The following is a 72,089-nucleotide window of genomic DNA, read 5'->3' on the forward strand; positions in this document are numbered from 1 at the left end:
TACCATCACCCTCCTTTTTCTTCTCAGTCTCCACTGGCTTCTCGCCCTTTTTGTGGTTATGATCATATAGCCTTTTTGCCAATCTCTTTGCACTGTCAAACGTTTTGGGGTTCGCAGCTATCACATTCCCTTGAATGGGGGATGTTAGTCCCCAGATGAATCGTTCAATCTTCTTTCCTTCTGATGTAATCATACCCGGGCACAACAGAGATAGTTCGCTAAATCTCGTTATGTAGGCATCGATGTTCCCATTCTGCACAGTGAGATTCCATAGTTCCTGTTCCATCTTTTGTATTTCGCCTCGGGGGCAGTACTCCGCCATTAACATTTCTTTCATTTCTGCCCAGGGAATAGAGTTGGTGACAGGGAGCGTCATAGCTTCCACGTGTCCATTCCACCAAGTGAGTGCTTGGTCCACAAAAGTGTAGGCCGCGAACTTCACCTTCATCTGCTCGGGGCACTCGCATATCTCGAATACCGACTCTACCTTCTCGATCCATCGCTTTAGGGTAATCACTCCTCCAGTGCCGTTGAAAGTTCGGGGTTTGGCGTTCGCAAAATCCTTGTAGGTGCACGTTTTAGTGGGTCCTTGATTCGTCCCGTTGTTCGAACTTCCGGATCCTTGCCCGTTACCTCCTCCGTTGTTCCCTCGGTGAAGTTGCGCCATAGCTGCTGTGACCGCAGCAGACACGGCTGCCTGGAAAGCAGTGGTGTCAACCTCGGGCGGGGTTGGTTCGGGATTTCCGCGAGTAGCTGGGCGAGGCATCTTTCATTCATGAAACGGAAAGATGTTGAGTGTACGTGGTTTCTGTGAGGTTGCGATCCTACTAACTAGGTGTATGATACGAACCTAAACATTACTACCATCGAGCATACAATCATAACGTCTCAACACATAACAACTGATAATATCATAGCAAAATACACAAAAGTTCATTAATATTATCCGCATGTAATACAAGAAGATTTGCTCGCAGGAGCATACATATGTGACACTTAATCCGATAGCATAACGGCTCCATGAGTAGTGTAGTCACTTAAACATAGAGCCGGAGTACATAACATAGTTCCTAATGACCTACTATGATAAGTCTACCCCTAACCGCGATGAGCTGCGTCAGGAGGTGGTGCCGAAGATGTGGATGCTCCCTGAAGACGAGCCACCAAGCGTTCTGCGTCCTGAAGTCGAGACTCCCACCTCACCTGCCTCATGTGAAACTCCCGGAGGACGTCACGCGTCTCCTGTTCCGCACGCTCGACCCTAGTCCACAACTGGCGTACTTGATCAGCGGTGCCCTGAGCAAGGTCGCCGGTGTCCCGTAATCGTCTCACCATGACCGGTAGGGTTCGGTCGGCCGGTCCTCCGTCCCTCAGGTCGAAGAACTCACGTGACATGCCAAACGGGGGTCGCTGTCCCTGATGTCTGCTCCATCTCCAGAGATCAATGCCCCAAGGAGGGGTAGGTCCAGTGGGGTCCACACGGTAAGCAGGCACCCTGATCGGGTAAGGGGGGTCAATGACCTCGGACTCTGCGTCCGAATCACCCCCTTCGCTGTCATCGAGCTCCTCTCCGAAATGTTCTTCGTCTTCTTCGGGTTCGGCAGGCTCTCCCTCGACTTCTGCCTCCGGTTCCCCGTCAGATTCCTCTTCGGGGTCCTCCTCAGGTTCCTCTTCAGGCTCTTCCTCAGGCTCCTCCTCCTCTAGCCACCCGTTGTTTCCCTGATTAGGGAAGTAGGGGTCTCCAGGGTGATGAAAACCAGCCATGCTGTCTGCGCGAGTACGTAAATATGCTAACATTATTCCTAGGGTGCTATGACTATTGTACAGACTAAGCAAACATTCTCTTTTTGGGTGATAAAGGGTATAGTTTTAGGTTCCCTAGCTATCCCGATCTCATCAAGACGTGTGTTAGTTTTACCTTGGAGAGAATGTAGTTGATCAGGCTACATTCATTCCTTGGTATCACTAAGAACAGTCCCGAATTAACCGAGATACCAGTGTTATTGTGTTTGATTCAGCGTTAGGTCCTTATCCCTAATGCAAGCAAGTGTGTTTTATTTACTTGTTTTGTTCAGAGTTATGTTAGTCCCTCTTTTTGGTTTATAGTTGCATATCAATGTGTGGCTCGACATGCTAGTTCACTATAAACAAAGCTCTGATACCAACCTGTCACACCCCCGAACCAGACGGCGGAAACGTCCGGGGGCTGTCGTGACTCAATTGAATACCATAACATTGAATATATATGAAACGTAACAACATTCGTCACCATGTATTAATATAGTACAACCAGTAGCGTTTACATGTCATACATTGTTTAAACATTACATTCCCAAAGAAAATAAATTGTTCGATTCGTACATAATCAAACTGCAAGCCATCACCGAATATGTTTTCCTTTGGTTTACTGGTTCCCTAAGAATACAAGTATTTTGAAAAACGTCAACATATGAAATGTTGGTGAGTTCATAAGTAGTGTTTGAAATCCAATGTTTGTATTGTTTGAAAACCGCCAGAAAATCCGATATTTTCTGAAAAGAAAAAGCTTTTGAAAACGTTTGTGAAGATCCATAGGTATGCTTGTTTGTTTCTATACTTGAAAAAAAATTGTTCGTTAAAATTGTATGCATTTTGAATCTGTATGTATTGAAAAACCCTAGGAAAACCCGATGTTTTCCTAATTCCTTGAATTACATGAAGTTACATTGAAACCATTGCATAGCGTATAGTGTCAGTCCCAGGCGAGGTTGGATTATTTTTGAGCATGATTAGTTACTACAAACCCGCATTACACAAACGCCCAGTTCATAGCTATACTAACGATCCAGAAGGCGTCATCCGTACTAATCACGTTATCCAATCGCCCTGACTAGGTGTAGTCCCACATCCGAAGAGAAAGAGGACACGAAGGCCTCGATGACTCCATTAACCGGTTGGGGATAAAAATGTATGAGGGGTCCCCGACCCGCCTCGCATGAAATGTAGACTTTACTAGCAATACCAAAGGACCCTTGGGGACCAGTAGTATACAAGCCATTGAAAGTCCATTTACGTTGTGTCGGATCGGTAAAACCCAACACTCCGTAAAAAAAAAATGTCTTCGGGCCTTAAGATCAGGTCATTGGGCTAGCTAGGCTCAACGAACAAGATTTTACACTTTTGGGGCCCAAAGATGGTGCGTAGACGTCTGTGCACACTCGCATGTAAATTGAGTTCCAAAACGTTATTTGTATGTATCGTAGTGTCGCCATGTTAGTAGTTTCGGATTTCTATTGGTTCGAGACCGAGCCAATTCGTTTAGCAACGACTTTTGGTATTGTAATGTATTGTGTTTCGTCGATAGTCGTGGTGCCATTGTTTGATCAAATTGCATGTATTGAATTAGCCGTGAAAGTTTTCCGTTTTCAGCCCCTCATTGTTTGTAAAATTTACTTTTTCAACCCTTTAATTAAATACTTTTTGGTTTGGTCCTTAAATCAATTTTCTTGACATTTTAACACCAAAAATTATTGAAATTGAAATTTTTCAGCATATTTATCAATGAAAACAGTTTAAGTCCCTAAAATTTCAGTTTTCTCGGTTATAACCCTTCTTTTTCGCAACTTTGACAATTTTGGCCCAAATTGTAAAATTTTTGCAACTTTGGTCCTTTTTAAATTTAAAAAGCATTTTAAACCTTTGAAAAGGATTTGGAACACTTATAGTCCACTGTTTTACAGAAAAATACAGTTTTGGCCCTCCAAAACAGAAAATCTCGCATAATGGGCCTCATTGGGCCGAAAATGTCATTTTTAGCCCATTAAGCTTGAAATTTATGTTTTTAATCCTCTAAATGAGTATATTTCCAGAAATTGTTTTATTGAAACTGTTTTGACACACCTCATCCATCAGAATTCGTGATATGTCAATTTGGGCCCTTAATTTTGTATTTTTCACATTTTAGGCCAAAATTTGTGTTTTTAGCCCAAAGAAAGTTGTTACAAAACCACTTAGCTATTTTTCTTGAAACACTTTGTATGTAGAAATATATTTGATGCTAAAATCATTCAACATAAGATATATCTCGGTTTTGAGGGGTTTTATGGCTAGATCCAACATTATAACACACAAATGCATACATATAAGCATGGAAATCATACAAGGCATACAAAACACATATAGATCTACACTTTCACTTGTATTCCCCCCCCCCACAAAACTCATAAAACATAAAATAGGGGGTATGAAGCTCACCTTGGGTGTGGTTTCGGTTTTTGGAAGAAAAGATGGAAGAAAACTTGATGATTTTTGGCCTTAGCACCTTTCCTTGGTAGATCTCGAGTTTGAGATGGTTCTAGGATGCAAGATCACGATTTTTGCATAGATTAGGAAAGGATTTTGATAACAAAAAGAATCTAAACCATAGATCCAAGCATAATCTTACCTTAGATGATGATTAACTTGCAAGATCCTCTTGAAAGCCCCTAATTTTCGAGATTTTTGGAGAGGGGAGGAAGGAGTGTTCTTGAGTGATCTAGAGAGAATTTGAGAGATTTTTGTGGGTGTGTGTGGGTGTATGGCCGAGAGTGAGAGAGAGGAAGAAGTGAGGTGATCTTTGAAGTGATACTTGCATGGAAGAATGAGATACAATGCATGGATATCCTTTGGGTAATAGTGAGGTGGCATCCAAAGTCAACACTTCCATTTCTCTTTGGGTTTGGGCCTTGGGCCGAGAATTTGAAAGGGAAAAGAAAAATTTGGGCTTTTTTCCCCTTAAGCCCAAAATTAGAGTTAGTTAGGGTGTGTTTTATACCTAAAAGAATGTGGTAGGATTTTCATATTTTTATTGGACTAGTTTAGGTTATTCATGTATCAAGGATTTTAGTTCATTTCATTCTAGGTCCAACATGACCTAAAATGTTGAATTAAATAAATGTGGGTCCAATTTGAATCCAATTAGGGTTCTAAGCCCTTGATAGTCAAATTGGAAGCTTATTGGTCCATTTGGATCCAATAAGGGAGTCCTAGTCCAAAATGGACCTAAACAAGGACTTCTAAGGTTTCCAATTGCTTGATGACTATTTGTAGTACTTGTATGATGTATTTAATTGAAGTTTTTGATGTCATAATCATAGGAGTTACACATGTTCTTAAGTTTTTGCTTCACATTAGCTTGGATGTATAGATTACATGACACAAAATTTCCAGTTGTGACATCATCCCCCCGTTAGAGGGAATTTCGTCCCGAAATTCTGTTTGAAAGCTAGATTTGAGAATGCTAGAATAGGTGAGGGTACTTTTGTTTCATTTGGTCTTCGCGTTCCCAAGTGAATTCTGGCCCACGCTTTGCGTTCCACCGTACCTTCACGATCGGGATGCGGCTTTGTTTAGTACGCTTCACCTCCCTGTCCATGATTTCGACTGGTTCTTCGACGAACAGGAGATTCTCATTGATTTCGATTTCGTCAAGCGGAATGACAAGGGTTTCATCTGATAGGCACTTTTTCAGATTAGAGACATGAAACACGGGGTGTACACCGTTTAGTTCCGCGGGTAGTTGTAGTCTGTATGCCACTGGGCCTATTCGGGCGACGATTTCGAAAGGTCCAATGTATCGCGGGTTCAGCTTTCCCCGTTTTCCAAAACGTATAACCCCTTTCCAGGGTGAGACTTTCAACAATACTCGATCACCGACCTGGAATTCTAAGGGCTTTCGCCGTTTGTCAGCGTAGCTCTTTTGTCGGTCGCGTGATGCTTGTAATCGAGCTTTGATCTGGACAATCTTTTCTGTGGTTTCGCGAATGATTTCCGGTCCCGTTAGTGCCCTATTGGACGTATGCGTTTTTGCTAGCTGGGTGTCACCTACTTCCGCCCAACATAACGGTGATCTACATTTACGCCTGTACAGTGCTTCGAAAGGGGCCACCTTGATGCTCGAATGGTAACTATTGTTATATGAGAATTCGATCAACGGTAGGTGGGTATCCCAAGACTTTCCAAAGTCTATCACACAAGCACGAAGCATGTCTTCAAGCGTTTGAATGGTTCGTTCACTTTGACCGTCCGTTTGTGGGTGATATGCGGTGCTCATATCGAGATGAGTACCCATTGCCTTGTGGAGTGATTGCCAAAAGCGCGATGTGAACCTACTATCCCTATCCGAGATGATAGATTTTGGCACTCCATGGAGTCTTACGATTTCTCGTAGGTACAAACGTGTCAGTCTCTCCATCTTGTAGGATTCTTTGATTGGCAGGAAATTGGCAGATTTCGTCAGTCGGTCGATTATTACCCATATGGTGTCCAATCCGTCCGACGTCTTGGGCAGCTTGGTCACGAAGTCCATAGAAATTCCCTCCCATTTCCACTCAGGGATTGCCGGTTGCTGTAACAATCCGGAAGGTTTCTGGTACTCCACTTTTACTTTGGCGCACGTAAGGCACTTACTAACATAGGTCGCGATTTCCGCCTTCATGTTAGGCCACCAATAGTGTTGTTTAATGTCCAAATACATCTTGTCCGAACCGGGATGAATGGAGTATCGTGTCTTGTGGGCTTCCTTCATAACGGTCTCCCTATATCCTCCGATTTTTGGGACCCAAATACGGTTCATAAAGTAGTATACCCCATTCTCCTTGACTTCTAGGTTCTTCTCCATCCCGCGTAATGCCTCGCTAGTTCTATTTTCCGCTTTCATAGCCTCTGCCTGGACTGATGCAATTTGAGTGGCCAGATGAGACTGAATGGTTATCGAGTGCGTTTTCGTACGGCGATTAGAGTACTCCTTCCGACTTAATGCATCGGCTACCACGTTGGCCTTGCCTGGATGGTACTTGATCTCGCATTCGTAGTCGTTTAGCAATTCCACCCATCTTCGTTGTCTCATGTTCAGCTCCTTCTGATTCAAGATGTGCTGGAGGCTCTTGTGGTCTGTGAAGATGGTGCACTTTGTACCGTACAGGTAGTGCCTCCAAATTTTTAGGGCGAAGACCACAGCTCCCAGTTCTAGGTCATGGGTCGTGTAATTTACTTCGTGCGTCTTTAGTTGGCGGGACGCATATGCTATCACTCTTCCACGTTGCATGAGAACGCACCCTAAGCCCTGATTTGACGCGTCACAGTAAACTACAACATCTTCCGTTCCTTCGGGTAGAGATATTACAGGAGCGCTGCAGAGAGCTTGCTTCAAGGTTCGAAACGCAATCTCTTGTCGGTCTGTCCACTTGAATGGCACGCCCTTTTGCGTAAGCAAGGTAAGCGGCTTGGCGATCTTAGAGAAGTTTTGGATGAATCTCCTATAGTAGCCTGCTAGGCCTAAGAACTGACGAATTTCGGTGGGCGTAGTCGGAGTTGCCCATCCTTCCACAGCTTTGACCTTAGAGGGATCCACATGAATTCCGTCTTGGCTAACTACGTGGCCTAGGAAATTCACACTCCGGAGCCAGAACTCGCACTTGGAGAGTTTGGCGTACAGCTTTTCCGTTCGCAGAGTTTCTAAGATCTGTCGGAGATGTTGGCCATGCTCCTCTTTGTTTTGAGAATAGACGAGGATGTCATCGATAAACACAATGACGAAGTTGTCCAGGAACGGTCGACAGATTCGATTCATTAGGTCCATAAATGCGGCGGGTGCATTTGTTAGACCGAAGGGCATTACGACGAACTCATAATGTCCGTAGCGGGTTCGGAAAGCGGTCTTAGGAATATCCTCTTCCCGGACTTTGAGTTGGTGGTATCCAGACCGTAGATCTATTTTGGAGAAATAACTAGCTCCTTGGAGCTGGTCGAATAGATCATCGATTCGTGGGAGTGGGTAGCGGTTTTTAACAGTGAGCTTATTCAGCTCTCTGTAATCGATACACATTCTGAAAGATCCGTCCTTCTTTTTGACAAAGAGCACCGGAGCTCCCCATGGCGAGTAGCTAGGTCGGATAAATCCCTTGTCCAGAAGCTCACTGAGTTGGCTGGACCATTCCTGCATTTCAGCAGGAGCCAATCGATATGGTGATTTAGCAAGAGGAGTTGCTCCTGGAACGAGGTCGATTCGGAACTCAACCTGTCTCTCTGGGGGTACTCCTGGAAGATCTTCGGGAAACACGTCCGGAAATTCACATGCTACTGGAATGTCTTGGATGTTAGTTTCTTCTTTGGTCTTGTCCACTATGTGAGCCAAGAACGCCAAATTGTTCTTTCGCAAGTGTTTTTGTGCTTTGATGCACGAGATGAGACGAAGTTTTGTACTGGGTTTGTCTCCGTAAATTACTAGGGTTTCGTGATTTGGGAGACGAAGGCGAATGGCCTTCTCATGGCACATAATCTCAGCATGGTGGGGGCTTAACCAATCCATGCCGATAATCACATCGAAACTCCTAATTGATACTGGCATCAGATATATTCGTAAGACGTGTTGGTTGAGGGTTAGGGTACATCCGATGTAGATCTCCCTAGTGGATTCGGTTTTCCCATTGGCCATTTCCACCGTATAGGTTTCATTTAGCTTCTGGGGTTGTTGTTTTAATAAATGTTTAAACTTCTCGCTTACGAAACTTCGCTCCGCTCCGGTATCAAATAAGATGCATGCATAAGTGTGGTTTAGGAGAAACGTACCGGTCACAACTGCGAGGTCCTGAACTGCATCACTCTGACCCATAGTCATCATTCTTCCTGCTCCTCTGTTTCCTGAGTTGTTGTTGTTAGGGCAATCCCGACGGAAGTGTCCCGTCCTTCCGCACCCGAAACAGGTGTGGCTAGGCCCTGTATTGTTGCTGCCGGCATTGGTGTTGTTGTTATTGCGGTGGTTGTTGTTGTTCTGGTTGTTTCCCTGACTCTGGTTCTGAGAAGGATAAGTCCTGCAGAACCTTGCAGTGTGTCCCCTTCGGTTGCAACTGGTGCAATGGAACTCCCTACATTCTCCTTGGTGATGGAAACCGCACTTGTTGCATTTGGGAAGATTACCGGAATAGGGTCTTGAAGCATTTGAAGCAGCTGAGGCTGGAGCATGTGGTGTGGCTGGAACCGGCGCAGTGACAGTGTTAACTGCCACTGTTTGCTGCTTTTTAGAGGTCTCGGGGCCCTGATGCCCCTTTCTCTTGTTGTTCCATCCTTTCTTACCATCACCCTCCTTTTTCTTCTCAGTCTCCACTGGCTTCTCGCCCTTTTTGTGGTTATGATCATATAGCCTTTTTGCCAATCTCTTTGCACTGTCAAACGTTTTGGGGTTCGCAGCTATCACATTCCCTTGAATGGGGGATGTTAGTCCCCAGATGAATCGTTCAATCTTCTTTCCTTCTGATGTAATCATACCCAGGCACAACAGAGATAGTTCGCTAAATCTCGTTATGTAGGCATCGATGTTCCCATTCTGCACAGTGAGATTCCATAGTTCCTGTTCCATCTTTTGTATTTCGCCTCGGGGGCAGTACTCCGCCATTAACATTTCTTTCATTTCTGCCCAGGGAATAGAGTTGGTGACAGGGAGCGTCATAGCTTCCACGTGTCCATTCCACCAAGTGAGTGCTTGGTCCACAAAAGTGCAGGCCGCGAACTTCACCTTCATCTGCTCGGGGCACTCGCATATCTCGAATACCGACTCTACCTTCTCGATCCATCGCTTTAGGGTAATCACTCCTCCAGTGCCGTTGAAAGTTCGGGGTTTGGCGTTCGCAAAATCCTTGTAGGTGCACGTTTTAGTGGGTCCTTGATTCGTCCCGTTGTTCGAACTTCCGGATCCTTGCCCGTTACCTCCTCCGTTGTTCCCTCGGTGAAGTTGCGCCATAGCTGCTGTGACCGCAGCAGACACGGCTGCCTGGAAAGCAGTGGTGTCAACCTCGGGCGGGGTTGGTTCGGGATTTCCGCGAGTAGCTGGGCGAGGCATCTTTCTGTCATGAAACGGAAAGATGTTGAGTGTACGTGGTTTCTGTGAGGTTACGATCCTACTAACTAGGTGTATGATACGAACCTAAACATTACTACCATCGAGCATACAATCATAACGTCTCAACACATAACAACTGATAATATCATAGCAAAATACACAAAAGTTCATTAATATTATCCGCATGTAATACAAGAAGATTTGCTCGTAGGAGCATACATATGTGACACTTAATCCGATAGCATAACGGCTCCATGAGTAGTGTAGTCACTTAAACATAGAGCCGGAGTACATAACATAGTTCCTAATGACCTACTATGATAAGTCTACCCCTAACCGCGATGAGCTGCATCAGGAGGTGGTGCCGAAGATGTGGATGCTCCCTGAAGACGAGCCACCAAGCGTTCTGCGTCCTGAAGTCGAGACTCCCACCTCACCTGCCTCATGTGAAACTCCCGGAGGACGTCACGCGTCTCCTGTTCCGCACGCTCGACCCTAGTCCACAACTGGCGTACTTGATCAGCGGTGCCCTGAGCAAGGTCGCCGGTGTCCCGTAATCGTCTCACCATGACCGGTAGGGTTCGGTCGGCCGGTCCTCCGTCCCTTAGGTCGAAGAACTCACGTGACATGCCAAACGGGGGTCGCTGTCCCTGATGTCTGGTCCATCTCCAGAGATCAATGCCCCAAGGAGGGGTAGGTCCAGTGGGGCCCACACGGTAAGCAGGCACCCTGATCGGGTAAGGGGGGTCAATGACCTCGGACTCTGCGTCCGAATCACCCCCTTCGCTGTCATCGAGCTCCTCTCCGAAATGTTCTTCGTCTTCTTCGGGTTCGGCAGGCTCTCCCTCGACTTCTGCCTCTGGTTCCCCGTCAGATTCCTCTTCGGGGTCCTCCTCAGGTTCCTCTTCAGGCTCTTCCTCAGGCTCCTCCTCCTCTAGCCACCCGTTGTTTCCCTGATTAGGGAAGTAGGGGTCTCCAGGGTGATGAAAACCAGCCATGCTGTCTGCGCGAGTACGTAAATATGCTAACATTATTCCTAGGGTGCTATGACTATTGTACAGACTAAGCAAACATTCTCTTTTTGGGTGATAAAGGGTATAGTTTTAGGTTCCCTAGCTATCCCGATCTCATCAAGACGTGTGTTAGTTTTACCTTGGAGAGAATGTGGTTGATCAGGCTACATTCATTCCTTGGTATCACTAAGAACAGTCCCGAATTAACCGAGATACCAGTGTTATTGTGTTTGATTCAGCGTTAGGTCCTTATCCCTAATGCAAGCAAGTGTGTTTTATTTACTTGTTTTGTTCAGAGTTATGTTAGTCCCTCTTTTTGGTTTATAGTTGCATATCAATGTGTGGCTCGACATGCTAGTTCACTATAAACAAAGCTCTGATACCAACCTGTCACACCCCCGAACCAGACGGCGGAAACGTCCGGGGGCTGTCGTGACTCAATTGAATACCATAACATTGAATATATATGAAACGTAACAACATTCGTCACCATGTATTAATATAGTACAACCAGTAGCGTTTACATGTCATACATTGTTTAAACATTACATTCCCAAAGAAAATAAATTGTTCGATTCGTACATAATCAAACTGCAAGCCATCACCGAATATGTTTTCCTTTGGTTTACTGGTTCCCTGAGAATACAAGTATTTTGAAAAACGTCAACATATGAAATGTTGGTGAGTTCATAAGTAGTGTTTGAAATCCAATGTTTGTATTGTTTGAAAACCGCCAGAAAATCCGATATTTTCTGAAAAGAAAAAGCTTTTGAAAACGTTTGTGAAGATCCATAGGTATGCTTGTTTGTTTCTATACTTGAAAAAAAATTGTTCATTAAAATTGTATGCATTTTGAATCTGTATGTATTGAAAAACCCTAGGAAAACCCGATGTTTTCCTAATTCCTTGAATTACATGAAGTTACATTGAAACCATTGCATAGCGTATAGTGTCAGTCCCAGGCGAGGTTGGATTATTTTTGAGCATGATTAGTTACTACAAACCCGCATTACACAAACGCTCAGTTCATAGCTATACTAACGATCCAGAAGGCATCGTCCGTACTAATCACGTTATCCAATCGCCCTGACTAGGTGTAGTCCCACATCCGAAGAGAAAGAGGACACGAAGGCCTCAATGACTCCATTAACCGGTTGGGGATAAAAATGTACGAGGGGTCCCCGACCCGCCTCGCATGAAATGTAGACTTTACTAGCAATACCAAAGGACCCTTGGGGACCAGTAGTATACAAGCCATTGAAAGTCCATTTACGTTGTGTCGGATCGGTAAAACCCAACACTCTGTAAAAAAAAAATGTCTTCGGGCCTTAAGATCAGGTCATTGGGCTAGCTAGGCTCAACGAACAAGATTTTACACTTTTGGGGCCCAAAGATGGTGCGTAGACGTCTGTGCACACTCGCATGTAAATTGAGTTCCAAAACGTTATTTGTATGTATCGTAGTGTCGCCATGTTAGTAGTTTCAGATTTCTATTGGTTCGAGACCGAGCCAATTCGTTTAGCAACGACTTTTGGTATTGTAATGTATTGTGTTTCGTCGATAGTCGTGGTGCCATTGTTTGATCAAATTGCATGTATTGAATTAGCCTTGAAAGGTTTCCGTTTTCAGCCCCTCATTGTTTGTAAAATTTACTTTTTCAACCCTTTAATTAAATACTTTCCGGTTTGGTCCTTAAATCAATTTTCTTGACATTTTAACACCAAAAATTATTGAAATTGATATTTTTCAGCATATTTATCAATGAAAACAGTTTAAGTCCCTGAAATTTCAGTTTTCTCGGTTATAACCCTTCTTTTTCGCAACTTTGACAATTTTGGCCCAAATTGTAAAATTTTTGCAACTTTGGTCCTTTTTAAATTTAAAAAGCATTTTAAACCTTTGAAAAGGATTTGGAACACTTATAGTCCACTGTTTTACAGAAAAATACAGTTTTGGCCCTCCAAAACAGAAAATCTCGCATAATGGGCCTCATTGGGCCGAAAATGTCATTTTTAGCCCATTAAGCTTGAAATTTATGTTTTTAATCCTCTAAATGAGTATATTTCCAGAAATTGTTTTATTGAAACTGTTTTGACACACCTCATCCATCAGAATTCGTGATATGTCAATTTGGGCCCTTAATTTTGTATTTTTCACATTTTAGGCCAAAATTTGTGTTTTTAGCCCAAAGAAAGTTGTTACAAAACCACTTAGCTATTTTTCTTGAAACACTTTGTATGTAGAAATATATTTGATGCTAAAATCATTCAACATAAGATATATCTCGGTTTTGAGGGGTTTTATGGCTAGATCCAACATTATAACACACAAATGCATACATATAAGCATGGAAATCATACAAGGCATACAAAACACATATAGATCTACACTTTCACTTGTATTCCCCCCCCCACAAAACTCATAAAACATAAAATAGGGGGTATGAAGCTCACCTTGGGTGTGGTTTCGGTTTTTGGAAGAAAAGATGGAAGAAAACTTGATGATTTTTGGCCTTAGCACCTTTCCTTGGTAGATCTCGAGTTTGAGATGGTTCTAGGATGCAAGATCACGATTTTTGCATAGATTAGGAAAGGATTTTGATAACAAAAAGAATCTAAACCATAGATCCAAGCATAATCTTACCTTAGATGATGATTAACTTGCAAGATCCTCTTGAAAGCCCCTAATTTTCGAGATTTTTGGAGAGGGGAGGAAGGAGTGTTCTTGAGTGATCTAGAGAGAATTTGAGAGATTTTTGTAGGTGTGTGTGGGTGTATGGCCAAGAGTGAGAGAGAGGAAGAAGTGAGGTGATCTTTGAAGTGATACTTGCAAGGAAGAATGAGATACAATGCATGGATATCCTTTGGGTAATAGTGAGGTGGCATCCAAAGTCAACACTTCCATTTCTCTTTGGGTTTGGGCCTTGGGCTGAGAATTTGAAAGGGAAAAGAAAAATTTGGGCTTTTTTCCCCTTAAGCCCAAAATTAGAGTTAGTTAGGGTGTGTTTTATACCTAAAAGAATGTGGTAGGATTTTCATATTTTTATTGGACTAGTTTAGGTTATTCATGTATCAAGGCTTTTAGTTCATTTCATTCTAGGTCCAACATGACCTAAAATGTTGAATTAAATAAATGTGGGTCCAATTTGAATCCAATTAGGGTTCTAAGCCCTTGATAGTCAAATTGGAAGCTTATTGGTCCATTTGGATCCAATAAGGGAGTCCTAGTCCAAAATGGACCTAAACAAGGACTTCTAAGGTTTCCAATTGCTTGATGACTATTTGTAGTACTTGTATGATGTATTTGATTGAAGTTTTTGATGTCATAATCATAGGAATTACACATGTTCTTAAGTTTTTGCTTCACATTAGCTTGGATGTATAGATTACATGACACAAAATTTCCAGTTGTGACACTTGGATACCATAAAAACCTTCCATGGTCTTATACCTACGTGCCTCGGGAACCCCCGAGGTCTTCTTTACACGATACATAGAAACAAATAGCACATTGCATATCAAATAATCCAAATAGCATATACGTAACAATTAATGGGCCGACCTTGGTGCCTTCGACCCATTGGTATGGTGATGAGACTCACCTTTGTCTGCTGAATACAATAGCTGCTCTCCTAACAGTCTGTAACCCCCGTGTTGAATAATAATATTAATCAATGTTAGGACTTTATTTAATCAAAGGAAACCCAAACATCAAACCCTTCAATGAGGCTCAATTATCCTTCCCTTGTTAATGGGCCCCAAAGTCCAAGTCCAAGATCATTAATCGGCCTGTTGGCCCAATAATGCCCAATCATTATGTCCATGGTCCATAACAGATGATATGAATCATAATTTCCAGAATACAACCATATCAAATAACCAAATGACGCCCATTAGCTCAAAGACCCAAAACAGATTCGGCCTATCTGCGATGCGTACGCTTAGCGTACCATCCTGGTATGTGCAATGTACTGGGATCTTGGGAGTACGCGCGACATACACTGGGTTATGCCCAACGTACAACCGGTTTAAGCACTTTATCCATTAAGTGCTTAATACTCGTTACCTTTACGTCCAAAAGCCAGATCCAAGTTTGTTAATTTGGTGACTTTATGCCTTTACATGCCTCATATATACCCAACACCTCCATTAAGACCTTTCCAAGGTCTTTAACCCATGCAAGAGGCCAAAATACCCATCAAGACTCTATTTTTATGATACTAAAGGACCAATGGACCTCAGATCTGTCATTCCCACCTCCTGGGGTTGCTTAACTCACAAATGGAGGTTCAAAATCAACCAAAACGAACAAGGTAGAAAACCCCAACTAAAACTAGAGATTTAAGATGAAAGATCCAAGATTTTACCTCCAGAAGCTTTACAAGATGACTATGATGCAGGTTCTTGAAGCAGCAACTCGTTCCAAGCTTGTTTAACCACCTCTTATTTTTGGAATGAACACTAAAAGGGCCACAAATGCACTTTTTAATGCTCAAAATGGTCTCACAAGTTTCTCTGGAGCGTAAGGACGTTCTAAAGCTGTGGAGGCTTTCTAGGGTTAAGTCCAAGGGACTTAAGGTTGATTAAATAGGCCTCATGTATAAATATTAGGGTTTTGCACCCCTAGCACATACGCCCAGCGTACGTCCAGCTCCTCCACGAGCAGCCATGTATTCTAAGCGTACACTAAGTACGCCCAGCGTACTTAAAGGAACAATTATGCTAAAATGTAAATTCTTGTGGGTTTCAATTCATACCATATTTAGGGTGTTACAACTCTCCCCTACTTGAACTAGACTTCACATCGAAGTCCGTAGCTGTAAACAGTCCGGGGTAATGCTCCCGCATCTCCACCTCTGGCTCCCAAGTCCATTTGGAGCCCTTCCGGTGCTGCCATTGTACCTTTACCAACTTCACTTCTTTGTTCTGAAGAACCTTCGTCTTCCTATCTAAGATGGCGACCGGCTTCTCGACATAATTCAAGCTCCTATCCACCTGAATGTCATCCAAGGAAACAACTACGGACTCATCAGCAACACACTTCTAAAGATGAGACACGTGGAAGGTATTGTGAATCTGACTAAGTTCCTTAGGGATCTCTAAGCGATATGCTAACTTGTCCACCTGGGTCCTGATCCTGATCGGGCCTATGAACCAAGGCCCCAACTTGCCCCTCTTCCGAAACCTGATAATCCCTTTCCAGGGCGACACCTTTAGCAGTACAAAATCCCCCACCTGAAACTCGAGATCCAAACGCCGTCGGTCAGCATAACTTTTCTGACGGCTCTGCGCGTCTCGCAATCGGTCACACACCTACTGAGTTAATTTGGTGGTGTTGAGAACTACCTCAGTGCTACCCATGACCCGATACCCAACCTCGTCCCAACACATTGAGGTCCTGCACCTCCGACCATATAACATCTCGAATGGGGCTTGGTCAATATTAGTATGATAACTATTGTTGTATGAGAACTTTTCAAGTGGGAGGCACGCATCCAAACGCCCTCCAAAATCTAGTACGCATGCTCAAAGCGTGTAATCCAGTGCCTGGATCGGCCTCTCACTCTGACTGTCAGTCTGAGAGTGGTACACCGTACTTAAATGTAGCTAAGTGTCCAGTTCCTCGTTGAGCTTCTTCCAAAATCTGGAAGTAAACCGAACATCCCTATCGGAGACTACAGACACAGGCACCCCGTGTCTAGCCACCACCTCACGTACATAAATCTCTGCCAACTTCTCCGCGAATTTACTCTCGGAAATCGGAATAAAGTGGGCACTCTTCGTTAGTCTATCTACGATCACCCATATAGCGTCCACTCCCCTCGCCGTCCTAGGAAACTTCGTGATGAAGTGCATGGTGATTTCTTCCAACTTCCACATGGGAGTGGGTAGTGATTAAACCTTGCCGTGAGGCCGCTGATGCTCGACCTTGACCTTCCTATTGGTCAAGCACCGCTCCACGAACCAGGCGATCTCCCGCTTCATGCAGGGCCACGAATAATTGTAACGCCCGTAGATCCGGGCTAGTCAATTTAGGGACAAAGAGCATCAAAAATGATTTTTTGATGGAAGATTATTTAGAAGGAGTAATCGTAACCAAGTTGTAGGATACATCTCAAGGTTTTCGTACATATAAAGTGATGAGTTTAAAACTCTTAGATCGTTTAGATCTTTCACAAATACAATAAAAGAAATCTAACAGTTTAAGAACAAAAGAAGAACGAACACAGAACAGAATCGAATATAAACTTATGATTCAAAACTGAGTCACGCCTCAGCAGAGCTTGATGAAGAACTTCCGCTGTAGAGGCGAGCTAGGGTTTACAAGCAATGAAAACGAAAAACAATAAAAGCGATCTCTTCTAAGTCTGCATGCATGCGGCTTATATACTAAACCCTAATACAAAATAAAGCACGGTTGGACAGGCCCAATACCGACGTTTAAACTAGGCTATGGACTGAGCCCATGATGCAATCCACTAGACTCAACAATCTCCCCCTTTGCATCAAATGAGGCGAGAGATTACTTCTTTTGAGCAGGTCTCACCGTCTTTATAACTTTAAACAGGTTAGGAATAATGGCGAGAAGAGTCTGTCGGAATTGAATGTACCACCTCAGCATGTTGACGAACAGCTTTTTATCAGCAACACTGTTCTGGTCGCACCTCTGTATGATCTCCAAGATATGCTCGAGACAAGTCGTCGAGAAAAGGTGTTTATCAACAAGAGCGAACATACATATTTGACCTTCGCCCCTGAGAAACATTACTATGTGATACTTGGAATCTATCTTCCCCTTGATCATGGAATTGACATTGCCAGCTCTGCCCATGGGTTTGATCATTGGTCGCTTGTGTATGGCAGAGGCAATTTCCTGGTCCATGTTCGCTACCTCATGTATGTAGCAAACAAGCATACGCTTGACATGATCGATAATTGGCTGATACTCCTGAGGATTTGACAAAAGAATGTTGTTGAGGAGTATCCAGTCATGGGGGTTGAGGTTTGGTGGATCAGCAAGGGAAAAATGGTGAACTGAGCCTTCGGTTCCTCTAGTCACCCTGAATTTGCCATTGATAAATTTCCTTGCTGAATAGGGTTTCATCACCTTGACGGTGGTTATCTTCTTTGAGCTCCAAGTCTGGTATTATGGTTGAGCAAACTCCAAGTAAAACTCTAACAGATCCCTATCTACCTTCGGGTCTGGAGATGGAATGGCAGCAGTCGATTTGAAATAGTGGAAGATGAATGCCTTTCGAGTGATTGGCATATCGAACTGCATATCCTTGGAGTTGTCAAGGTTGAATGACATTATTGGCTCGAGCCATAAAACGGTTGGCTCGTCAATTGCACACCTCTGAAGCGAATCTTTTGTCCATTCAGGGAACATGGCCTTTTTCTTCTCTAGAAGCTCCGCCTCCTTTCAATTATGTTCTAGCTCAGCTCGCTGCTTCATGGAAATTTCTTCAGTTTGTTTTTCAGAAGAATTAACCTTTGGGACAGGCTTCTTGGGAATTTCAACATAGACATTATCTTTGTTGTCTGTATCATCTTCACCAATCTTCTTCTTTTTCTTATCCTTGTTACTGAATGAAGCTTCATTACCCTTCGATTCAGCAGCTGGCTTGGAGCTAGATGGAGGAGGTTGATTCATCTCTTACTTCAACTCTTTCTCTCCCCCTTATTGCGGTTGGACACCAGTCACCGGAACACCCTCGATACGGCTGAGAATGTCCAGTGCCGGTCTGAGCTTGTCTGCCAAATGTTGTCTGATGGTAATAGCGATAAGTAGATCATGACCTTCAATAAGATGAAGAAGGATGGAGTGAACATCTGCAACAGAACTCCGTATAACCTCCCATTCTGACTTGAGGTCATCAATCTCAGCATGAGCAGTTTGCAACTTGTATGTTTGCAATTTAAGCTGAGTTGTGCGTCTGGCAAGCTCATCCATTATTCCATTTTCCATAGCTAAGTCCGCTTGCAGTTGAGATAAGCGTTCGTTGACATTAGCATGGAACATGTTATTTGCCTGTTCAATAGCAAGACATGCCGCTTCAACCTTCGAGCACTCAGACTGAAGAGTCTGTTGAAGAGTCTCTACGGAAGAATTGACAGTGTCAGCAGCAGCCTGCAAAGAATCTAAAAACAGGTGAGCCTGGGAAACTAGTTTATCGACTTTTGTGGTCGCTTCCTTGCACTCCTTAGTAGAGGCACCAACAGCACGAGAGGCCTGTTGACATTGGGAAGTGGAGGCTTTAATAGCCTTGGCTGCAGCAGATAATGAGGCTGAATGTTCAGCAACAACCGAAGAGAACAGGGCCTTTAACGCAGCATCTGAATAAGCTCCTGAGGAAGAGGAGGAAAGCAGTTGATCAAGCTTGTCGTTTACCGCTTTGAGATGACGTTTGGTGATAGGCTCATCATCATCATCCTCACTTTGTACTCGATAAGGACTGAAATATGTGGAGTCGAATTCCAATTCATCACCGCCCAAAACCGGGGTTGTTTCTATAGAAGGTGTTGGAGATAAGGGTTTTGAAGAAGTTGGAGGTTCGGTTGTTAGAGGAAGTTTAGTTGTAAAAGTAGGTTCGGTTACAGGTGGTTTGGGAATAGCGAATGTAGGTTTTGTAGTGGTGGTAGAGGTTGTATCTGTGAAAATGGGAGTGAGAATAGGTATTGAAGTGAAGGGTTGAGAGGTAGTTGTTTGAGAGATAGGAGGGATAGAAGCAGTAATTGTAACAGGTGGAGGTGAAGGAGGCAAAGAATGAATCGGAATTTCTGGAGTAGGGGAGCGAGGTGGAGTATCCCCTCGGCCTGAAGCCTCTTCATCAGAACTTTCGTTCTCAGAGTGTGAAGATGGAGCGTTCTTCTGCTTAGGAGGAACATATTCTGAGTCCGAATCGCTTGAGGATTGAAGAATAAGTCTCGTAGTAGGCTTCTTCTGCTTTTTGGGTTGAGGTTGAGAAGGAGCAGCTTTATCAGTTTTCCTCTTCTTGGGGGTTTGCCCCTTGGATGGTTTTGTTACCGATCCCTCCTTCCGCGATTCAGGCTTCTTGCCCCTTTTGGCTGGTTTGTCAGCCTCTTCAATGGGGCGAAGCATTGTAGGAGTAAGATCACGTGGACCAACGGATTTATGTTTCCTGTACTGTTGAAGAAGATTGCTTGATGCTGAGATACAACCGAGCATGGTTTCAGGAATAGAACAGATGTAGGAGAATTTTGTGGGATCAGTGACAATAATCTTCGTCGTATGAAATGTGGCGATGGAAGAAAGCAAGGAATCCGTCATCATTGGGACACGATTACGATCCATTTCCCATTTGGTGATGATAGTCCAGAAACGCCCACATGAAATCTCCGAGTGCTTGGACGAAGAGACTAGGCTTTGAACCAACTGCTGCCAAATAATGGATCCATAGTCAAGGTTAAGCCCACTGTACAATCCATACAACACCGTCATGAAAGCCTTGCTAGCACCGTCAGAACCAGCGCTCCGCTCAGACAATCCCTTGAATAGGAGTGTGAAAAGGACATTCCATTGAGGAGGAAGGCAGGACTTCTTGAACTTGGTGACGGTTGTTAGGGTGTCGGTATACCCCATCTGATAAAAAATTGTAAATAGTTGGCCAGTTGTAATGGAATCAGGGTTTACCAGAGACGGATCTTGAGAAAGACCAATTAGGGCACATAATCGACTCTTGGAGATAGAGACCTTCTCATCGTGAAGCTCAAAGTGGATAAGTTGATTTGCCTTGTCGTAGAACGACGTAGAGTAGACATGTGACAAGAACGACATTGGTACAACTTCAAGCTTTGTCAGTACATCGACGAGTGGTGAGTATTTGAGACACTCAACTACATACAACATATACAGCTCATAAACGAAGGGAGTGAGATCAATGATTATATTTTGTTGGGGGTTTTATAGTGAGTAGGGGTTGACGAGCTGAGGTATCATGAACAGATGAAGATTCTACCATTGTAGGAGCTTGAGAAATGAACAGTTGCAGTAAATAGCCGGGTTTCTTTGAGAGCTTTTTGGAAGTGATAAAGGTTGAGAGAGTACCGTTCCAATTCCTTTTATATGTACAAGGAAGAGAGAGAAGAATCCGGCTGAAATCTTGGATTATCTCAAAAATAGCGCCTGAGTTGATGTGTGAACAGTTGGCGTGCCGAAGATGACGCAGGAAAGAGAAAAATGTTTCCCCTTTTTCACGCCTTTTCTTAAAAGTCACCTTTTTCAAATCGCAAAATTGTTTGGATTTCTGCTGAGTCAGCGACCTTTTTATCCCAATCGTTTCACTTGATGACTCTTGAGTGTTTGTGCCTGGATCTTTTGAATCATGAATCTGTGTGAAACTTAGAATTTTGAAAAATTAAAAATTTTCGTGCAAAGGGTGTAAAAGATAAAGAAATAAAACAAGTATTTTGGGATTATCTGTGATGTCGTATTTAGACATAAAACAATTGATTCCGGGCAAAAACCACTTCCTTCAAAGTCAAGCAAAGACATTGAAGTGCTTGCTTGGTTTCGCATGAAATAACGATCAATAACTTGTTGAGAAGTTTTGAAAGGCATCTTTTAAAGGTTAAAGTGGGTGGCTTTCGCTTCAATTCATAATTTCGATACTTAACATAAGACCAAAAGAGAATGAAGTACGTGTGAGATCCTTGTGATCTGTTGAACAAGTAGGTGAGAAATGTTTTATAGTGACGAGAGAATTTAAGAAATCTCAAAAAAATAAAAATAAACTGAATCGTTTAGGGTTAGAGAAACCTTGGTGAAAGGCAATCTCATAAAGATTACTGAAAAAGAAAAGGAGATTTCATTGGGTAACAAGTAATATCTTGAATTTTTGAATTCACCGTCAATTCATTAGTGGTGTTGAATATTGGGTTTCACTTAGTACATAGTGACATGAAACTAAGATCATGAACACAGATTTTGTATAACCATAAACCTCAGTGGTTAAAACTGAGAGTCTTAGGGGTTATATTGATGAAACGAAATGTAGTGGAGAAAGATGATGGAGATGGTATAAGAAGCGAATGTACCTCTGCTTATTAAAGAACAGAGGGTCCTAGTAGACAACTCCAAACTCAGTTTGAGTAGAGTAAGGTAGCTCATGATTAGAGTGAACTTGATAGCTTGGATTAGGAAAACATGATAGGTGTTGATCATGTTATTAAGGCTTCACTCAAAATCAGTTGAGGCTTGATTCTACATACAACAGCATGCTACTAGGGACGCCTAACTAACGAAAAAAATACTTTTACCTGCCGTAGATATGCCATCGAGAATCACACTTAGGCAAACATAAAAATGTTAGAAATATGGAAAGATTTAAAAAAAAAATAAAGAAAATATTTTTGGATATTTGTGAGAATTGACCAATTGAACGAAAAGAAAAAAATATTTTTGGAATTTTATTAGTAGAAAAGAAGTAAAAAAATATACAAAAGAATACATTTGAAAGGCCTTTTAAAAAAAATAAGAAAGTTCAGAAGGACCGAACCCAAAATAGACCGAACGCTCGGTTCATTTCGGTTCATAGACCAACTTCACCCGAAATAGACCAAACCCAAAATGGACCGAACCCGAAATAGACCGAACGTTCGGTTCATTTCGGTTCATATAGGTTCACTCTATTTTGCTTGTTACCATTATGGGAGCGAAGGCGATTTAGGTACTGACTCGACTTGCATCATTCCTAGGCCTTGTAAAATCTTATTGAAGCTTGCTTCAGGTAAGGCCTTTGTGAATATGTCTGCCAGTTGATCAGTCATTCTGACGAAGTGAATTTCGACGTTGCCATCTTCGACGTGATCCTTGATGAAATGGTACCTCAGTGCGATATGCTTAGTCTTCGAGTGTTGCACTGGGTTGTGACAAATTCTGATTGCGCTTTCAGAGTCACAGTATAATGGGATTTTCTTCATGTTCAAACCATAATCCCGGAGTTGACTCTGTATCCACACGACTTGAGATGTACAGGATGCTGCATCAATGTATTCAGCTTCTGTAGTGGATAACGAAACACAAGCTTGTTTCTTTGATTGCCAACTGACTAATTTTCCATCCAGAAATTGACATCCACCTGTGGTGCTTTTACGATCCAATCCACAGCCACCCAGATCGGCATCTAAAAATGCTTGCACGAAGATTCTGGAGTTGGCTGGATACCATAGACCTAGAGAGGAAGTTCGCTTTAGATAGCGAAAGATGTTCTTCACTGCTTGAAGATGAGGTTCTCGTGGGTTGGCTTGAAATCGAGCACAATAATAGACAGAGAACTTGATATCAGGTCTACTGGCCGTAAGATACATCAGAGACCTGATCATCTGTCGATAAAGCGTTGTATCAGCAGCTGGATTCTCCAATGATGGTGTGAGTTTCGTTCCAAAAGCCATTGGCACTTTTACTTTGGAGTCTCCCGTCATTCCAAACTTGGTGAGCAAAGTCTTGGTATATGCTTCCTGATTAATAAAAATGCCTTCGGGTCCCTGTCTAATGTTCAATCCAAGAAAGAAATTAATTGGACCCATTGAGCTCATCTCAAACTTAGTTTCCATCCACTTTCGGAATTCAGCTGTTAAGATAGGATTCGTGGAGCCAAAGATGATGTCATCAATGTAAATTTGGACTATCATAAGGTGGTTACCTTCTCGCTTACGAAAGATGGTTGGGTCAACCAAACCTTGTTTGAATTTAGACATTTTTAAGAAACGAGTGAGAGTTTCATACCATGCTCTGGGAGCTTCTTTCAGGCCATAGACAGCTTTGTCGAGGATATAGCAATGATCAGGATACTTCTCGTTCACAAATCCTGGCGGTTGCTCAACATATACGGTTTCTTCAAGTTCACCGTTGAGGAAGGCACATTTGACGTCCATTTGATAGACTTCAAAGTTCTTGTGCACAGTGTACACTAGAAAGATACGAACAGATTCCAATCTAACCATTAGAGCGAATGTTTCTTCATAATCGATTCCCTCTTCCCGACAATACCTTTTTACCACCAGCCTTGCTTTATTACGAATTACATTTCCTTCTTTGTCCATCTTGTTTCTGAACACCCATTTGAGACCGAAAACCGAAGCATCCTTGGGTGTTGGAATAAAACGCCATACCTTGTTTCGTTCAAACTCATTTAGCTCATCCTGCATGGATTGAACCCAGTCCGAATGATCAAGAGCTGAATTAACAGTCCTTGGCTCAATTTTGGACACGAATGAATTGAACATACAAAACTCGACTTTTGAAAATAGAACAACCTGTTTCGCTTTGATTTGAGAGTGAGTCAACACCTTTTTCAGAGGATTCCCCAATGATTTGAGTGTGGCGATGATCTTTGGTCCATTTCACAAGTGGAGGAAACTTTGGATGATAGATGGGATCCAATTCAGCATTGATTTCTTCTTCGAGCTTAGACAAATTGTCATCTTCACTAGTTGTTTTCTCCCCCTCGAAGAATGATTCCTGTTCATGACCAACATTTGTACCTCCTTCATTGGTTGGAATTTCAGTGGAGGCTGTTGTATTTGGCGATGAGTTCTCCCCCTGGAAAGAAGAACGTTGATCATGATGAGGAGAAGAACCCTCCCCTTCGACAGTAGGATGGTCACCAGAAGGTTCGCTTCCGTCTGCACTTTCAGTTCCTTTGGATTGATCATCAGCCATTTTTCTAGCAGCATCATCTATAACTTGTTTCATATTGTCAACTTTGTTGTTCTTCGCAGTTGATTCTGAGTCAATTGCTTTCTGAGGCTCATCAAACAAGAGCATGAATTGGTCGAAAAGATTCGAGATGGAGATAGTAACCTGACCATTCTTTGGAAATATGTCTTGTTATGCATCTTCGGTTGTTCTTAACTTCTTAACATAACTATCTTCAAAAGTGACATAGTATGTTTCTTCAATTTTCTTCGACTGTTTATTGAGAACTCTATATGCCTTGGAGTTTAGGGAGTAGCCCAAGAAAATTCCTTCGTCCGCCTTAGCATCGAACTTGTTTCGATTCTCTTTGGAGTTGAAAATGAAGCATCTAGAACCGAACACATGAAAGAATTTCACGTTTGGTTTTCGATTGTTCAGGATCTCGTAAGGAGTAATGGAGAACTGTTTATTCAAGTAAGATCGATTCTGAGTATAACATGCAGCTGCAATTGCATCAGCCCAGAAGTATAATGGCAAGGATGCGAAGCTTAACATGGTGCGAGCAGCTTCACACAGGGATCGATTTCTCCTTTCAACAATGCCATTTTGTTGTGGAGTATAGGGGGCTGAGAAATTGTAAGTCGTCCCCTTTTCAGCAAGAAAACATTCAAAATCTTTGTTTTTTAATTCCAAGCCATTATCGCTCCTTATATACGAACAACCTTTTTGAGTTGTGTTTCTATTTGTTTAATGAAGAGCTTGAGCTTTGGTGCAACTTCAGACTTTTGCTTGAGAAAGAAGGTCCATGTGAACCTTGAGAAGTCGTCTACTATAACCAGAATATATTTGTTTCCTCCAATGCTTTCGATGGATGATGGACCACATAGATCAATATTCAGTAACTCCAATGGTTCTATTACCTTAGTGTTGATTATTGAAGGATGGCTCTGCCGACTCTACTTTCTTATTTCACACGCTGCACAGAGATGTTCTTTATTGAATTTCAGAACTGGCAGCCCTTGAACATGATCACCTAAAACTAATTTGTTGATGTCCTTGAAGTTCAGGTGAGAGAGTCTCATATGCCATAACCAGCTTTCATCGGAGTGAGCCTTTGTGAGTAAACAGACTGCTGGTTTACCTCTTATCAGATTGAGGTTTAGTGGATACATCTCTCCTTTTCGCTTGGATTTTAACAGAACTTTGCTTGACTTCTTCTCGACAAATTCTGAGCCTTCATCGTCGAATGATACCATTAACCCAGTACCAACCACCAGCTGTGATACACTGATGAGATTGTGTTGGAGCCCTTCAACGTATGCTACCTTCCTTATAGAGAATTCGCCGTTAGTGATCATTCCGTAGCCTTTAATAGTTCCAAAAGAGTTGTTGCCATACTTTACAATACCGCCATCTTTGAGAGAGCGAAACTCCCTTAGTTCCTCCTTCCTTCATGTCATGTGACGTGAGCAGCCACTATCAATGTACCATTCTTCGTCAAACTGCTCGTCACGTATAACCTACATAAGATTAAGCAGATTTAGGAACCCAAAGTTTCTTGGGTCCTTGTGAGCCTTTTACAGGACATGGTATAGTAAGAGAAATATCAACCATATATGTGCGTTTAATTAAAGTTGTTTCATCATTTCTTTTAATGGTGAAAACTTTAATTTTTGTTGACTTAGGAGGACTAGGGTTTTTAACAGAAGGACTGGAGTTTACAGATTTGGAATTAGGAGAGACGTTAGGTTCTTGGCTTTTGTGATCAGACTTGTAGGCTTGAGGACCGAAACTTTTCTTTCGGTTGGAGTTGGATGAGGGACCGAAACTGCCCTTTCGGTTGGAGTTGGATGAGGGACCGAAACTGCCCTTTTGGTTGTTCAACGATTACGGACCGAAACTCTCCTTTCGGTTGTAGTTGGAAGGTGTGACAACTCGAAATTTTCATTCGGTCAAACCCTAGCAGTCAATCATTTCATATTATAAGTCAAGTTCACTTTTACTTGTTTTTGGGAAAAATAAGTTCATTTGATTATTTTAATAATTAATCTTTAAATGAACGGGTGAAAGAAAGTGCCGTCTCGGGTTTTGAAATTTAAAAACCGCAAACTCCTCGTGTCTTAGAAGTTCGCGGCCAAACTTTTAATTTTGGGTCGAAAAATCATCCAAAAATCATAAACTCATGCATAAACATGAGTTTACTCCCCAAGACTAGGCATTCTTGTGTTTACTCCCCAAACACCAAAAGAGTAAACTCCAAAATATCCTCTCAAGTATCATCCAAGTTTTTATTCAAAATCTTCAATCTAGTAAGTGTTTCTAGCCCTTTCAAGTTAGTATATCACTTAATCAAGTGATTGTACATCCATTAATCCATCCATTTTGTGTTTTGATTAGTTTTCCAAAAACACCAAGAACACCAAGAACACACACTAAGTGTTCTTGGACTTTTTGCTCAATTCAAGCTTCCTTATGTAAGTACTTCTATCCTAGAGTCACTTAAAGCTAGCTATGCATGTTTATACCAAGGAAAAGTCCCAAGAACACCAAGATAAAGTTGTTCACGGTTTTGAGAGGTCTCAAAACCGTAAACACCAAAAATAGGGCCAAAATGGTGTGTTAAGGTGCCTAGATGCTTCACAATGCCTTAGGGACTTGTCTAGATTCATCCTTGATGAGTTTATCACAAAAAAGCACCAAAATCATACATTTTTATGTGTTTACGGTTTAGGGATCTCGCAAAACCGTAAACACCCCAAATGATGTGTAAAAGTCCCATAAATGTCCCACAGTTGTTCCTTATGTCTAAATCTAACCTAGACTATTGCCATGTTTGAGCTAAGGACTTGAAAACCGCCAAATACCAAACTTATGAGTTTAAGGTAGTAAACTCACGAGTTTAAGGTAGTAAAATCATGAGTTTAAGGTAGTAAACTCATGGAGAAATTGTCCTTAGACCGTAAACTCCATTTAGGAGTGTTTTGATGCCACACAACACTTCCTAAGGCTAAATCATGAAGTAGGAATGCTTGGAATAGCTTAGAAGACTTCAAAACAACAAATGGTCAAATGGTTAGGAGTTTACGACCATAAACTCAAGAGTTTACGACCATAAACTCATGGTGTGTTGCTCTTTAGGGAGTAAACTCATTTTAGGAGTGTTCCTTGAACCCCAAACACACTAGCCTTTCCCTACAACACTTAGATGCACTCCTTAGCACTTATAACACTTATACAAAGTGTTTGTCATATCCTAGAGTGTTTTGACTTGTTTCTTACTTGTTTAAAGACTAATTGTTTATATACATATGTCCTCATATGTAATTAGGATCTTTGTGCGTGTCTAAGTCTTCACTTGACACCAAGCACTTATCCGACACTTCCATCCGATCCACTCGCAACAGGTGAGTTCATACCCCTTAATCAACCTTTTAAACGTTTTAAATACTTTATGGGGGGGGATACAAGTAGAATCATGCTACTTATTATATCAATCACATGTGATTAATAAGCAACATTCAAATGATTGGCTACTCATTAGCCGTTTTACCAAACAGTTTCCTTCAAATGTTTTTCATAAACACTTTATATGTTTAAAATTACTTATTAGACTGTGCATTTTACTCCATATGTTTCATTTCAAACTCATTTACAATTGTGTTTTAAACAAATGTTTTTTATACTTAAACTGTTTTATCAAACCTATGCCTTCAAACCGTTTTATAGATTGACATCAAGTCGATCTTTTCTTAGATAATAATTATGTTCAAAGGTTTTACAAAACTTATTTTATGCTTTTATATTATCAATTGCATGCCTATATATGTATAGATATATAAGAAATGTTTAAAAGACTTAGGAAGGCTATCCACCCTATTTCCTTTTCGTGCTTGAGATGTGGTCTGGTGGGACATCGGGTATCCGTTCGAAGGACGTTTAAATATTAGTTATATATTATATGTACATATATAGTCATAAAGGTCCTTCCAATTCATCCAATGCCCTTGGGTAGCAAGGGTATACATCCATGTTCATCCGTACCAGTTAAATTACTAGTAAGCTACCATATGGGTAGTTTAGGAAGATACTAGAACTATTACTAGAACGCGATATCATACAATGAGTCAGTTCATTCATGAGTCAATACTTGCTAGATAGAGAGAACATACATTACAGGTAGTACACACAGTATATTACTATACATGCTAGGTAGAGAAAGAACACACATTACAGCTAGCACACGTAGAACATTACAGTACATTACTATACTATTACATAGATATGTTTACATGATTACATTTACATACATACATCTATAATGAGAACATATACAATTATACTAGAAGAAGAACATATACAACTATACTAGAACGAGTATCAATACATTACATATACATGAATACGTTAACAAAATTGTGATCCACTGTATCGGAGCATGCCTTCAATGTCATGGCCCGAGTTGTAGCCAGAGTCTCTTGGAGGGAGAGCGTGAGTTTGCGTATAGATCTATACTGGATTGACTATCCTACACCTTGCTGCTAGCTATAGCCGGACGTGCAGGTCTCCGGGTGCCAAATGTCATACCTTTTTACGACCTAAATTTGTCGTGTTACTTAGTCGATAGTATGGTACAATTAATCACATGATACCTTAATATAAATCCGGTTTAAGGTAGTTAGTACAGCAGTAGTTCCTATAATACAACACTACAGTCCTACATTAATTTACCCTTTGCATATAGTTAGTGATTATTTCACTTAAACATTAATGTACAAACTATATTTTGTTAATGATAGTTACACTTGGGGAAAATTACACACTTTTACAAGAAACAAACATACAAAATAGTTAAGTCTTGGTAGAAGACTACATTTAGAACAGTTGGGTCTTGGTAGAAGACTCCCTTTTAATATAGTAGAAATTATAGGGATTTCTAGGGTTTTTCAAACGTTTACAGTTGTTTTACAAACATTTTCATACTTACACGAACTTTCTTTCAAAACATTTTCTAGTTATTCATTACATGTCAAACAAATACTTACATACAAATTAAGACACATTAATACTTATGATCTCACCAGCTTTAAAGCTGATACTCTCTTTCATCATAACTTGTATCCTCAGGTCAATAGTAGACAGGTACCGATGCAAGGTTTAGAGAAGATGGAGCTCGTTCAAGACTCATCTTTCATTTTGTTTAGACTTTAGTGTCTATTATAACTTGACAGAACACTTGTATTAAAATTATATTGTTAATGCAATGTTTGATGTTCTTTCTTCTTTACTACTTTTCATTGTTGTGATACTGTACATGACGTCCTCCGCCCCAGAACGTTTCCGCCGTTCATGGTTTTGGGGTGTGACAGATTGGTATCAGAGCATTGTTTATAGTGAATTAAGTATATCAACCCATAAAAGATATACTAACTATAAATACATAGAAATACATAGGGATTAAAAATACTCTGACCAAGAGTTTATACTTTAAATAGTAAAATATTTATTTTAGTATACGTGCTGCATTCATACTAAAATCAGTGTCACTAGGACAGTACAAAATAATTACGATTGTTGGGCAACACAGGTGGACTTAGAGACATATGGTCAAAACTGGGAAGATATAGCTTGATCACCTATATTATCCAAGGGTTGACTAGCATGTGCCTAAGTGTAGTTGTGTGGTTGCAACAAGTCTAAAATCTTACCAACAATACCACAATGAGAGCAGTAGAACATAACATTAAACTTAAAATACTATAGGGGTATTTGGTGTTACTATAAGTACTTTATACTTGAGAACTAAAGCAGGATCTTCATTACCAAGTTGATAGTTGCTAAGTGGATACACTAAGGCTATATGTAATTAGGATGTTATAGACTTAGAATCTATGAAAATTTTACCTTACCCCTATTCTGTGTGAATTTGGAGGTAAGGTCACTTATTCGAAGGCCTATCCTGTTTCGGTTACATATAACCGGTATGCACTTCACAAATAGCGATGTAACTAATGAAGACTTTCTGAATAATTATCTAGATAGTTCGTCTAATAATTATTTTCTTACCCCAATTCTCGCGTAAATAACATGGACGGACTCCATCCCCACGGCAACCAGTACCTTCCGAATGAGGTCATTGCCTGATGGTTTGAAGAAGAACCAGTTAATGATCATCCTTTCCCTTTGAATGATCACCATGATGAAAACCTTTCGGACGGTGCTGAATCTGAACCCGAGGTTGAGAACCTACCCCAGGCAGCTCCCGTTCCAATTCCTAACCCTCGTCTGGCTTTTCAAGGCCCGACGCCTCCATGGGTGGAATACTTGGAAACATGGAGCCAAGGACAAGATCAACCCATGGCATTTGATGGTGACCGAAGCTTTTATGACCTAAGCAATGGGGGCTCAACAGATAGAATCTTGCCAATCTTGGTCCGCAGAGTGGCCCGAAATGAGATTCAAGGCAGGACAACCCTACATCAGATCACCGATGTTTTCGCCGATGTGAGAATGCATACCCTCCGCGCCATTCGTCTAGAAGATGATCGTGAGAGATCTGAGAGAAACCATGAAGCCCTGCTTCAAGCTCTGGCTGAATCACGAGCAGAAGTGATGGAACTCCGCGTATGCCAGAAGGTGTACGAAAGACACCTACTAGATGTGGAACGTCAACTGGCTGAAATGAGAGTTCACCAGAGGGATGACCGTCGCCAGTAGTAAATGCCTTACTTTATTTTCCTTGTTATGAAGAAATTGTTTTTCTGTCTATGCCCGATGTGGCATTTTCTATGAAACTATCTTGTACTGTAAGTACTATTGGTTAGGTCTTTATGCTGTCAAGGACTATCTTCTCTGGATATGATGTAAGACCTTTTACAAGGTCATTTTCCCGAACTTTTACATCATGAATATCAAAGATATTGACAGTCAGCTAACTTCTGTGTCATTCTTTATCCAAGTACTCTTATCATACTTTCATTGGAGCCTATCTGAAACATGCTTTAGTCAAGTCATTGGACTATAGTAATTTAACTCCGAAGACATTTCCAAGTCTCTTTCAGTGGTTGGATCTTGTTATTCACCAACCATCGATACCTCGGCTTGAACGACAAACGTCTTAAGACCATTCTACGAACTTACTTCCACTCATTGCTAGGACTGCATCATAGGGATGTACGTCAACCCTTCACAAACTCACTTTCACTCAGTACTAGGACTGCATCATGGGGATGTAGGTCAAACCTTCGCGAACATACTTCCAATCCGTATTAGGACTGCATCATAAGGATGTAGGTCAACCCTTCCTAGAACATACTCTTACTCTTTGATTGAGTAATCGAAGTACACCTAGGATAAACCAGAATCACTCACAAAATTCTTATCTTTCGTGTTACAGAATCATGTCGTCATCCGGAAGCAATCAACCGAGCAACGAAACCCCTGCCTTTCCTATGGACGCCGCTACCTTCTAAACCGAAGTTACAGCTGCCGTGATGGCTACCGTAACCGCTGTCCTTGCGCACCGTAGCGCTATCAGCACAATCAATGCTGAGGAGGGGGTTGAAGTTTCCAATCTTTGTATCTATCCAAGAAGTCGTCAAACGGTAACAGTCATAGGCTCGTAAAGCCGAAAACCAGAGAACAAGAAACGAAAGCTCCAATCCCAGAAAGAATGCAAGAAATCCCAAAAACTGGCCATGCAACAACAACAAGTGGAAACCCCTGCCATCCCCGTATCGAGCAGGCCATACAAAGGAAAGCTCCCGAAGTGTGATAAGTGTAGTTTCCATCATCATGGGGCTTGCCATGAGATGCAATGTTGCAATTGCCTAGAAATAAGGCACCATGCTCGTAACTGTGGAGCACCAGCACGACCCATCACTTAAGTCCCGGTCACCGGGACCAACCCTACACACAAAAGTAGTGATAAAGCCGAACATTTAGGAAGCAATTTCCAAGGTGGAGTAATGAGGAAGGAACTCGTGTCCACATAACACTGGCTAAACACCTCACTTCCACCACCAATGTTGGTGCTATCCAGATATGTCACCAATGCGGTGAAATTGGACACCTCAAGAAGGATTGCCCGATAGCGAAGAACTCGGGTGCTGATGGGAAGATTCTTAGGATCACAGCTGCAAGAGAAACTACGTTGGACCCTCATTAATAATTAAGGCGTTTCATTGTAACAAACTTATAAACCATTATAATTTAGTGTGACCCGAGTGTTACCTTTTGAGGGAGCCCGTCAGTTAAGGGACCCCTGTGCTGCGTATACTTGTCTTTTGTGGTATATCTTATTCGCAACAATAGTCTTGTAGTAAGCCTAAAGTGCTGTAACTCTGTTGATGGTCGCACAGTTGTGTTTTGTCTGTAACGTCTTATGTTCAAATCTAATGTCTTTAAGTTTATGTATGATTCCGACATTATCATACGACTCGATTCAATTTGATCCTCACAAAATCAGCTTCAGACGTACATCTCTTTCTTCGAAATCGCCTTTCCAACGAAGCTGTCATATCAAAACACCGAAGTACTCATGAGAGGAGTACCTCATAGTTCTTTTCTTTTCTGAAGAAATCCCCGAAGTACCACTCGTGCAGTACGTCAAGTTCAATTCAAGGATTCATACGGTTGATCTATCATTGAGAATGTATACATAAGAGTGATATATAGTCAAGGTTCTACAGGTTTAGAATTGATGATTCCACTTTAACTTCTTTTTCCTTGATAGGATGTGTGCTTAAAGAGGAATCAGTTATTCGACTACCTTTTCAATCTTAATTATATATGAGTCATATACATGAGATTGTTATTGTGAAACCATGTATGAATTCTAATATGAACTTCAGGATGGAAACTGCCTAAGACTACGAGTAATCGCATCGTCATGTGAACAAACTTAAAACCCAGTATGACTCCTGTAAACAGATCGCCCAATAGTCTAAACACCTACAGAGATACAAGAACAGCCCAGAAAACTTAGCAAACTACACAGAAAATAAAATTAGAAGACTAGGCATCTCACCCTGGAGAACTCCGGTCTTATTCTTCTAGAGGTCGACGGATTGCATCATATGTACCTCAGATATCGAGGACTCTGTCAAGATTTTCCATTAGAAATCGTTATCTCTGCCTTGCCTAGATGAATTAGTTGAGCAAACACAAGGAAAGAATTACTTTCAGAAATGGACATGAGATCCGAATATCACCAGTTTGAGTGTGAAGGAAGGATGTCCGAAAGACTACCTTCCGAACGCAATGCAGACACTTCGAGTCCGTAGTGATACCCCTCGGATAGGACCAATACGCCCATAGTATTCGTGAGCTAAATGAGTAGGGTACGTCTTTCTTACTTGGATCAGTTCATCATTTCTCCATGTAATGACTTACTTATCTACCCTCGTAGTAAGAAAGAACCCATGGAAACATTGCCCTTGGAAATACTTTTCGCAAAGTTCTCTAAACATGAGTTTTGGAATTGAAGATTCAAAATTTACTATGACACACTATTAGTGATGTGGAAATTCTTGAGTACTCTGTCAATTTATCAAAACCTTTGAGAATTGGTCGACACCAGAGCCGCCGATAGAAATTCGCCAAATTCTAGTTCTTACAGACCTACTTTCATAGATCATCCAGAACTCCTCGCAAATCACAGAAACCTTTACGACTTTGACCCAACAGGGGGTGGCCCCCGACTGGGAAGTTAAACAAGAAAAAGAAACCTTGGAGATTCCAAGTGAGAGACCAAGTCCATTAGGAAAACCCACTCTGGGAATGGCTTAATACGCTTCGCTTCACGTGGAAAGCTAAATCCAAGATAGTCAGGACCTCCGAGATTCTTACCAGAATCGGTCTTGTACCTCGCAAACTAGACCTACTCCGCGAACTCAGTAGCATACATTATACTCTTCGCGTCTCGATTTTGAAACCATACCTTTCCGTTAGGACTCTTGTAAATCCACTCGTCGAGATCCTCGCCTTTGCATTAGAACCATACTGACCCTCAACCGAGAGGTCAAGCGGACGAAGCAACGCCGTCGCCATTTAGTCAAGGTTCGTTGGAATACCAACCGACGACCCGATTTCACTTCGGAGCGCGAGAACCAATCGATTAGAAAGTTTCCACCTCATGAATCAATCATTCATGCCTACTTCCTTACCTAAATTCTAATTTCGGGACGAAATTCCCTTTAACAGGGGGATGATGTGACAACTCGAAATTTTCATTCAGTCAAACCCTAGCAGTCGATCACTTCATATTATAAGTCCAGTTCACTTTTACTTATTTTTGGGAAAAATAAGTTCATTTGATTATTTTAATAATTAATCTTTAAATGAACGGGTGAAAGAAAGTGCCGTCTCGGGTTTTGAAATTTAAAAACCGCAAACACCTCGTGTCTTAGAAGTTCGCGGCCAAACTTTTAAGTTTGGGTCGAATAATCATCCAAAAATCGTAAACTCATGCATAAACATGAGTTTACTGCCCCAAGACTAGTCATTCTTGTGTTTACTCCCCAAACACCAAAAGAGTAAACTCCAAAATATCCTCTCAAGTATCATCCAAGTTTTTATTCAAAATCTTCAGTCTAGTAAGTGTTTCTAGCCCTTTCAAGTTAGTATATCACTTAATCTAGTGATTGTACATCCATTAATCCATCCATTTTTGTGTTTTGATTAGTTTTCCAAAAACACCAAGAACACCAAGAACACACACTAAGTGTTCTTGGACTTTTAGCTCAATTCAAGCTTCCTTATGTAAGTACTTCTATCCTAGAGTCATTTAAAGCTAGCTATGCATGTTTATACCAAAGAAAAGTCCCAAGAACACCAAGATAAAGGTGTTCACGGTTTTGGGAGGTCTCAAAACCGTAAACACCAAAAATAGGGCCAAAATGGTGTGTTAAGGTGCCTAGATGCTTCACAATGCCTTAGGGACTTTCTAGATTCATCCTTGATGAGTTTATCACACAAAAAGCACCAAAATCATACATTTTTATGTGTTTACGGTTTAGGGATCTCCCAAAACCGTAAACACCCCAAATGATGTGAAAAGTCCCATAAATGTCCCACGGTTGTTGCTTATGTCTAAATCTAACCTGGACTATTGCCATGTTTGAGCTAAGGACTTGAAAACCGCCAAATACCAAACTTATGAGTTTAAGGTAGTAAACTCATGGAGAAATGGTCCTTAGACCGTAAACTCCATTTAGGAGTGTTTTGATGCCACACAACACTTCCTAAGGCTAAATCATGAAGTAGGAATGCTTGGAATAGCTTAGAAGACTTCAAAACAACAAATGGTCAAAAAGTTAGGAGTTTACGACCATAAACTCAAGAGTTTACGACTATAAACTCAAGAGTTTACGACCGTAAACTCATGGGGTGTTGGTCTTTAGGGAGTAAACTCATTTTAGGAGTGTTCCTTGAACCCCAAACACACTTGCCTTTCCCTACAACACTTAGATGCACCCCTTAGCACTTATAACACTTATACAAAGTTTTTTTCATATCCTAGAGTGTCTTCACTTGTTTATTAGTTGTTTAAAGAGTAATTGTTTATATACATATGTCCTCATATGTAATTAGGATCTTTGTGCGTGTCTAAGTCTTCACTTGACACCAAGCACTTATCCGACACTTCCATCCGATCCACTCGCAACAGGTGAGTTCATACCCCTTAATCAACCTTTTAAATGTTTTTAAATACTTTATGGGGGGATACAAGCAGAATCATGCTACTTATTATATCAATCACATGTGATTAATAAGCAGCATTCAAATGATTGGCTACTCATTAGGCGTTTTACCAAACAGTTTCCTTCAAATGTTTTTCATAAACACTTTATATGTTTAAAGGTACTTATTTAACTGTACATTTAACTCCGTATGTTTAATTTCAAGCTCATTTATAATTGTGATTCAAACAAATGTTTCTTTATACTTAAACTCTTTTATCAAACCCATGCCTTCAAACCGTTTTATAGATTGACATCAAGTCGATCTTTTCTTAGATAATAATTATGTTCAAATGTTTTACAAAACTTATTTTATGCTTTTATATTATCAATTGCATTCCTATATATATAGATATATAAGAAATGTTTAAAAGACTTAGGAAGGCTATCCACCCTATTTCCTTTTCGCGCTTGAGATGTGGTCTGGTGGGACATCGGGTATCCGTCCGAAGGTCGTTTAAATATTAGTTATATATCATATGTACATATATAGTCATAAAGGTCGTTCCAGTTCATCCAATGCCCTTGGGTAGCAAGGGTATACATCCATGTTCATCCGTACCAGTTAAATTACTAGTAAGCTATCATATGGGTAGTTTAGGAAGATAGTAGAACTATTACTAGAACGCGATATCATACAATGAGTCAGTTCATTCATCAGTCAATACTTGCTAGATAAAGAGAACATACATTACAAGTAGTACACACAGTATATTACTATACATGCTAGGTAGAGAAAGAACACACATTACAGCTAGCACACGTAGAACATTACAGTACATTACTATACTATTACATAGATATGTTTACATGATTACATTTACATAGATAGATCTAGAAAGAGAACATATACAATTATACTAGAAGAAGAACATATACAACTATACTAGAACGAGTATCAATACATTACATATACATGAATACGTTAACAAAATTGTGATCCACTGTATCGGAGCATGCCTTCAATGTCATGGCCCGAGTTGTAGCCAGAGTCTCTTGGAGGGAGAGCGTGAGTTTGCGTATAGATCTATACTGGATTGACTATCCTACACCGTGCTGCTAGCTATAGCCGGACGTGCAGGTCTGCGGGTGCCAAACGTCATACCTTTTTACGACCTACATTTGTCGTGTTACTTAGTCGATAGTATGGTACAATTAATCACATGATACCTTAATATAAATCTGGTTTAAGGTAGTTAGTACAACAGTAGTTCCTATAATACAACACTACAGTACTACATTAATTTACCCTTTACATATAGTTAGTGATGATTTCACTTAAACATTAATATACAAACTATATTTTGTTAATGATAGTTACACTTGGGGAAAAATTACACACTTTTACAAGAAATGGACATACAAAACAGTTAAGTCTTGGTAGAAGACTACATTTAGAACAGTTGGGTCTTTGTAGAAGACTCCCTTTTAATTTAGTAGAAATTATAGGGATTTATAGGGGTTTTCAAACGTTTACAGTTGTTTTACAAACATTTTCATACTTACATGAACTTTCTTTCAAAACATTTTCCAGTCTTTCATGACATGTCAAACAAATACTTACATACAAATTAAGACACATTAATACTTATGATCTCACCAGCTTTAAAGCTGATACTCTCTTTCATAATAACTTGTATCCTCAGGTCAATAGTAGACAGGTACCGATGCAAGGTTTAGAGAAGATGGAGCTCGTTCAAGACTCATCTTTCATTTTGTTTATACTTTAGTGTCTATTATAATTTGACAGAACACTTGTATTAAAATTATATTGTTAATGCAATGGATGATGTTGTTGCTTGTTTACTACTTTTCATTGTTGTGATACTGTACATGACATCCTCCGCCCTAGAATGTTTCCGCCGTTCTTGGTTTTGGGGTGTGACAGAAGGTGAACCGAAACCACCCTTTCGGTTGTTGATGGGAGATGGACTGAAACTGCTCTTTTGGTTGTATTCAGTCGAGGGACCGAAACTACCCTTTCGGTTCCTATCTGTTGAAGGACCGAAACTTTCTTTTCGGTTACTATCGTAACTGTGCTTCTGGTTCCTTGAGTTTTCTTCCAATTTAGACTTCCTTTCAATCCTTACAAAATCAGGATTCTGAGAGTTCCAAAATCGCCTTCTTTCGGAGAGATTCTTCTTGGATCTTATGTTTCGTTGATGCTTTTGATCAGCCACCTGTTTTGGATTTCTATGAATGTTGGCCTTTCTTTTAGAAGCATGAGCACAACATTCACTCTTTATAGAAGAAGTATCACTCGTGGTTTGCATTAGTTCATCCACAGATGGTTTAGTTCCACTTGAGCTTGGTACATCCTACTTTGTAGGCTCATTTAGTGGTTCAGGTATATATCTACCTTTCATTCTCCATGAGGTTTTCTAAGAAAGACCCTTCGTGTCGTCTGTGTTGTCGATTGGGGCTGACCAAAAGAATTCATCACATCCACCAGCATTGTCTTCTTGTACCATCGCGGTTAACTCTGCAGTTTGTTGTGGAGTGACTCCCAGCACAGTGTAGACTTGATTTGGGGTAGTCTGAACCTTTTGGTACATAACAACTTTAGCTTTGAGAACTTTGCACTTGTCGGTAGAGGAACGAGCAAACTCAACAGAGTTTTCAGAAATAAGGTTCTTATTGGACTTGGGTTCATTTTTGGCTAATTCAATACAGTCTACAAAATCTTATACATAAATTTCACTCATATCATCATCCTCATTAAGTTCAAATGTATTTTCAACATCAATTTTGTTTTCTGAACTTAAGTTGGCGTTCAATGAGTCAATTTTTTGTATAGTTTCGGCTCTCAGTTTCAATCTATCATTTTCATCTAGTAGATTTTTGAGCATGTCCTTGTGGTCCTTGGATTTTATGTAAAATTCAACTTTGTCCATACATATCTTATATACTGGAGACACTTCGTCAGAAGACACAACGCTTTCACAGTTATATGCTTCTGCATCGATTTCATCCTCCTTTAATTCAAGGAAAGGTAAAATCATACAATGAATTTTCTTCCCTATTTCACAATCAAGATGCAGCTGAGTGATGTTAAAATAAATCCTCTTAGAAATTAAACAAAAAACATTTATTGAGAAGTTTAAGATTGTCTCTTTGCAAATAAATAGAATCGTCTTTAGATCTAATTAATTCCTTTTCCTTTTGCTCGATCCACATTCTTCGTTCCTGACTCTTTGATGAAATCCTGCTGATTTGATCAGTTAGGTTAGAATTCGTGACACGGGTTTGGGTGAGACTGCTACTTATGCTAGAGAATTTTGACTTCAAATTATTTAATTCCTTTTCATAATTGTTAGCAGGTATTTTTAGAGAAGCAAGAATATCTTGTAACTTTTTGATCAACTCATCACATTCGTTGATCTGAGCACTGACAGGCTTGGCAGCAAAACATTTTTCCTCTTGCTCTCTTTCTTCTTCAACTCCCCCATCAGTTGTTTATCCTCTCATTTGGGAAACACCCTCGGTCACTGCAAAGCATCTTCCCATTGACTGCTCTGCTTTTGCCATCATAGCTTTTCCGTGAGTAGGCTTCCTAACTTCAACATCCTCTGAATCTGTAGACCGGACCTCCACACCTCCAAACTCATCACTGTTGTTTGAACCCTGCACAATTAAAGCATTCATAGTAGAGTTATTAACAACAGACTTTCTTTTCTTTATCTCCTCCAATCTTCTCAGGAGGCTCGCTTCCTCATCATCTTCGCTTGTCTTCTCTTCTTTCTTTCTCAGCATACAGTCTTTAGCAAAATGATTTTTGCATCCACAGTAATGACAGTTAAATCCTGAGTTGCCTCCAATTTTAGCTTCCTTCTTTGACTCTTCGGATTTTGATCCCATCTTCGGTTCCTCCTTGATCCGTTCGACGCTATAACTTCCCTGCCAGTTTCGGTTCTTGTTGGCTGGGAATTTCTTCTTGATGAATTTTCTGGGGTTTGACACCATCATTGCATATTCTTCGCCAGTTAGATCAAAATCAGCAAGATCTAATTCCTCTTCTTCTTCAATCGAACTCTTTCCTTTGGAGACAAGAGCTAAGGAACCCAGACTCGAAACTACATTCGTTTCCTTCGATAAGGTATTCTCATGAGATTTTAAAATACCCACAAGTTTTGTCAGAGAGTATGACTTGAACTATTCATGAGCTTTGACAGTTGACACAACGACCATCCATTCAGGTCTGAGACCATTCATGAAAGTGACCTTTTGTTCAATCACCTTTCTTTCAATCCCATGCTTTATCATCTTACTCAAAAGATGATTGAAACGATCGAAAGTTTGGATAAGTTTTTCATCAGGATTTTGCTTAAAATTACCAAACTCTGATAATAGCAGGGTTTGAATAGAGTGTTCCAGATCTTCATCTGTGGAATATAATTCCTTCAATCTATCCCAGATCTCCTTAGCTGTAGCACACAAACTTACCAAACGAAACGTATCCGATTGCAGCACAAACCTTATCACCCTTAGAGCTTTGATGTTGCACTGAAACATCTCTTTTTCATCCTGAGGAATGTCTTTGACGTCATTGACAAGCTGATTGTATTCTTTCTGCGTTTTAACAATCTTTGATGTGCTAGAATGAGCGAATGGGCCTGAAGTGATTGCTTCCCAGATTAGATACCCATTGTCCTCCGATCCAATCACGTAATCTTCAAAGTGATGCATCCAGACTTCATAGTCTTGCATATACAAGATCGGTATTCTTGTTGTAGACCCTATGTTGTTGGAGATATTTATCGAATTAGTTTGAGAATCGTCCATAGACATTGTGAATACTTTTGATCGAAAACCTCTAAAAGATCAGACTTGTAATTTTTCGATTAGGGTTAGATTAACAATTAATGAGATACGCCAATAAAGAATGACGGCTCAATAAATATCAATCAATGCAGAATAAAAACCCTATGATCTTCTTCGATGGCTCAAAAGAAAAAAATATGACGTGATAAGAAATTCGAATAACCTAGATCTCGTCGTCACTCATGAACCAAATCAAAGATAGAAGGAAACATTCGAATCTTAACATATAATTGATTTTCAATAATAAATTAAACGAATTAATCCAAGAATAATAATCTCTGATTTCAAGATGGCATAATCAAAGATGAGTGTGAATAAAGAAGAACTGGAATGAACAGGAAATAGGTTTGGGCTTATAAAGTTGACATGAAGCGCTTAATGGACTGGAATCACTGGATCCAAAGTAAGAATATGATAGAATATGAAAACGACCCACAAACAGCTGGAAGATGACAAATTAAATAAGAATCAGATTAAAAATACCAGATGAACAGTCAGCATAAATCTCCATGAACAGTAACTTGAACAAAATTTTGATTCCAATACGCCAAAACACCAAAAATCTTCAATAGCTTGTGTAGAAAATCATCAAATCAAGAACCGATACTTCAAAAATCAATAGATCTTCAAAGACCCGCTCTGATACCACTTGTTGGGATGAAAACCCTAATTGACATTTGATGAACAAGATGCGGAAAATAAGAACAAACACAAATATGAAGATATGTCGAATGATCACTCGATTTATTCAATTATGAGGAACAAATTACACTTTAAGGAATAAGAATCTAACTCTACAAGAAACCTCACAACGTGGCGGGTACATTTTGCCTCACTCTCTTAATCCTAATTGTGAATAATACATCACTATTTATAGGGAAAAGACAAATCTTGGGCTTTTAACCTAGAATTCATCAAAGAGGCCCATTACCATCATCCATGGAGTGCTTTGAAACCTGTTGGGTCGTATTTAGTGTTGCGTCTATTGGGCTCGTTAGTTAGTCTAATATGTTTCTCCGGTATGGGCCTGTGCATCCGTGAGTTTTGTAGGGTTTAGTATATATAGGTGCTTGCATGCATCTTAGAACGAGAGGACGATCAGTTACGATTAGAGATTTATTATATTTATCGTTCTTGTTTTTGTAACCCTAGAATCCTCTACAGTGGAAGTTCTTAGTCGAGCTCTGCTGAGGATTGAGTAATCTAATCATTCGACACATCTTCATTCATACTTGGGTTAATTACTGTTTTTCTATTCTTCACTTACCTGTTACAAAGATCTAATCGATCATCAAGTTAATTTATAACTTATCAATTGGTATCAGAGCAGGAGGCTGTGTAATTCATACACATCTTTTCTGTGAAAGAGATTGCGATTAGGGTTATTCCGCATTAACTAATATTTATTGAGCCGTCATTCCATAGTTGACGTAACTCAGCATTTATTTGTTTTGCCCTAATATTATTCATTACAAGTCTGATCTTGCAAACAGGTTAAACGATCAAGCATGGACGAGTCACAATCAAATCCCATAAACATCTCAAACAACATTGGATCAACGACGAAGATTCCTATTCTTTACACCCAGGATTATGAAGTTTGGGCACATCACTTCGAAGATTATGTCATCGGATCTGAAGACAATGGATATCTTATTTGGGAAGAAATCATATCTGGACCATTTTCTCATTCCGCGACGCCAAAAATCATTAAAACTCAGAATGAGTATAATGATCTGTTAAAGGACGTAAAGGATGTTGCTCAAGACGAAAAGGAAAAGTTTCAGTGCAACATTAAAGCATTGAGACTGATTCGATTCGCTCTTCAATCCGATACATTCAGGCTAGTGAGTTCATGCAGCACTGCTAAAGAAATATGGGATAGGCTGCGAGAGCTATATTCCACAGATGAAGATCTAGAGCATTCCATTCAGACCTTACTTTTGTCTGAGTTTGGCGAATTTAAGCAGAATCCGGATGAAACTGTTACTCAGACGTTCGATAGCTTCAATCATCTTGTTAGTAAGATGATCAAACACGATATAGAAAGGAAGCTGATTGAACAAAAGGTGACCTTTTTGAATGGCCTTAGATCTGAGTGGAGAGCGGTTGTGTCCACTGTTAAAGCTCATGAGCAATTTAAATTTTATTCATTGGCAAAGCTGGTAGGGATTCTGAAATCCCAAGAAAAGATTGTCTTGCAAGAGAAAAATGTGGTTTCAAGCTTGGGTTCCTTGGCCCTTCTGTCTAAAAGCAAAAGTGTGGTAAAGGATGAAGATCTCAACTTAGAAGATTATGATCTTACCTCTGATGATTATGCAATGATGGTGTCAAATCCAAAGAGGTTCATTAAGAAAAGGTTCCCTACCAATAAGAACTGGAATTGGCAGGGAAGCTATAGTTCTGAAAAGGTCAGGGAGGAACCGAAGGCAGAAGAACCAAAGAAAGAGGCGAAAGTTGAAGGAGATTCTGGTGTGAACTGCTACTACTGTGGAGGAAAGAACCATTATGCCAAAGACCGTGTCCTAAAGAAAATGGCAGAGAAGGATGAAAAAAATGATGAAGAGGTTGTGTTGATGAAAAAGCTGGAAGATATAAAGAGAAAGAAAGCTACTGCTAACCCTTCAATGAATGCTTTAATTGTGCAGGGTTCGGCAGTGGATGATGAGTTCGGTGGCGTGCAGGTCTGGTCAACCGACTCAGAGGATGATGAAGTCAGGAAGCCATCTTATGGAAAGGCGTATGTTGCCAGAGGTGAAGAAAGCAGTGGGAAGTGCGTGATGGTGACGGATGTATCTCAAATGATGGGATACAATACAGACGGTGGGAATGAAGAAACGAAGGAGCGAGAGGACTTATGCTTCACAACAAAACCTCTCAGCATGCAGTTCAATGAGCTTGATGAATTAATCAAGAAGGTACAATCCGTTTTTGTTTCATTCAAAGTCCCACAAAATTCATATGAAAAATAATTAAAACGCTTAAACTCAAGAATCTCAAATCTAGATAGCAGTTTAACTCAAACTCGGGTCACCAATTCTAACCTAACTGACCAAATAAGCAGGGTATCATCAAAGAGTGAGGAACGGAGGATGTGGATATAGCTGAAGGAGTCGGAGATGATTAAATCCAAAGATGAAAACATTTATTTACAAAGAGACAATTTAAAACTTTTGATACAAAGAAATGTTTTTTGTTTGATTGCTAAGTGTCTTTATTCTAACATCACTCGACTTCATTTAAACTGTGAAATAGGGCAGAAAATTCATCGCATGATTTTGCCCTTCCTTGAATTTAAGGAGGATGAAATGGACGCTGAAGCATATAATTGTGAAAGTGTAGTTTCGTCTGATGATGTGAATCCGACTTATATGTATGGTCTGGACAAAATCAAATCTTTTATAAAGTCCAAGGACCATAAGGACATGCTGAAAAACCTTTTGGATGAAAACGATAAACTGAAACTAAGGACCGAAACCATACAAAAATTTGACTCATTGAATGCCAACTTGAGCTCAGAAAATAAAATTGATGTTGAAAACGTATCTGAGCTTAATGAGGATGATGATATGAGCGTAATTTCTGTAGAGGATGAAGTCGACTGTTCTGAGTTTGTCAAGAGCGAACTCGAAAACCACAAAATTCTTATTTCTAAAAATTCTGTGGAGTTTGCTCGTCTGTCCCAAAATAAGTCCCCGATTCTAAAGGAAAAGGCTCTTGTGTACCAAAAGGTGAGAACGACTCCAAATCAGGTGTATAAGGTCACAGGAGTAACCGAACATCAGACAGCCGAACTCACCGCCATTGTAAACGAAGATAATGATGATGGTTGTGATGAGTTTTTCTAGTCTGCTCCTATAGATAATGCTGACGAAACTGTTGGTCTATCAGAGCGGACGTCTTGGAAAACCAAAGGCAGATATGTGTCGGAGCCACTAAACAAGCCTGACAACTTCAACGTGCCAGGTACTAGTGGTACCAAAGAAGTTCCTGTAGAAGAAGTCACTCCTTCAAGCGAAACATCATCAGTTCAAGGTGAACCGGCTGGCAAAAAGCAAAAGCAAAAAGCCAACATCCACCGACAGCCGAAGCAAGTAAAGAATCAAAAGCAACAAAGGAATCTGAGATACAAGAAGAATCTCTCAGAACAAAAACAGTTTTGGCGATCTCAAAATGCCCATTTCTCTTATCATGACAGAAATTCCAAGTCATAGAAAAGTACTATCAGGACGCAAGAGAGTAATAACAACCGAAAGGACAGGTTCGGTTCTGAAAGGAATAACAACCGAAGGGAAAGGTTCGGTTCAGAGAACACCAGCTACCGAAAGTATAGGTTCGGTTCCGAGAACAAAAGCTACCAAGGTTCGAGGTTCGGTCCCACTAATGACCAAAAACAAAAGGGCCACCTAGAACCTCAAGTCAAGAAAACTTCTCAGTCTAACTTCTCTCGTTCTAATTCTTCTCAACCTCATTCTAAATCCAATTCTGTTCAAACACAAAATCCAAAATCTTCAACAGATTTGAAAGGAAAATCGAAGGTTTCCTCAGTCATGAATGATCAAAAGCATTCCAAGGCTCAAACGTCAAAACCTAAATCCAAACCATCTGTAACAAATCCCAACAAAATTAATGTTTTCACCATTAAAAAGAAAGATGAAACAACTTTAATAAAAATAACATATCTTGTTGACATATCTCTTACTATTCCTGTTCCTGTGAAAGGCTCACGTGGACCCAAGAAACTTTGGGTTCCTAAATGTGCTTGATTTTTGCAGGTTATCAGTGACGAGCAGTTCGACGAAGAATGGTATATTGACAGTGGCTGCTCACGTCACACGACAGGGAGGAAGGAAGAGCTGAGGGAATTTCGATCTCTTCCAAACGGCGGGAATGTCAAATTCGGGAACAACTCATACGACACAATAAAAGGTTATGGGATGATTACAAATGGAGACTTCACGATTAGAAAAGTTGCATATGTTGAAGGACTACAGCATAACCTCATCAGTGTATCTCAACTTGTTGGAGGTACCGGTCTTAAAGTTTCGTTTGATGATGAGGGTTCTGAAATAATAGAGAAGAAAACAAAAAGAGTGATTCTCAAATCGGAGCGCAAAGGCGAAATGTTTCCTCTTAATCTCAAACCTATCAAAGGCAATCCAGCTATCTGTCTGTTATCCAAAGCACATTCTGACGAAAGCTGGTTGTGGCACCGAAGGCTCTCCTATCTCAACTTCAAGGATATCAACAAACTTGTCACCGGAGGTCATGTTCGGGGTCTTCCATTGCTCAAGTTTGATCGAGAACATTTGTGTGCTGCGTGTGAAATGGGGAAGCAGAGTCGTCAAAGTCACCCATCCATCATAAACACTAAATTCGTTGAACCACTTAAGTTGATTCACATTGACTTGTGTGGTCCATCGTCTATTGAAAGAATTGGTGGTAGCAAGTATCTTCTTATTATTGTTGATGACTTTTCACGTTTCACTTGGGTGTTCTTTCTAAAGCACAAATCTGAAGCAACTCTCAAGCTAAAGATGTTCATCAAGCAGGTTGAAGTGCAACTGAGGAAAGTCGTTCGCAACATCAGAAGCGACAATGGGCTGGAGTTCAAAAATAAAGAATTTGAAGACTTTTTGGCAGAAAAAGGAACCAATCACAACTTCTCAGCTCCCTACACCCCTTAACAAAATGGGATTGTCAAAAGATGAAACCGATCTTTGTGTGAGGCGGCCCGAACCATGCTAAGTTTCGCTTCTCTACCTCTATATTTATGGGCTGATGCTATTGCTGCAGCGTGTTTTATGCAGAACAGGTCCTATCTTAATAAGCGTTTCACTCTTACTCCTTATGATATCATCAACAACAGAAAGCCAAACGTCAAATTCTTCCATGTATTCGGCTCACGATGCTTTATCTTCAATTCTAAAGAACATCGTAACAAGTTCGACGTAAAAGCCGATGAAGGGATTTTTCTGGGATACTCTCTCACTTCGAAAGCAAACAGGGTTTTAAACAAGTGTTCAAGGAAGATTGAAGAAACGTATTATGTGAATTTCGATGACAGCTATGTTAAAAAGCTGAAGGCCACGGAAGAAACAGTTCGAGAAATCTTCTCTCAAACAGGCCAAGTCACAGCCTCGATTGCAAATTTGTTTGAGCAGTTTGTGGAGTTGTTCGATGAACCGGAGAAGGCTACTCTCTCAGAAGCTAATGCAGCAGACAACAAAGTTGATCATCTGAAGCAAATCGTCGATGACGTTGCCAAAGGACTGGGTGAAGGAGAATCAGTTCCAACTGAACCTTCTCAGCACGGCGCTTAAGTTGTGGGGGAGAATCCTTCTTCTTCAAATCAGCCAAGTTCACAAGTCGAGGGGGAGAACTCTTCTCCAGCTGCACCCGAAAGCTCTACTGCACCCGAAGGTACTATAGCTCCCGAAAGCTCTACTGCACCCGAAGGTACTGCAACACCCGAAAGCTCAACACCACCCGAAACTCCTGTAGCACCGGAAAGACATGATACACCTGAAAGCTCATCAGTCGAGGGGGAGAATGCTGATATTTTTTACGACGATGACAGTCAATCTGAATTAGAAGAGATGGTAAATGCTGAATTGGATCCATCCTATGATCCAAATTACCCTCCTCTTGTCAAATGGACTAGAGATCATCCTGTTTCACAGGTTGTGGGTAATGTCTCTGAAAAGGTCCTGACCCGATCACAACTGAAGGCAAAGCAAACATCTTTATTTTCAAAAGTAGAGTTCTGTATGTTTAACTCATTCGTCTCAAAAGTTGAACCAAAGATAGTGAACACTGCTCTTGATCACTCTGATTGGGTTCAAGCTATGCAAGATGAACTTAATGAGTTCAAAAGAAATAAAGTTTGGCGCCTCATTCCAACTCCTCAAGATGCCTCAGTTGTTGGTCTCAAATGGGTCTTCAGAAATAAAATGGACAAGGAAGGCAATGTGATAAGGAACAAAGCTCGCCTAGTGGTGAAAGGATACTGCCAGGAGGAAGGAATCGATTATGAAGAAACTTTTGCTCCTGTGGCTAGGCTAGAATCTATTCGAATCTTTCTTGCCTATGCTGCACACAAGAACTTTGAGGTCTACCAAATGGACGTAAAGTGCGCTTTTCTAAATGGAGAACTTGAAGAAACGGTGTACGTGGAGCAACCTCCGGGATTCGTCAATGAAAAATATCCCAATCATTGCTATATTCTGGACAAAGCGGTTTATGGACTGAAACAAGCACCTAGGGCCTGGTATGAAACGCTAACCAAGTTTTTAAAGATGTCTAAATTCAAACAAGGTTCGATTGACCCAACCTTGTTTCGTAAGAAGGAAGGTAACCAACTTATGATTGTTCAAATCTATGTCGATGATATCATCTTTGGCTCAACGAATCCTAGCTTAACAGCTGAATTTAGAAAGCTGATGGAGACTAAATTTGAAATGAGCTCAATGGGTCCAATTAATTTTTTCCTTGGCTTAAATATTAGACAGGGACTCGAAGGCATCTTTATTAACCAGGAAGCTTACACCAAGACTCCCCTTGCTAAATTCGACATGATGGGAGACTCAAAGGTTAAAGTTCCAATGGCGTTCGGCACCAAGCTCAATCCATCCTTGGATAAGCCAGCAGTCGATATTACGCTATATCGCCAGATGATCGGTTCGCTAATGTACCTTACTGCTAGCAGGCCTGATATAATGTTTTCTGTTTGTTACTGTGCTAGATTTCAGGCGAATCCTCGTGAACCTCACCTGCTTGCAGTGAAGAACATACTCCGGTATCTCAAACGAACTACCTCTCTCGGTTTATGGTATCCATCAAACTCAAGTTTCTTCGTTCAAGCCTACTCAGATGCAGACCTTGGAGGTTGTGGACTAGACAGGAAAAGCACCATTGGAGGCTGCCAATTCCTTGACGGGAAGTTGGTTAGCTGGCAATCAAAGAAACAGACTTGTGTATCTCTGTCTACAACTGAAGCAGAATACATCGCAGCTGCCTCCTGTACTTCTCAAGTGATTTGGATCCAAAGCCAGCTTCGGGACTATGGACTCAATATGAAAAAGATCCCACTATATTGCGACTCTGAAAGTGCAATTAGGATCTGTCATAACCCAGTGCAACACTCCAAGACTAAGCACATAGCGCTGAGGTATCACTTCATTAAGGATCATGTGGAAGATGGGAACGTTGAAATTCACTTTGTTCGAACCACTAATCAACTGGCTGACATCTTCACCAAAGCTCTTCCTGAAGCATCTTTTAACAAAATTCTACAAGGGCTTGGAATGATGGAATCGGAGTCAGTACCAAAAATTACCTCTCAAGATCAAAAGTAAGAAGCGAAATAGACTGAACGTTCGGGTTTGGGTATCTTGTATGCCGAAATAGACCGAACGCTCGGGTTTGGGTCTTGATCTGGTGAACCGAAATGAACCGAACGCTCGAGTTCGGTTGTATCATCTGACCTTCGCTTATCACTCAAAGGTAGTTTTCTTGGTTGTAAATCTTTTGTATTATTTTTCCTAATTCATTTATCTTATTGTCAAAGTTCTTTTCTTTTTCTAACTTATTTTTTCTGGCAACCGAAATGGACCGAACGTTCGGGTTCGGTTACAAAATTTTTCTCACCCGAAATAGACCGAACGTCGGGGTTCGGTTCCAAAGTTTTCTCAACCGAAATAAACCGAACGCTCGGGTTCGGTTCCAACATTTTTTTTATGTCTTAATTTTTTTTACTATCAAAAATTCCAAAACCAATTTTTTTTATTATTATTTTTTATTTATGTCTTATTCAATTCGATCAAAAATTCCAAAAATATTTTTTTTTCTTAAATTCAAAACCTACAAAAAGATTTTTTATTTTTTATGTATCGTTGTGGGTAAATTATTTCACTAGCTAAGTGTCCTTAGAAGCATGCTGTTGTATGTGTCCAAAGCCTCATCTGATTCTGAATAATAGCCTTACTGACTTGGTACAAACAAACATTGTCTTCCCAATTAGGCTCTCATAATTATTCTAATCATGAGCTACCTAACTCTCTTCTCACATGAGATAAGAGTTGTCTGCTTGGTCCCTATTTTTATAGCAGAGGTACTTTGGTTTCTTTACCCCACCTACATTACTTTTCTTCATCACACTCGCTTCAGAAACGTAACCCTTGAGACTCTCAGACATTACCACTGAGGTTTACGGTTGCACAATTTCTGTGTTCATGATCTTAGCTTCGTGTCACTACGTGGTAAGTGAAACCCAAAATTCAATACCTATTATGCATTGACGGTGAACAATTAATTTGCTCTAGCTTTCACTAATGAATTGACGGACTTATCCATGGTGGTACAACATGAAATCTCTATTTTTCTTTTGAGTGATTCCTATGAAATTGTTAAATCCAATAACATTTCTTCCCTTGGGATCCAGTTTTATTTTTTTTGAGATTTCATATATATTAGTTTACGTTGCCATTTAAATTATCTCCAACCTACTTGTTCAACAGACTACATTGGTCTCACAAGTACTTCGTTCGATTTCTATCTTATATCAAGATTAGGAATTCTGAATTGAAGCGAAAGCCACCCTCATAAGCCTAATTAAAAGAAGCCTTTCAACACTTCTTAATAAGTGCTTGATCGTTATTCAACGGGAAACCACACAAACACTTTAAAATCTCTCTTGACTTTGAAGGAAGAGATTTGTGCCCGGGATCCATTGTTTCGTATCTTTATGGATATCACATTATCCCTCAAAGGTGTTGCTTTATTTCTTTTCTTTTACACACTCAGCACAAAAATCTTTTTGATTTTCCAAAATTCTGGTTTCATTAATTTCAAGGCGTTTTAATTAGAATTGGTTGTTATAAATGATTGTGGTTAACATTGATCCACGTGGCGATTTTATTTTAAAGATGTCGTTTTACTCTAAAGGGATAAGATGACGACATGATGACTCAGGCGGGAGTCCAATCGATTTGATTTCAAACGACGCAAGAGGGAAAAGCGTGCGAATAGGAACCATTTCATCTCCAAACGGCGCCTGATGGGAAGGCGTGTAATTAGGGCCTGACATTCTCTCTCATGCGTGATCATCGGCAACCTCAACTGTCACGCGTCAGTCACCTCCGAAAAACCCTTTGTTTTTCAATCGAAGATTTGGGAAAAATTCTTCTCTCTCCTCTGCCCTCAGTATAAAAGGCAATATAAATCACCGTTTACCTCTTTACTGCCCCTATATTTCCAGAGCGCAAGAATTCCTTCAATCTTTACTGTTCATCATCTCTCCCACTTTCATACAACAATGGCGGATTCTTCATCAGTTCACGCAACATCTCACATCTTGCCCATTCGCCCACAGCAAAGTTTGATCATTGATGTTACTCCTCAGGTGTACGATGCATTCATGTATCCCATTATCGAATGCGTGAAGTATTCCTCCATCGCTCCTGCTCTTACCAGGGCTGAAGCTGGTCCAATGGAGTTCCTGTCACAAATTTTCGCCACAGCACACTACGACAAGGTTGTCGACAGGATTTTCTTCGATGTTTTTGAGCACAAGGCGTCGATTTCTAAACAAAGGTTCTGTACGCTGTTAGGGTTTGACGCTGATTCTTCGAGGGTTAATCCGGAAACCATTCCCATGGGTCATCTGTTCAACATGTTCTACAACATGGGGTACACTGAGGTGCTCACTACTGTCACGAAATTCAAAAAGTCGTGCCTGCCCCCTCAGTGGAATGGGATGTTCACTGTTCTTTTCAAGGGCTTATCTGAACGAAGTGCTGGATCAGATGGGGCAAGTCGTTTATTTCTCTCCATCATGTACGGGATCTACAATGGCATCAACATGGACTACGGGTCGGTCCTATGGCAACAACTTATCCAGAGTCTCTCTTCGACCTCCCGGCACTCAGAGATCTCATATGCCCGGTTCTGGACTATTGTAACGAAATGGGTGATGGACAAGTACCACGTCCCCATTGTCGTTGGTGCTCCAATGTCTTCGATTGGTACTTTCCATACCACGAAGATCATTGTGTCGGATGCTTCAAAGTTTCCCTTCAATGGGTCTATCCCGGAAACGATGTATGGTGATGTTCCTGCTGACAGCCGGATTATCAGAACGTACAAGGAGTTCAAACGTTCTGGTCCAAGGGATCTTACTCCAGAGATGCTGAAATCAATTCATGATGCGGACAAGCCTGCCCCTAGAGGAAAGAAGGTTGACAAAGGAAAACAAGTGGCAAAGGGAGCAAAAGGCCCATCTCCCAAGAAGAGGAAAACCACCAGGGCTGCACAATCTCCACAGTAGAAGAGGAGAAAAACTCAACCGAGGCGAAAGCTGGTTATCGCTTCATCCTCAAGCGACTCTGAGGAAGAGAGTTCTGATTCTGAAGGCTCTCCTCGTGGTAACACTCCACCACGATCTCCAACCCCTAAAGTTCATGTTTCTACTTCTCCTATTTCTTCTCCACCCGTTACCATTCCTGTTTCTATTCCCCCCATAAGTTCCACCAGTCAAATACCACCTACTTCGATCCCAGTACCACCACCAATCTTTACCGAAGTAAGAACCACTACCACTGCAGATGTTAGAACCAACGTATCTGATACGGGTGTTCATACTGACGCACCAAAATCCACCTCAGCACCCGAACCCACACCAACAACCGAACACACCACCCAACCCGAACCTACCTTTACTACCGAACCACCAGCTTCACCACCACTTTCTTCTGCTCACGCATCAGAGGAAGAAGAACCACTCCTTGGCGGGGAGAATATGACTTTTGATTCGGTTTATTATAGTCCGTTTCAAGTGTAGAGTGATGATGATGACGACGCTCCTGTCACCAAAAGGCATCTCAAGGAGCTACATGACAAAATCGACTCGCTCATCGCCTCCTCTTCCACTTCTCAGTCCTCCATATCTGAAGCTGCAATTCAGAAAATTGTTGATGCTTTCTCCAAAGCTCATCAAGTTTCCCTTGATTCAGCCACTGCCGCCATAGATGCCTCAACCAAAGCCTGTCAGGCAGCGGCCGAAAAAGTCGATAAACTATTTACTGATGCCTCTTCCCTGTTGAAATCTTTACATGAAAGTGCTGAAGCTACCAAGACTACGCTGGAACCCATTATCAACCAGTTGGCTACATCAGTCGCTTCTGAGCTGAAGTCATTTGCTTCGCTTCGTCAAACCATTTCTGATGACAACTCAGCTTTCAGAACAACCATTGAAGAGCGTCTCTCCAAGCTTCAAGAAGATTTGGCTGCCGAGAACACTCTAATGGATGTTCTTGCTAGGAAAACTACTGCTCTGAAGGTCAAGAGCATTCAACTCTCCAACTCTCAACAGGAGATTGAGTATCTTCGATCTGAAAGAGAGGTGGTTAAATTGTGTGTTTCGGATGTCCACTCTGCTATCTCAAACATCCTTGAAGCACATGATCCAATTCTCAACTATTCTGTCAGGCGTGACCTTGCAGAGAAGCTCGCTCCCGCCCTCTCTCTACTCAGCAAACTCGAAGGGCTACTTGATTTCGTGTCCATTCTGAAACAAGGGGGAGAGAAGGAAACTATGTCTCAACCACCTCCTACTTCAACAGCAACACACACAACCGAACCTCCTCCAGTAGGCCAAGCCTCCGGTTCTGGTATGAAAGACAAAGGCAAAAACATTGCTGAGGAGAGTGAAGATGATGATAAAGAAACGATTGCCGACATTCTGAAGCGGCAAAGTCGAAACAACAAGGCTGACATCAGTGCTCGTGTGGCTAGAGAGGCTGAAGAAGCCGAAAGGAAATAGAAAGAAGCCCACGACCTTCTTGAGAGCAGGAAAACTCTTTTTCCTTCCTGGACTCTTGAGAGGATGATTAAAGAAGCCATTGACACACCAAGTATCTTGTGGCTAGAACCTGTGATCTCTTTAGATCATTCTAACACTGTCGACTCACAGTTCAACATGCCACTGACCCGAAAGGCGTTTATCTTTCATGCCTTTTCCAACATTGCAGAGTTCCCTCATCCTCATCCACAGGTTGATCGGGACTTAATCGATTTTTATCTGAAGGCTGCTCAACCCCAATACCAGACTTGGAGTGCTCAAAAAATCGTCAATGTTCGGGTCCTGAAGCCGTACAGGGAAGGCAACTTCACCAACGTTCGGTTCAAGGTACTACGGGGATCTGCCAAGACCGAACATGCCATCTCACTTGCAGATCTTCCCAACCTTAGTCCCCATGATTGGATTATCCTGCACAACATCCTTCTTACAAACGAAGCTGAATATGGTCCGGTCATCAACCATTTTAAGAGGATGCTTGTATGCTACATCATGGAAGTTGCTTTGATGGATCAGGAGATTGCGAGCGTGTTCAAGAAGAAACCTACCATATCTCCTGTTGGCTCTGCCAGTGATCTCAACATGATGCAGATGGGGAAGATTGACCCGAAAAGAAACTCTGTCATGTTTACCAGGAACGAAGGACAGAAATGTCTTTTCGCCTTGGCAGACAAACATCTCTACACCAGTGCCTGTTTGGAACACGTTTTGGGGATCATCCATCGATGCAAGCAGAACACAGTGGATGATGTTAAGTAATTTGATGATATGATTCAATGGTACATTCGGTTCAAACAGACTATCCTGGCGCTGATCTCACGTCTGTTTGATACAACGAAGAAGGTTCCCGTTGCTGGCCCAAGCAAGAAGAAGAAGTAGTCTCGCTCCAATTTGACGCAAAGGGGGAGATTGTTGGGTCGTATTTAGTGTTGCGTCTATTGGGCTCGTTAGTTAGTCTAATATGTTTCTCCGGTATGGGCCTGTCCATCCGTGAGTTTTGTAGGGTTTAGTATGTATAGGTGCTTGCATGCATCTTAGAACGAGAGGACGATCAATAACGATTAGAGATTTATTATATTTATCGTTCTTGTTTTTGTAACCCTAGAATCCTCTACAGTGGAAGTTCTTAGTCGAGCTCTGCTGAGGATTGAGTAATCTAATCATTCGACACATCTTGATTCATACTTGGGTTATTTACTGTTTTTATATTCTTCACTTACCTGTTACAAAGATCTAATCGATCATCAAGTTAATTTATAACTTATCAAAACCCTACAATAACGAGAAGATACTAAGATACTATAACGCGAAGATATTAAGATACTAAGATACAATATCAGAACGAACTTACTAAGATGCTATAGCATGGAACACTTACAGGATCTAACTATACCAATAATCACTAATGCATTGTTCTAAACAAAAGGTGATAACTTATTGGGTATACATGATCACATAACCTTAATGTGGATTACATGGCTAGCAACTAGTTGTTGGGGTTGCGTTTGGTTCCTTAAATCTTTTGACAGGGAGAGCGTATAGTATGGGAACTAGCCTTCACATTTTGACCTTAATAAAACAAACATGTATTAAGGTAATTAGTACGTCAGTATGTCAATTCATAAGACAAGTGAGTACTTATATTTTACCATTACTTTCATAAAGTGACAGATCCACTTGAAAGGTAATACAAACTATTTTCGAGTCAAGATAGTTACAAACTAGGGAAAACTTACATCTTTTCAAATGACAAACAGAAGAGTTGGGTATATTACATTCAGTAGAAAGGAACCATAATGATAACCTTATGATTCTTTAATGTATACATCAAAGGATATATATATATATATATATATATATATATATATATATATATTAATAGGATCCGACAGGTAATAAAATGTGTGCTTTCTGCTTCATTTCCTGTTCCTTATTTGGTTGTAGGCTTAAAGCAGATTCACCCAGCCTACTATCCATTCGATCTTAGTTATATATATGTTCAGTATACGTTAAGTCATCATAAGGGGTACCAGGTATGGGTCAAGTCATAGGACACTAATTCAATGCACAATTTTCCAATAAAAAGCATACTTTTCAAATCAGAAGTTTTGGATATACAAAACTAGAAACTTACCAAGTAAAGGGTTTAATCCATTTTATTAAACCATCATTTTAAAGGACCTTAGGTAGTTAACTCTACAAGAAGTTTGTTTATACATCAAAGGTTGTATATAATTAATATCCGATAGGTAGTTGGATGTGTGCCTTCCGCCTCATTCCCTGCTCATTGTTTGGTTGTGGGCTTAGGACAGATTCATACAGCTAACTATCTGTTCGATATTAAATTATATATAGCTAGTATAATCTAAGTGATTATAGAAGGAACCACCATGGTCACCATTTAATTATAAGAAATAAGGGTTTTCTTAAAGGATCTTTCATTCAAATATAAAGGAACTATTAAAATTAACTCCATGAGTACCAAGTGAATATACTAGGGTTATATACAACAAGGATCTAACAACTAATGGGATGTGTGTCATCCGCCTCATTCCATGTTCCTTGTTTGGTCGTGGGCTTAGGGCAGATACACACAATCGATTATTTGTTTACTCTGAGTTCTATATAACTTGTATCCATTTAGTACTCACAGAAAGGACTATAGAGTCAATTTTTACTTATCTTTCATCAAAGCAGGAAATATAGGATTTTCTGGAGGAACATGAGAACTTTTCTAAACAAAACTTACAACTTACTACATCATACTAAACTTTCTACAACTTACATACATCACTAAAATCTTATGAACTCACCAGCTTATTTGTTGATAAACTCTTTCAAATAACTTGTATTCTCAAGAGATTAGTACACAGGTGCTCGCGATGGGAATTAAGAAGATGGAGCATAATAGCTTCAAGTCTTGTCTTGTTATTATCATATGTATTCCATGTTTTGTGAGCACATACTTTGTAAACACTTTATTTCTAATCAAATGGTTGTTCGTTACTTTGATTACTATGATGCATGTCTTGTGATACTAAACATGACGTCCTCCAACCCCGAACGTTTCTGCCGTTCTGGTTTTGGGGTGTGACAGATTGGTATCAGAGCATTGTTTATAGTGAACTAAGTGTATCAAACAATAAAAGATATACAACTATAAATACAATGGGGTTTAAGTGCTCTGGAAAATAATATATTTTAAGAATATAACGATAAGTTATAGAAATATACCTACTTGCTTATACATGTACATACTAGAACAAGTTTCACAAGAAGAACAGAACATAAGAAGTTAAAGGTTGAACACTGTGGTCAAACCTGGACAATTATGTAATCATAGCTAGGATCAATATAGCCTGATCAAATATATTCATTCGAGTTGTGACCGACATGTGTTGGGGGTGATGTGGTGTGGCAACGGTCTTAAAACTTACCTAACACCAGTCAAGAGAATTCTAGATCAAGTACATAGGGTTAGAATACTATAGGAGTATTTTATGATACTATAAGGCGATAACAAGTTTGAAACATACCAAGTACATTACATTAAAATACTATAGGAGTATTTTAGGCACTATATAAATAACTTATGTGATAACTTAAAAGACCCTTACAGATAGGTCTATAATATTGCAATGTATACTCCCAAGGTTATATATAATTGAGGTTTTATAGACTTAGAATTTTTGATCTACGCTTCATTACATGTTCCTTGTTTGGTTGTGGTTTTGGAGTAGGATCACTTATTCGAAGGTCTATCTAATCTCGAATTATATACAACTTGTATACTTTGTACAATTATAGAAGGACTCTATAAGGATCACCACATAAAGTTGCCTTAAATCTCATAGATTCTTTAGTCACATCCGTTCTCGCACGACAAACCCAGATAGGTGTGACCACTTACTCATTGGGTCAACAGAAGAGTCAAGGAGGAGCAAGAACAAGTTCAAGAGAAAGTTTTTAGGGAGGGATCAACCGAAATAACCAAAACGTCATATGCGTCACACTAATAAAAAAATAATCTTGGTTAACATAATGAGTCAGTAGAAACACTTCTCACCCTCTATGTTAGGATTATTTTCTTCACCTGAAACTGGTAACAGTTATTCAGGTAACAAATTTTATTCGAGGATAGCCATTCCAAATTCATAAGGATTATTTGGTATAGACTCTATTATGAATTTTTTCCAGAACCCTGTGGAAGTCAGGACCCGATACACTCAGAACTAGGATAACCTTGTGTTTCAGCTTTCGGCTTATCTCCACTGCTATAGACTTATCCCATCTCATCTTTGTATTCTTTTAGCAAAGATGCCTCCTCGCAGATCAATCAGACGCACTACTCCGATAACTCCAACTCAACCACCACTACCCACGCCACAATTCGATACTACCGCTCTCCACGCAGCGGTATCCACCACAGTGTCAACTACTCTAGCTCGCTTCGACAAAAGTGGTACCTTCGTATCTGGTAGTGGTACCCACTTAGGCAACCACGGAGCTACTCACAGACACCCAAGGGAGTGTTTGTATAAGGACTTCATTAACTACAAATCCAATTCATTTAGTGGAAATGGTGGAGTCATCGCTCTGATGTGATGGTTTGAGAAAACAGATTCGGTTTTTGCAATCTGTTCGTGCCCAGAAGGGAGCAAGGTGATGTTTTGATGCCTGCACCTTCTCCAACAGAGCCCTGACATGGTGAAATAGCCATGTTAAGTCACTGAACCTAACATTGGCTAACTCAATAGGTTGGGAAAACCTAAAAGAGTTAATGCTGGAAGAGTACTTCCCAAGGTGCGAAGTACAAAAGCTGGAACAAGATCTATGGGAGCTCAAGATGGTCGGCTCAGACATAGTGGCATACACTGACAGGTTTAGTGACCTGGCAGCACTATGCCCTGGGATGGTTACCCCGGAGAGCTAAAAGATAGAAAGATACATCTGAGCTCTAACTGCCCCGCTCCAAGGGGATATGCTATCTTCTTACCCAGCCACATTTGATAGCACAAAACATCTGGCCCAACCAGTCATTGACCATGGAGTCCGCCATGGTGTAGAAGTCCCAGTTCCCAAGCCATCAATAGGAAAGGACTATAATCAGAAGTCCGGGAACAAGAGGAAGAAGAAGCGAACAACACAGGAACCCCCGCAAGAGCAACAAGAGAGTACTATGTACGCCGCTACAACGCCTGCTGCCACAACACCTGCTGCCACAACACCTGCCATTCGATATGCTGGAACCCTCCCGAAGTGTGGAAAGTGAAATTACCACTACACCGGAGTATGCTAGGAAATGCAGTGTCTAAACTACCACAAAAAGGGACACACAGTCCGTTTCTGCAGGGCACCAGCTCAACCGATCTCCCAAAGTCCCCGGAGTTGAAGAAAACCAAGCTTGTTATGGCTGTGGTGAGACTGGTCACTACTAGAGGGACTGTCCGATAACCAAGAACTCAGGCGCGGATGGACGAATCCTGATGATCATCGCAGGAGAATCAACCCCAGAGTCGTCAATGAGCAGCGGTACGTCTTCGATCTAGTAATTACTTTAAAAATTAATTTATAGTTATATAAGATTAAAACTTGGGGGAATACACTTAAAAATAGTTTTAATCACTCACTTATTGGAAAGGATTACAATATTCAAGAGAACTAAAAAGGTCCATTTACGGAAGCTATGATGGCTCAACATATACATCAGGGTTGTGCATAACTAAGATGTTGCAGACTTAGTGTGAGTAATTCCTCCTTAATTCCTTTTCCTTGTTTGGTTATGGATTTGAGGCAGAGTTACTCAGTCGACTGTCTTATTCATCTTAAATCTTCATAACTTGAATATGACATGCGATCGTAGTGGTACCAAGGAGGATAATGATATAAAGTATCATCACCAGTTATCAAAGCATTTTCATTTGTATGTATGCGCACATAGCGGTACAATACGTAGGAGTGTTAACATTAAAGGGAAAACAAAAAGCACTAGAACATTTACTAAGAGTAAATTGTCGAAAACAATAGGGATACATCATCGCATAACAGACATTTCTTTGAAATTGGCCAAAACTTTGTTCAGTAAAGAGTCAGTTACTATCATTCGTCATGAGTTGGCCGGTCTTCACTATAATAAGTTCATATATTTCTATAGCCCCGACCGTCAAATTCTCGAAACCTTCGACATTCATATCAATAGTCCGACCTAAACCCCAGTTTTATCTTTCGTATTCGAAAACCCGAAGTACTCGTTCGAAGGGTACTTCGTCCTCTGAAGCCTTGTCACCATATGCCTGCAGACCGTCACGAAATACCACTCGTCCAGCAGACCAAGTTCGAGCACAGGGGCTATGGACGAATGCAACCCACCTATCACTAATCAGTGTATACGTGGGAGTTTTATATGATTATGATTACACAGATCTAGTAGGTATGTTTCCGCTCTATCTCCTGTTCCTTGTTTGGTTGTGGACCTGGGGTAGAGTCGCACATCTGACCGTCTTACTAATCCTAATTATATATGACTTTTATACACGAGGTAATGATAGATGGACCAAGTACGAATCCTATCATGAACACTAGGGTAATGTTGCCAGGTCTACGAGTGGGTATTCTGCAAATCAGAGGAACGCAACCCTAGTAATATTGTAAGAAAGCTAATTTCGAGACAAAATTCCATCTAACGGGGAGATGATGTGACAACCTGAAATTTTTTTGCTTTGAAAGCTCAGTCAAATAACTCAGCTCAGTGTCAGACTCACTCTTGCTATCAATTAGCACAATTTATAGTCTGTCTGAGTATTTTGAGCCTAGTACACTTAAGGAATGAGTGTTAGGAAGTACCTGCTAGAGACACTGTGCACCAAATCCAGTGTTAACCTCATCAGAAAGCGTTCACGACCAAAACACTTGAGTTTATGGCCGTAAACTCAAGGTGGGCCGTAAACTCCTTAATATAAGCTCATATCCTTCAACTTTTCTTCATTCTTTCACTTTCACCTCAAGACCACTTGACTTCTCTATCACACCCCAAAACCGGAACGACGGAAACATTCGAGGGTGGAGGACGTCATGTCAAGTATCACGAGATATGTATATGGTAAGCAAGTAATAAACAACCATTTCATTTAGAAAGAAAGTGTTTACAATGTGTGCTCACAAAACATAGAATTCATTCATAAATAACAAAACAAGACTTGAAGCTAAAATGCATCCTCTTCTAAATCCCCAACACGAGCACCTGTCTAACAATCTCCTGAAAATACAAGTTATTTGAAAGAGTTGATCAGCAATTAAGCTGGTGAGTTCATAAGATTTTAGTGATGTGAGTAAGCTGTAAGATGTGGTTGAAAATGTATATGTACAAGTGATGTAAGTTGTAAGTTCTGTTTTGAAAAGTTTGCCTGTTCCTCTAGAAAATCCTATATTTCCAACTTGAATGAAAGTTAAGTAAAATGACACTACAAGCCTTTCTATGGGTACTAACTGAGTACAAGCTATATATACTCAGAGTAAACAAACAATCGATTGTGCGCATCTGCCCTAAGCTCACAACGCAACGGGGAACAGAAAGTAAGGCGGATAGCACACATTCAATTGGTTGTTAGATCGTTGTCATATATAACCCCGGTGTATTCACTTGTTACTCATGGAGTTATTTGTAATGGTTCCTTTATATTTAATGAAAAATTCTTTTAAGAAAACCTATATTTCTTATAGTAAAATATTGACCACAGTGACTACTTTTATAATAGCTTTGTTTATACTGCTATATATAATCTGATATCGAGTAGAAAGTTAATTGGGTGAATCTGCCCTAAGTCCACAACCCAACGAGGATAGGAAGTAAGGCGGAATTAATAATAGTCCCGACTGTACGACTATTATTAATTTAATTTTTCCTACCTCACCGATTATGTGAATATGACACATGGTAAAGGTATTAATAATATTGAAACTGGAATTTTATATCCTTCTGTAATTGTCGTATTGACAGTGTAAGTACTGTAGTGTTTGTAATAAGTGACTACTTTAAGTACTATTTTGCCTTAATTGAGGGTTAAGCATAATGTGATGGCTAGATCCTATGCTAAACGCTCCCTTGTCAAGAGATTCTAGGAACTACACGCGACCCCTGCATGAGTGCAAGCTGCGAACATCCACATTACTATGATCGTGTATACCCAATATAACTATCATAATGTGTTGTGATTCATTGGTATAGTTAGATCCTGAACTTGTTCCATGCTATAGCACTTTATTATGTTTTGTTCTGTTATCATGCATTGATATCGTATTTATGTAAACGTATTCATGTAAGCGTATCTACGTAAAAGTATTTATGTGAACGCATTACGTTAGTATAAATTCATGAACTGAACTGACTCTTTGTGTGCTTCATTGTACTAGAAGTAATGAACAGCATTCTCCTAAACTATACCTATAATAGTTTACTAATGTTCTACCTGGACTGTTACTGAAGAGACTCATTTATCTACTAAGTTATGCTTGTACTTTAAAAACGGAGTTTTGTATAACTATAAAGTAACATAACCTTTAAAAGAGTTTTGGAATGTTTTGACAACTTATAAATAACATAAGTAACATTTTGAAAGATGTTTATAACAAACATTTACACAATTATCATTTTGTTCAACTTGTATTCCCCCCTTAAAATAGTTAAAATAGTTAAAAGATTCATTATGGGGTATGAACTCACCTGATGTGGGAGATTCAAACGGGTATGCGCGTATGGATGATAAGTTCCATGAATGAAGTCTAGAGACACAACAAGTCCTAAATAACATATAGGAAAACATATTGACATGAATATAGTGTTTATAAAGAACTATATGAAAGGAAACACCTTCCGGGACTACGAAACACCTTGGTTAAGTGTTGGAATCACATGTGATTCAACAAAGGGAAGTGGAATGACCAAAGCATGAGTTTAAGGCCTTGTGACCATCACTCATTGAGTTTACGGTCGTAAACCCATGATTTTACGGCCTTGAACTCATTACTCTTTGACGATTTTGAGTTTTGAAGCCTTCCAAGTCATACTAAGCATTCCTATTTCATGTTTAAGCGTTAGGAAGTGCTTTAGGGCAACAATTCACTCCTTTATGGAGTTCACGGCCTATGGACCATTTTGACATGTGTTTGCGGCCGTAATCACCTATGGGTGATGTTATCTTGATTGTTTTGAGTCCTCAACACATCAAGGTAAGGTGGTAGGCTAGTTTCTAGGCTTAAAAAAAGGCATTTAGGGTATCAAAACATGCATTTGGGGTGTTTATGGTTTTGGGAGGTTCCCAAATCGTAAAAACATCTAAATGGGGTATTTTGGTGACTTTTATGTGCTAAACACGTCAAGTGAAGGTTCTAGGTTTGATTCCAAGGTTTATAGGGACATAGGGCACACTTTTGGCCACATATTTAGTGTTTATGGTCCAAGAGGATCTTGGGCTGTAAACACCTTTTCCTTGAGATCTTTGGATGATTTCAATGATATCTAGGCATGTAATACACTTTAATACACTCTAGGTTTGAAGTACTTACAATTGGGGGCGAACGGTTGAAGATCCCTGGGAGAGAAATCGGGTTTTCTCTAGTTGAAAATGGAAGAAATGAACCAAAATGGCTAAGTCTTACTTATACAGCCTTGAGGGTTTATGGCCCTAATTCAATTTTGGGTCGTAACTCTAAACTCTTGGGGTTTTTGGAACTTAATTGATGTATAATAAACACCAGGGCATCCTCTCTCCAGATATCTCTTGAAGTACTAACTTTAAACCACGCAAACTTATTCCAAAAAGGTTGAAAGTTATCAGAAACAGTTTTGACTTCAATTGAAGTTGATGGTTGTATAGAATAGAAATTTTTGGGTTGTCACATAATCCCCCCGTTAGAATGAATTTCGTCCCAAAATTAGCTTTCTTAACATTACTACTAGGGTTGAGCTCTTCTGCTTTGTAGAATACTCACTCTTAGACCTGGCAACTTTGCCCTGATGTTCCTGATAGGATTCATACGTGGTCCATCTATCATTACCTCGTGTATACAAGTCGTATATAATTAGGGTTAGTAAGATGGTCGGATATGTGAATATGCCCCAGGTCCACAACCCAACAAGGACAGGAGATAGGGCGGAAACACACATACTAGATCTGCGTAATCATAATCATACACCACCCTCGCGTATACACTAAATAATAATATGTGGGCTGTATTCGTTCATAGCCTCTATGCTCGAACTTGGTCTGCTGGACGAGTGGTATTTCGTGACGGTCTGCGGACATCTGACGATAAGGCTTTAGAGGACAAAGTACTCTTCGCACGAGTACTCCGAGGGTTTAGAATTTCAAAGATAAAATTTAGGTTTAGGTCAGACCATCGATACGAATGACGAAAGTTTCAAGAACTTGTCGATCGAGGCGATAGAAATATATGAACTCAGTATGGGGAGGACCACGCCAACTCATGACAAAAGAAAACAACGGACTCTATACTGAGCAAAGTTTTGGTCAAATGAAAGAAACTTCTGATAAACGACGATGTATCCCTGGTATGCTCGGTACTGAACTCCTAGTATGATCAACAATGTACTCCTTTTAACTGTTCTCGTGTTTCCTGTCTTCTATTTGAAGTTAATACTCCTATGTATCGTAGCGCTATGTGTGCATACATACAATAAAAAGTGCTTTATTAACTGAGTGGATACTTTTATACCATAATCCCCCGTGGTACCACTACCATCGCCCGTCATATACAAGTTATGAATAATTAAGATGAGCTAGGCCGTCGACTGAGTATCTCTGCCTCAAATCCTCAACCAATTAAGGAAAGGCGACCTAAGCAGAGTCACTCACTCTAAGTCTATAACATCCTAGTTGCGCACAACCCTGATGTATATGGTGAGCCATAATAGCTTCTCTAAGGGATCTTTTAGTTCTCTTGAATACTGTGACCTATTTCAACATGTGAGTTGTTATAGTTACTTTTAAGTGTCATCCCCAAATTTTAATCTTATATGAATATAAATTAATTTTTAAAAGTAATTACTATTTTGAAAACGTACCATTACTCGTCGAAGACTCTGGGGTAGATTCTCCTGCGGTGATCATCAGAATACGTCCATCCGCTCCTGAGTTCTTTATTATTGGGTAGTCCTTCTGCCGGTGTCCCGACTCACCACAGCCATAGCAGGCTTGGTTTTCTTCAGCTCCAAGGACTTGGGAGATCGGTTGAGCCGGTGCCCTGTAGTAACGGAATGTGTTTCCCTTTATGCAGCAGTTCTGACACTGCATTTTTCGGCATACTCCGGTGTGGTGAAAGTTGCACTTTCCACACTTTAGAAGGTTTCTAGCATAACGACTCGTAGGTGCTGAAGTAGTAGGCCTTGTAGCGGCGTACATAGTACTTGCTCGTTGCTCTTGTGGGGTGTCATGTGTTGTTTGCTTCTTCTTCCTCTTGTTTCCCAACTTCTGATTATAGTCCTCTTCCCTCGATGGCTCAGGAATAGGGAATTTTACGCTGTGGCGGACTCCATGATCGATGAGTCGCTGAGCCAAGCGTTTAGCACTATCAAAGATGGCTGGGTTAGAAGACATCACATTCCCTTGGGCCGGAGCAGTCAGACCCCAAATGTATCTTTATATCTTCTTGCTCTCGGAGGTAACCATCACGGGGCATAGAGCTGCTAGTTCGCTGAACCGGTCAATGTAGGTCACTATGCCTGAGCCGACCATAGTGAGATCCCACAACTCTTGTTCCAGTTTTTGAATCTCGCCTAACGGGCAGTATTCTTCCCGTGTTAACGCTTTTAGGTTTTCCCAACCTATTGAGTTTGCCACTGATAGGGTCAGTGACTTAACATGGCTGTTCCACCATGTTAGGGCCTTGCTAGAGAAGGTGCATGCAGCAAACTTCACTTTGCTTCCTTCTGGGCATAAACTGATTAGAAAAGCCGACTTTGTTTTCTCGAACCGTTGCATAAGGGCAATGACTCCTTCAGTCCCATTAAAGGACAATGGCTAGCATCTGGTGAATTCCTTGTAGGAGAACTCTCCCCGGTGCACCAAGACTTCACCATGAGTAGAATCAGTAGGCGTTTCACATCCACCTGTACTGATGGGGTGATATTGAGCCATGGTTGTTGCCACAGTCGCGGCCACTGCAACGTTCAGAGTTGCTGCATCGAATTGTGGAGAAGGTATTGCAGTTATCGAGGGTAGTGTGTCTGGGTGATCTGCGAGGAGGCATCTTTGCTAAAAGAAAACAAAGATGAGACGGAATAAGTCTATAGCAATGGACACAAGCCGAAAGCTGAAAAGACCAGGTTATCCTAGTTCTGGACGTATCGGGTCCTGACTTCCACAGGGTTCTAGAAACAATTCATAAACGAGTCTATACCTAATAAACTCTATGAATTTGAATTAACTATCCTCGAATGAATATCTGTTTCCTGAATAACTGTTACCAGCTGCATGCAAGAAAATAATCCTAACATATGTACTATGAGCAGTGTTTCCACTCGCTCGACTAATTAACATGATTAATATTTATTAGTGTGACGTGTAAGACGTTTTGATTACTCCGGCTGATCCTTCCTTGAAAACTTCTCATGAACTTGTCCTTGTTCCTCCTGGACTCTTCTATCGTATACTATGAGGATGTGGTTACATTTATCTAGGTTTGTCGTGCGAGAATGAAAGTGACTAAAGAACCTATAAGCTTTAAGGTAACTTTATGGGGTGATCCTTACAGAATCCTCCTATAATTGTACAAGGTACACGATTTTGTATATAATTGAAGATCAAATAGACCTTCGAATAATTAATCCCACCTCAACACTACTTCCTTAAGAGGAATGGATAGCAAAGCGTAGGTCACATGTTCTATGTCTATAAGATCTTAATTATATATAAAACTTTAGTAATATACCCTATAAGATTATAGACCTATCCGTAAGGGTCTTTTAAGTTATCACATAAGTTATTTATATGGACTAAAATACTCCTATAGTATTCTAACATAATGTACTTAGTATGTTCTAAACTCGTTATTGCGCTATAGTATCATAGAATACTCCCATAGTACTCTAACTCTAACTGTACTTGTTCTGGCATTCTCTTGACTGGTGTTCCGGTAAGTTTTAACCCTGTTGCAACACCACATCATTCCCAAACACATGTTGGTCACATCTCGAATGAATATAGTTGATCACGCTATATTGATCCTAGTTATGATTACATAACTGTTCGGGTTGACGACAGTGCCCAACCTTTAAATACTTTTAGTTCTGTTCTCCTTGTGACACTAATTCTGTTATGTACACGTATAAGCAAGTAGGTATATTTTTATAACTTGAAGTTATACTCTAAAATATATCATTATCCAGAGCAGTTAATCCCCATTGTATTTATAGACGTAGATCTTTTATCGGTTGATATACTTAGTTCACTATAAACAATGCTATGATACCAATCTGTCACACCCCAAAACCGGAACGGCGGAAACGTTCGGGGGTGGAGGACGTCATGTCAAGTATCACGAGATATGTATATGGTAAGCAAGTAATAAAAAACCATTTCATTTAGAAAGAAAGTGTTTACAATGTGTGTTCACAAAACATAGAATTCATACATAAATAACAAAACAAGACTTGAATCTGAAATGCTTAATCTTCTAAATCCTCAGCACGAGCACTTGTCTAATAGTCTCCTGAGAATACAAGTTATTTGAAAGAGTTGATCAGAAATTAAGCTGGTGAGTTCAAAAGATTTTTGTGATGTGAGTAAGTTGTAAGATGTGGTTGAAAATGTATATGTACAAGTGATGTAAGCTGTAAGTTCTGTTTTGAAAAGTTCGCCTGTTCCTCTAGAAAATCCTATATTTCCAACTTGAATGAAAGTTAAGTAAAATGACACTACAACCCTTTCTATGGGTACTAAGTGTGTACAAGCTATATATACTCAGAGTAAACAAACAATCGATTGTGCGTATCTACCCTAAGCTCACAACCCAACGGGGAACAGAAAGTAAGGCGGACAAAACACATTCAATTGGTTGTTAGATCGTTGTCATATATAACCCTGGTGTATTCACTTGTTACTTATGGAGTTATTTGTAATGGTTCCTTTATATTTAATGAAAATTTCTTTTAAGAAAACCTATATTTCTTATAGTAAAATATTGGCCACAGTGACAACTTTTATAATAGCTTTTCTTTATACTGCTATATATAATCTGATATCGAGTAGAAAGTTAATTGGGTGAATCTGCCATAAGTCCACAACCCAATGAGGACATGAAGTAAGGCAGAAAACACACATTTAACTATCTATTGGGTATTATTTTTATATATAAACATGGTGAATAAACTAAGTGTTATGATGTTACTCACCTAAAGTCTTTAAAATTGTACTGGCTTAATAAATGGATTACTCCCTTATCTGGGAAATTTCTAGTTTTGTCTACCAAATGTAATGACTCTGAAAAGTATGTTTTGTACTAGAAAAGTTGTGCTTTGACTCTATGTCCTATAACCTGATCCATACCTGGTACCCTTATGATGACTTAATGTATACTAAGCATAAACACGAAAACCCTTCCAATCGACCTTTGGAGCTTAGATATGGCTTAATGGCTTAATGGACCGGACTTAGAACACCTTGAACTTAGTTTTTCGAGAGTAAACATGAGTTTACTGCCCAAGAACATGCTTGGGCCGTAAACTCCATATCATGGAGAGTAAATTCATTTTAAAGTGTTAAAATGCCAATTAAACACACCAATAACCTTGGAATAAATTCTAGAATCAACCATAAACGAATTACAAGCCTTAAACTCAATGAAAACCCATCCCTAAGGAGTTCACGGCCGTAAACCCCCCAAGGATGGGTTCCTGGGCCGTAAACTCCTATAACATAGTCAAATGATGCCTAAAGTTCCATCCAAGGCTTGTAAAATGAGTTCAAATCGCATGTGATTGTCCTAGCACCACCAAAACACATAAGGAATGGGTATGGGGGAGTTTACAGCCGTAAACTCCTAGTTTACTGCCATAACTCCATTAAATGGTCCATAAGTGAGTTAAATCCATTCATATGCCCTAGATTTGATCCTAGCTAATTTTCACAAGTCATATAAGGCCATTTAGCAATATAAAACCCTCACCCATGAGTTCACGGCCGTGAACTCATGTGGAGTTATTCTTAGGGCCAAAAACTCCATAAGGAGTTTACTCTCGAAGAGTAAACACTTTATCCAAGCCATATACGTCCGTAGATGTCACCTGGGTCACTCCAAACACTTGATTTGAAGTGTTTTCGCGTCTTGGAGTGTATAATCGTATCTAAGTAGTGATTTAAAGTCTAATTAGATACATTTCTATATCATTTCATATTACATAGGAACCTCGCATGTTATCAAGCCCAAAACCGACACTTAGCATCCAATCCGACATGTTTCTCGACCGGTGAGTTCATACCCCTACCCTTTTTCAAATGTTTTTTTTATGTTTTCAGGGGGGAATACAAGAAAAAGTACAAGGAAATCTTGTACTCAAACTTATTATTTTCAGTTCAAATATCTATATTTTGTATGTTTTTAATATCAAAAACTGTGTTAATCAAATAGTTCGAATTACGAAGTTAGCTTTCAGACTAATCATAGATTTCTTGATAAAGTGTTACAATCTAAATTATATTTCATAATCTACGAATAATTCATACTAATCATCAATTAGGAACAGAACGAATACGAAAATACAATTAGGAACAAAATGAATACGAAAGTTTAACTAGGAATAGAATGAATAGGAATACTAAAGTAATAAAGCGAAGGTAATAATAGGAATACGAATACGAATACGAATATGAATACGAATGCGAATAGAATTAGGAATAGGATTAGGAATACAAATACGAATGCGAATATGAATGCGAATACGAATACGAATACGAATACGAATAAGAATAGGATTAGGATTAGGAGTTGGAATACGAATACGAATGCGAATACGAATATGAATAGGACTACAAATATAAATACGAATACAATTATAAATGCGAATACAAATATAAAAATACGAATATGAAGGCACACATCTAGGTACATTCAAGTGTAACATAATTAGGATATCAGAATATCTAGCTAATATAACAAGTATGATAGACAATCAAACGTTACAATTGGGATTCAATAACTAAACTTACTTTTAGGAAAATATAGGATTTTCCTGGGATAACAATTGTACATAACAAGAATTGTGTAATAAATCAGTTAATCATACTTTACATATAAGAAAATATAGTATTTTCTTGCATAAAAATCTTTTCGGAAAACCAAAGGGAACTTGTACATTTTCAGAAAACAAAAATCTTATGTACTCACCAGCTTTATGCTGATTTTCAAACTGCTTGTATTCTCAGGGCCAATTTAGACAGGTACCTAGCGATCCTTTTTGGAGAAGACGGAGCGTACAGAAGACTCGTCTCTACTTTTGTCTATATATATATATATATATATATATATATATATATATATATATATGTATATATATATATATATACATATGTATCATCGCTTGTAACACTTTACTTTTGAACATATGTAAATTCTAATATTTAATATAATGGTTGTTTACTTGCTTACTATGTACATTGGATTTGATACTCAACGAGGAGTCCGCCCCGGAAATGTTTCCACCTTCGGTTTTCGGGGTGTGACAGATTGGTATCAGAGCCCTTGTTTATAGTGAACTAGTATACCAAACCTTACATGGTATAAAACTATAAACGCAAAAGGGCCTAGGTGCTCTGAACTAAAAGTATACCTCAAATATAAGTATTTTCAAAAGTATACAAGTATACCTAACCGTCGAAATCCGTAACTACAAGTAGAACAAAAAATAAGTAAATGGGTGTTGTACTTTGCGGTTAAACCTGGGCAGTTATGTAGTCGTGTCTAGGATCAATATAGCCTGGCCAACTATATTCATTCGAGACACAGCCAACATGTGCTTGGGAGTGACTGTGGTGTGCGACCTACCTAAAACTTACCCAATACCTAAACAATGAGCCGTCGTTGCAGCGAGACATGAAATACTATGGGAGTATTTCTCGAGCCAAATCCGTTATAGAAATCCTCATTCCAGCATTGCTCCCCAATCATTCCTTTAGCGATAATTTATCTGCTTTGATAACACTTTCCTACTTTATCACTTAATAGAAATTCTATATCTATCATAATGAGATATGGTTGTATCATATCTCTTGATTCAAGTCAGAGGACTTACCATCCTCTTTTTCCTGATGTTTATAGATGAAGATGCCTCCAAGAAAGAGAACCAGCTCAAAGACCAACAACCTTCCACCACCACCTTCTCCTCAAATCGATCTGGTAACACTTCAGGCAGCCATTATTGCCGTAGTGACAGCCGCTATGTCACAAATGAACCCTGGTAATTCAGGAGGTGGTCCCCAGCCCCAAAACCAGAAAAGTAGCCAGGGACACCAGAAGGAGTGTTCCTATAAGGACTTTATGAGTGCGAAACCTACGTTCTTCGATGGCACAGGATGTGTCATTGCTCTAACAAGGTGGTTAGAGAAAATCGAATCTATCTTCGAGATCTGTGCTTGTTCAGAATCCGACAAGGTAAAATTTGTCGCCTGCATTCTCACCAATAAAGCTCTGACTTGGTGGAACGGCCGATTCAAATCCCTAACTCTACCTGTAGCCAATGCTATGGGTTGGGAAGTTATGAAGGAACTTCTGCGCGCAGAGTATTGCCCTCGAGGTGAAATTCAGAAGCTGGAGCATGAACTCTGGAACCTGAAGATGAAAGGTTTTGATATCGCCGCTTACCCTTCAAGGTTTGACGACTTGGCGCTTCTTTGTCTAGGGATGGTTACCCCAGAAAGTAAGAAGATTGAGAGGTTTATCTTGGGGTTGACCCAGCCAACCAAAGGGAACGTTTTAACTGCGAAGCCGGATACATACGACAGCGCCAAATGCCTAGCGCAAATCTTGATCAACCATAGTGAGGATGTAGAAGAAGCAGCCACCACTCTTGAGCCGACAGAAAGAAGTGGTGAGAAAATAAAGTTTTCGGAGGCGGGGGAGAAATGTCAGCCTTCACAGGA

This window comes from Lactuca serriola, chromosome 8 (genome assembly GCF_051521515.1).
Source record: "Lactuca serriola cultivar US96UC23 chromosome 8, Lser_US96UC23_V15, whole genome shotgun sequence".
Taxonomy (NCBI): Eukaryota; Viridiplantae; Streptophyta; class Magnoliopsida; order Asterales; family Asteraceae; genus Lactuca; species Lactuca serriola.